The sequence below is a fragment of the Medicago sativa genome, chromosome 8 (genome assembly GCF_051527215.1).
Source record: "Medicago sativa cultivar Bolivia chromosome 8, Bolivia_mono, whole genome shotgun sequence".
NCBI lineage: Eukaryota > Viridiplantae > Streptophyta > Magnoliopsida > Fabales > Fabaceae > Medicago > Medicago sativa.
In genome coordinates, this window is record NC_140756.1 from 66,637,574 (window position 1) to 66,694,009 (window position 56,436).

The 56,436-nt window shown below is 33.4% G+C and overlaps 3 protein-coding genes, 1 long non-coding RNA gene and 1 pseudogene across 7 annotated transcripts; all 5 read right to left on the reverse strand.

The window, feature by feature from the left end:
- Window positions 1-2,568: 2,568 nt before the first annotated feature.
- LOC146900694 (shikimate O-hydroxycinnamoyltransferase-like) lies at window positions 2,569-14,356 on the reverse strand. 2 transcript variants are annotated; one of them, XM_085732952.1, is made up of 3 exons: window positions 14,272-14,356; window positions 11,773-12,200; window positions 2,569-3,929 (listed from the first exon to the last, which is right to left on the reverse strand). In XM_085732952.1, exons 2-3 carry the CDS (start codon window positions 12,178-12,180, stop codon window positions 3,048-3,050), a joined length of 1,290 nt encoding a protein of 429 aa, XP_085589078.1. In that variant the 5' UTR covers window positions 12,181-12,200; window positions 14,272-14,356; the 3' UTR covers window positions 2,569-3,047. The 2 variants fall into 2 exon arrangements, with proteins under 2 accessions (XP_085589078.1, XP_085589079.1); XM_085732953.1 differs by having other exon boundaries at window positions 11,773-12,205.
- Window positions 14,357-16,348: 1,992 nt separating this feature from the next.
- Window positions 16,349-17,432, reverse strand: LOC146900695 (shikimate O-hydroxycinnamoyltransferase pseudogene; annotated as a pseudogene). The gene has a single exon (XR_015021589.1). The product of XR_015021589.1 is annotated as a shikimate O-hydroxycinnamoyltransferase pseudogene (transcript).
- LOC146900696 (shikimate O-hydroxycinnamoyltransferase-like) lies at window positions 17,175-19,728 on the reverse strand. Its single transcript, XM_085736970.1, has 2 exons — window positions 19,345-19,728; window positions 17,175-17,438 (listed from the first exon to the last, which is right to left on the reverse strand). The coding sequence occupies exons 1-2, from the start codon at window positions 19,726-19,728 to the stop codon at window positions 17,175-17,177; spliced, it is 648 nt and encodes a 215-aa protein (XP_085593096.1).
- A 12,479-nt stretch (window positions 19,729-32,207) lies between these two features.
- Window positions 32,208-33,462, reverse strand: LOC146900697 (uncharacterized). Of its 2 annotated transcripts, XR_015023459.1 has the most exons (3): window positions 32,983-33,460; window positions 32,782-32,889; window positions 32,208-32,644 (listed from the first exon to the last, which is right to left on the reverse strand). It is a non-coding gene; the product is annotated as an uncharacterized LOC146900697 (long non-coding RNA). The 2 variants fall into 2 exon arrangements; XR_015023460.1 differs by lacking the exon at window positions 32,782-32,889 and having other exon boundaries at window positions 32,983-33,462.
- Window positions 33,463-45,477: 12,015 nt separating this feature from the next.
- ARO3 (armadillo repeat only 3) lies at window positions 45,478-48,140 on the reverse strand. Its single transcript, XM_085732241.1, has one exon. It carries the CDS (start codon window positions 47,728-47,730, stop codon window positions 45,700-45,702), a length of 2,031 nt encoding a protein of 676 aa, XP_085588367.1. The 5' UTR covers window positions 47,731-48,140; the 3' UTR covers window positions 45,478-45,699.
- Between the last annotated feature and the right edge of the window lie 8,296 nt (window positions 48,141-56,436).

Consider the following 56,436-nt stretch of genomic DNA (forward strand, 5'->3'; position numbering starts at 1 on the left):
TTTTTTATGGAAATTCATCTGCCATAATGCTGTGCGGTTTGTGGGTTGGTGCTTTGTGGTGTCTTGCTGAGTTGTATTGCTGTGTGTGACTGTCGGTAGGAGTTTAATGCAGTAGGGTTGTTTTCAGTCGGTGCTTTGGTGTCCTCCCTCGTGTCTTTAGGCAGTGGGGGCTGTGAGGCAAGGGTATGCATGAGTAGACGGTCTTGGTCCTGTTGGCCGTCTGCACTGGTGGAGTTAGAAAAAAAATGTTCGGGTGGGTCACTAAAATTAACCGTTGAAAAATTGTTTAAAGTCTCGTAAAATAGACCTATAGTTGAATTATTTAAATTTTTCGAGCGGGCCACTACACCACTTTGTGGGAATTTAGATCAGCCGAAACCTAAAACCGACACAAAATTGTGTAAAATCTCACAAAATAGACATATGGTCGTTAATTTTTTAATTTTTCCGGGTGGGCCGTGGCCCACCCTAGCCCATGAAGGGCTCCGCCACTGGCCGTCTGCATGTATAATTCGGTCTCATTACTTGCTTTGGAGCTATGAAGCCTCGATACGGATACGGGTACGATACGATACGGGTACGCGAATACGTCAAAAATTTCAAATTTAGGATACGATACGGCTTGGATACGTTTACAATTTTTTAATATATATATATATATTAGACATAAACGCACAAAAAATAAATAGCGTGAAATCTTAAAACTAATTACACCAAGTCAAAATACAATGGACCATTCACCAACTAAGATATCCTTTAAACCAAAACATACCATATAAACAACCTGCACTATGATGATACCAAGGTAGTATGAAGATAGTCGCCCTTTTCAAGTAATGGCCAATATAATGATCCCAATTTACAAAAATTAATGCTTGTGATCAAAATACAAATAAAAATTAAATTAAATCATTTGGATACTTTTGGGATACGTATCCGGGAGTATCCTTAACGTATCCTTAAGGTATCCAATATATTTTTAAATAAAAATTAAATTAAATCATTCGGATACTTCTGGGATACGTATCCGGGAGTATCCGCGGAGTATCGGTATCCGATACGTATCCGACACGGGTACGGCACCATTTTGGAGTATCCGGGCTTCATAGCTTTGGAGGTATTGTGGGTTGGTTTTGGGTGTTTGTTTTCTAGGTGTTCCATCTACATGTGGCGCCTATTTGTATTTTGTTTTTTTTTTTTTTCCGTTAATCCGTAAGTGGTTATGCATCTTGCATATACTCGACGAAATTAATATTTGTCATTTTAAAAAAAAAAAGATTAGCGTTGTGTTCTAAACGTGTGATAATATATGCGAAGCTAGTTGGAGGTTCCAATTGTATTTTTATAACTCTGATTTCAAAAGTAGCAAGCTCTCAACAACTTTTTTGATTTTTGGCTTATTTCTCTTGTTGGAGAAACCAAATCATTCCATAAAAAAATGTTAATGTGAACATGTTACTATATAATGTGTTACAACCTTGCCCATGGGGCTGAAAAGAACTTTATTTTTTATTACAAAAATGATTTCATTACGGGGACGGAGATGAGATAGGGATACCCAAACACGTCGAGGACGAGGATGAGATTCAACTTCTCATCCCCGCTGAATATGGGTAGGGTGACAGTAAGTATACGAGAGTCAGAGATTGGGACGAGAAAGCTAAAACTCATCCTCACCCCGCCACATTGTCATGCCTATATGTAATATGCACTTTTATAAAATGATGCTTGAATTTTTTCTATGAAGTCAAACTAGCATATCAAAATTGGTACAGTAGAGAATTACATGCTTGAATCTTCTTGATGCACAACCATAATTCAATTAATTGATTTGAATCAAATATTAATTATAGTTATTATAGTATGTTAAGAAAATTGTTGATAAACTTACCTAAGAAAGTAAATGAGACTTATAGATATCGTAGTCTATAAACATGTAGTGGAGGAAACTTCCAACTAGATGTTAGAATTTCTTCTAATATTTTGTGGGCTGCAATGCAATCAATTGTTGGTTTTAGTTTTAATAAAAACGGACTGACGTTGTGATCCATTTGATGATGCTTAGGCCCTAATAAAAGTGGTTTTTGGACACTTAATCTGATTTGTGTAGAAACATAGTGTATGCCCAAACACTAGGTTCATGATGGGTGGTGCCTATGGTTGCACGGTTATAAATAGAGAGGCTAGGTCCCCTTTGCCATCACTCTGACTATTCTGCTCATTAGCGGTTTGCCCCATCGAAAACCCTAAGTCCGGAGCATGTGAAAGGCAAAGGAAGACTCCAGTCTCAAAGCTCGGCGAATCCGGTAATCATGATTTACAAATAAGTGTGTTCTAATTTCATATAATAACTCGATCTTGATAATTAAATAGTTTACACTAGATACCTTTGAAGAACTATATTTATTACATACTGGAGGAAACTTCAAGTGACTTTTACGTACCTAGTGAAAACGTGATAGATCTAGAAGTGAACAAAATGTGTACGGAGATAGTGATTACCAAGAGGTTCTTAGTTCAATCACTTATGAAATGTAGGAGGATATATGTAAATTTCATCCACAAACATCATCAATAAGATCTTTTCAATTGATAATTAACAATACTCTTTAACAAGTTTCCAAATGTTTGAACTCTTGTGGTATCTGCAGTTACAGTATCAAATAAAATTGTTTACAAATTATAACCATAACCCCCTGAAACTTAGTTTATTGTGAGCTTAAATCCCATTAACTTTTTTTTTTAGTTCAGCCAAAAGTACGTAATGAAAATAAAAATAAAAACAAAATAAAAATGGAAAGAACGTGTTATTCCAAATGACAATAAACCGAGGTATTCTTTTATGGCCACAAAGTCCAAATTAATAGGGTTTGGACACACACACACATAAAAAGATTATCTTCAAATTATTCAATCATTTTTTTTTTATCAATTTCATCTTTTTTATTAAAAAAAATATTTCTTCATGTATGTGTGATCAAACAATTTTTATTTGGTCTTGTGACCATATTAACATTCCTCCAATAAACCTCAATAATTTTGTTTCTTCAAATATCATACACTAATTCCTTAAACACTTCCATGTGCTCATATCGTAGAGAAATTACCAGAGATAAACTCCCATCATTTGTTGAGCTTGGAATTATGAAAGACAGTCCATCACAATCAGCCCCAGGTCCCATGAAAATTGGCCTTCCCCAACCAAAATCAGCATCATAGATTGGAAACTTTGCCCAACTAGTGATCGCAAGATTTGGACACTTAACATTAGTGCTGCGGGAAATAGCTCTTATATCATGTTGTAACTCTAGATAATCAATAGCAGATTTCATGTATTCATCGTCTGTTCGCAACAATGCATTGTGAATTCTGCTTGCAGCATACCATGTTGGTTTTGACATGAGATCACTTGCTAGAGCTATAGGTGTGGTTGAAAATATCACATTGCCGAAGTAACCCAATGGAAGTGGAGGTTGCAACCTTGATCTTCCATCTGTTGGGATATACAATTTGGTTTCTTGATCATCGGGAAGTGATCTTGCTTTGCAGACACTTCTCCAAACATGACCAGCTAACATCTCATAAGTGGTGTAGTTGATTGTGTTGCCAACTTCTTTGTACTTATCTTTCAACTTATTGAGTTGTTCTCGAGACAATTTGTAAATCGATCTTGTTACATTCTCTGAGCCAGGGGGTTGTTGTGGAATCTTCATGGATGGTGAAGATTTGAATTCAGCGTGATCAAAAATGGGTCGTGGCGGATCGCGGGCACGGAGTAGTGTCCGATCAATAAATGGTGGGATGGAAGCATCTAGTCCACGAGTTACATCTGACCATGTATTGATGAAGTGAATACCAGAAGCTCCATCCGCTAGATAATGGTGCATCCCAACACCAAGTGAGACTCCTCCACATTTGAAGTATGTTACCTGCACAAATAGTTAAAGTTCACTAAATTGGTGTCTGTAATCTAGTATTATAAAAAGAAATGATAACTTGACATAAAAAATGTGACATGTAAATGACACCATATAAATATTCTACTGTTACCTAATACATCTGTTTTTTATTTTATATTTTATTTCTTTTACTTCTCTCTCCTGACTGTAACAACCATATCCTCCATCTACAAAATATTGCACGAACCTTTTTTTCCTGCTATTCATGCTTCAATTGTCTTCCTCCAAAGCTCCAACTGCAACATCATCACAACCGTCACCATCTGCCATAACTTAGGACGAGTCCAGTGGGGGGAGATGAAGAGAGATGGTGGCTCAATTGAGCTGTTCCGGCGAGGTATCTCGCAGCGGAGACAGGGCCGGCCCAAGGGCCAAGCAACCCAAGCAAGGGCTTTAGGCCTCAAAATTATGGGCGAGAAAAAAGGCCTCTAAAAAATTAATTTGGTTATAAGTATATTATATGATAGATAAATTACAGACATTTGTATAATGTTGGAACATGTGTGGAAATTGAGTAAAAAGACTATAAACACAAATTCCCATGTTGGGTAGAACTAGTGTTGTGTGAATTGAAAAAAAGTGGAAGTCCCACATCGGATGGAACACACACATTAGTAGTGTTTATATAGTGGGGGTGTATCTCTAATTAATGGGGGTACATAAGCACTAGAGAAAAAATATATATTGATATATATTTTATTATTTGGAAATGATAAATTAAATAATTAATTTAATCATTATTAGAAAGTGCTTTCTTAGTCCCCAAGTTTTACTAAAATATTTTGGTACATAATATAATATATTTTTGTACTAAATTTAATATATTTTAGTACTCAATTAAGATATTTTTGTACTAGATCTAATATGTGAATTACTTAATCACAAAGTAATATGTTACTTGTTCCCAAAGTTTCTCATATTACTTGTTCCCAAAGTTTCTCACTTATTAGTTGTGAGTTTTCCCTATAAATAGAGAACTCACATAGTGCATTCCACACACCGAAAAGAATTTCATTGAGTTGTCGGGAATTCTTTTCTTCTCTTCTCCCTCCGACTTGTGTTAACAAGTTTCTTCTGCTTCTACTCCTTTCTGTCTCTTTCGGTATCAAATAGAGCGGTTACGTACCGTATCGAGTGGCTTCGATCAATCGATTGAACCATATTTTTAAGAGTGTTCTTAAGACCATAGTCCCTTTTCGGTTTAATGTCCCTTCGGAATTAAGAGTGGTCTTAAGTTCATAGTCCCTTTCGATAATATATGTCCCTTCGGAATAAAGAGTACTATTAAGATCATAGTCCCTTTCGTAATAATAATGTCCCGTCGGAATTATGAATGATCTTAACAGTATATAAATTATTTAAATATTTTTCTATTTGAGGAGAAATGGTGGTATCACCATATTTGAGTGGTCGTAGTACCATATTGAAAGTTTGGAGAACTTAAGGGTTAGAATGGTGGAAACACCATATTTGAGTGGTCTTAGCACCATAATAGAATGGTAATAATACCATATTAAAGTGGTTTCAGTATTAAAGAGTGATCTTAGTACCATATTTGAAGGTGTAATTCTCAAACGGTTTTCTACAGTGCAGTAGTTAACCGCACAGTTGTAGCTGGGCTTGTTTTATCCTGGAGGCGGCGTGGTTGATAGTCTACCTTGCACAATTTTGGGTAGTGCCACGAAACGTCTTAAAGAGAGCGACCTGGTCGTGACTCAACCTAGTAACAACTTCGGTAGATAACAGAATTTGGAAATCCAAATTTAACAGTTTGGAAATCCAAAAACAACAATTTTAAGACGTTTCGATCTACTATGTTTACCGAAGAAGTTACTTATTAAGGTTAAGTTGTCTCTAAATAAATTAAGGATAAATCAAGCTATAGAAATACATTCGACTGAAACAACGAAGTGTTTGTTGTTTCAAACAACAACACTAAAATTCAACGAAGAGCAACGTTGATCCTTACTTGACATTAGAAGCCAGAACTTGCTTACCGTTGATATTAAGTAAGAATACGCTTTTAAAGAACTTTTATTCAATTACATAAAAGTATGAACCCTACACGTTGGATATGAATTCACTATTGTGTGCTATTGAAAAGTCAACGTTGGCAGCAAATCTTTTACTGGTTACTATTAAAGATATTGGTTGCTAATGTACTAATTGTCACTTGGGATGGACTCATTTGTTACTACTTATTGGTCTTGGAATAACCAGATTGGGAAATTGCCTTGGTTAATCGGTTAAAAGAACTAGCATGACTTTAGTTCGGTACGGAGTGCTAAAACTGAGAAGTTAGTTACTCTAAAAATTGGAAAGAATCTGAATTTCAGATTTCTATTGAATAAGACTGAGTTGACTCAGACTTAAAGAAAGACTTGTGTATCATGCATTCTTGTGGGAAAAGACTGCACCTTTGATGGTATGTTCAGAATTAAAATTCTCCTTCTATTTTATTAGTTGTGTGATTTTAATATTTGACATATGAACAAGCGTTTGATTTTAAACTTGAGTAACTTGGACTTAATTCCAAAGTTATATGATTAGACAATTTTATTTATTGCAGTCAAGATATATGAACCAAAAGTTCATATAAATCAGAATTTAGAGAATATGAATCTCTAAACATAATAAATTATGATATGTGTGAATTTGATGACACATAAATTAGAAATGATAAAATGATGTTTTTATCATATTTATTGATGACTGTGAATTTTGGAAAATAAAATTGACATGCTTGATAAGTTCAATTTTTATAACGAAAATTGAAATTTATAGAGTACCCAAGTCTAAGAACAAAAAATTCTAATTAAGAAATTTTTGAAGAAAAGACAATCCAACTTGTCTTATTTTTGAACTTGGGATTGTCCGGACTATATTTGGCTTCAGGACCCCAAGAGAGTTAAACTCACTAGTAGAGGCTATGAATGTGTATTCATTAGGTATGTTATAAATAACGAAGCATATAGGTTTTAGGACCTAAATGTTAAAGTGATCATAGAATTAAAAAGATGTTGATTTCTATGAAGTAAGTACCCCTGTAAATTAAAGAATAGTGGGGGCACTAGTGGGGGTAAACTAAATTCCCTTCTAAAAATTAAGAACTAGTGGGGGCACTATATCTAATCACATTCATGTAATTAGAAATAGTTATGAAAACATCATACGAGATGTTATAGAACCTCAAGGAGGTAAGAAAGCTAAAAATGCTAAAGAGTATGAACTTGGTTTATACATTGGAAGAAGATTCATTAAGCCTTAAATAAGTTATATCCTCATTGGATGCTGAATTATGGCAAAAAGCAATAAACGATGAAATGAATCTTCTAGAGTCTAACAAAACATGACACTTGGTTGACTTGTCTCATAGCTGCAAAATCAATCGGTTGTATTTGGATTTTGGAAAAAGGAACTAAAACCTGATGGTACGGTTGATGAATACAAGGCTCTCCTTGTAGTCAAAGGTTTTAGACAGAGAAAAATATAGACTTCTTCGACATTCATTCACCAGTCACGAAAATCATATCCATAAGAGTACTAGTCCCTTTAGCCGCCGTTCATAACTCGATAGTACTCCAAATGGATGTGAAAGTTGCCTCTTTTTATGGTGAACTAGAAGAAGAAATCTATATGAAACAACCTGAAAGTTTTGCGATTCATGGACAAGAAAACAAAGTCTGTAAGTTAGATAATTCTTCGTATGGTCTAAAATAAACTCTTAAGGAATGACATGAAAAATTTGACATTCTAATGCTATCGAATGAGTATAAAGTGAATGAAAGTGACAAATAATATTTGCACGATCATATGTCTCTATAAAGACGACTTGCTCATATTTGATTTAAAGATTCATGTTATGAATTATGTGAAATCATTGTTTATCAACAACATTGATAAGAAAGATCTAGACAAAGTTGAAGTAATTCTTGGTTTCAAGATTACTAGATCGAAAAAAAGAACCTTTTTGATAAATCTCACAAAGTTGAGAAGTTCTTAAGGAAATATTATTATTTCGCCGTAAACTTGCAATCATATATTATGATCCAAGTGTAAGAACACTTGAGATGGAGTTAGAAAAACAGAATATGCGAGCATCATTGGCTGTACTTAGGTATGCCACTGAATGTATTAGATCCGACATTGTCGATGTCGTGAAACTCTTGTGCAAGTTTACTAGTAGACGGATGAGAAGCAATGCCACTCTATAGAAAGAGTCATGAGGTGCCTTAAGAAGACTATGACTCGAGGATTACTTGACTAGGAGTAACCTATTGTACTTAAATGGTACAAGATACAAAATAGAACATCCTTCAGATGAGTCTTAAAGCGACTAGTGACTGCAAATTGAGCATCACTAGAGGAGTTATTTGTTGAAACAAATGATATTGACTCAGTCCACTATGGAATGAATCTGAGATGAGAACACTAGAGAAAACTAGTGAAGAAGCAAGTTGATAAGATACTTGCTAGTTGAGATCCCTTAGTGGATAAAACCGTTTCCAGAAGTGTTAATTCATTGTGATAGTCTGCAGCTATTACAAAAATTGAGAATCGTTAGAGACGATAATTAAGGCATGAACACATAAAGGATTAGAGAGCTAGCTACTCTCAAAAGGAACGGTTAAAGTAGATCGTGCACGTACTGATAAAGAATAGTCAATCCTTTGACAAAAGGAATTACTAAAAAGAAAGTCCTAAACACATCCAATAGGATGGGACTAATGCCCAAAGGTCACAAGTGATGGTAACCCGACCTACATGACTGGAGATCCCAAGAAATAGGTTCAATGGGTAATAACAAGTCACAAGTGATAGAACATGCTATGATAAAAGTAAGAAAGCATGATTCCTGCAGCGATAGAAGGATGAGATAATAGAAACTCTTAATGAGATCTATACTCTATTTGGAGTGGAGTACATAGCTACAGGAGTACTCTTGATAGACTCACCTATACGAATGTGGAACTAAGGGCCGGTTCCTATGGGATTCGGGGCAGAATACCTAGAGCGTTCGTTAAAACCGGGATACACGTGCAAGGCCATAAACGCACGGGCTTTTAGAATACACCTTATGAAAAGGTTTGTGTGTGGGTTCTATGTCTGAGATAGAGTTCAATGCTGTAAGCAACTCTTGTTAATCAGAATTTTACTCGCTATGCAAAGGTTCAAGTTGTAAGCGACACCTTTGTTTACTAGCAAATCTTATGGAGACGTTTTTGACGTTATTTATGAAACCATTTTTTAAATTCAAGTGGGGGATTGTTGGAACATGTGTGGAAATTGAGTAAAAAGACTATAAACACAAATTCCCATGTTGGGTAGAACTAGTGTTGTGTGAATTGAAAAAAAGTGGAAGTCCCACATCGGATGGAACACACACATTAGTAGTGTTTATATAGTGGGGGTGTATCTCTAATTAATGGGGGTACATAAGCACTAGAGAAAAAATATATATTGATATATATTTTATTATTTGGAAATGATAAATTAAATAATTAATTTAATCATTATTAGAAAGTGCTTTCTTAGTCCCCAAGTTTTACTAAAATATTTTGGTACATAATATAATATATTTTTGTACTAAATTTAATATATTTTAGTACTCAATTAAGATATTTTTGTACTAGATCTAATATGTGAATTACTTAATCACAAAGTAATATGTTACTTGTTCCCAAAGTTTCTCATATTACTTGTTCCCAAAGTTTCTCACTTATTAGTTGTGAGTTTTCCCTATAAATAGAGAACTCACATAGTGCATTCCACACACCGAAAAGAATTTCATTGAGTTGTCGGGAATTCTTTTCTTCTCTTCTCCCTCCGACTTGTGTTAACAAGTTTCTTCTGCTTCTACTCCTTTCTGTCTCTTTCGGTATCAAATAGAGCGGTTACGTACCGTATCGAGTGGCTTCGATCAATCGATTGAACCATATTTTTAAGAGTGTTCTTAAGACCATAGTCCCTTTTCGGTTTAATGTCCCTTCGGAATTAAGAGTGGTCTTAAGTTCATAGTCCCTTTCGATAATATATGTCCCTTCGGAATAAAGAGTACTATTAAGATCATAGTCCCTTTCGTAATAATAATGTCCCGTCGAAATTATGAATGATCTTAACAGTATATAAATTATTTAAATATTTTTCTATTTGAGGAGAAATGGTGGTATCACCATATTTGAGTGGTCGTAGTACCATATTGAAAGTTTGGAGAACTTAAGGGTTAGAATGGTGGAAACACCATATTTGAGTGGTCTTAGCACCATAATAGAATGGTAATAATACCATATTAAAGTGGTTTCAGTATTAAAGAGTGGTCTTAGTACCATATTTGAAGGTGTAATTCTCAAACGGTTTTCTACAGTGCAGTAGTTAACCGCACAGTTGTAGCTGGGCTTGTTTTATCCTGGAGGCGGCGTGGTTGATAGTCTACCTTGCACAATTTTGGGTAGTGCCACGAAACGTCTTAAAGAGAGCGACCTGGTCGTGACTCAACCTAGTAACAACTTCGGTAGATAACAGAATTTGGAAATCCAAATTTAACAGTTTGGAAATCCAAAAACAACATATAACATAATTGATTACTAAAAAGGCCTCAATTACTCTTGGTCATGAATTCAAATTTTGATCTCTACAAAATTGATTTTATACAAATATTCGGTTAGAAAAATATATTTTTAAAGGCCACATTAAATTTTTTGTTTTAGGCCTCTTAATCTCTAGGGCCGGCCCTGTGCGGAGATGAGGTCTCTCACTCCGATCGTCTCTTATTTTGATTAAAATTATATGTATAGATATTTTGCACTTTCATATTGTGACAAACTATATTTTTCTTTTTCAATGACATTAACAATATATAGCAAATATAATATAAATTCTTATATTTATAAATGACATTAACAATAATATAGCATTCTTATATGCAAATTTGTTTAAGGGTATAATTGGAAGTGAAAAAACCACTCAAAATCATCTTTTCTTTATAGTATATATATATATATATATATGGACAGGTCCACGCGAATCATCTTTAATACAACAACAACAACAACAACAACAACAACAACAAGAACAACCACCACCAAATCTTATCCCATTAAGTGGGGTCGACTACATGGATCAAATGACGTCATAGTGTTGTATCATAAACCATATTTGGATACACGAATCATCTTTAATAAATCAAATGAAATGCCCATTTTGGTCTCCACAATTATCTTGAGCCAAATTTAGTCATTGAGAAAAAAATAATGCATAAATTAGTCCTTGATATTTTTATATCGAGGAGAAACTAGTCTCTGACTCACTATAAGATATAGGCTAATATGTTCATAGTATGAAAATATCTAAAAATAATTTGATATTAATTTTTGTCAGGAACTAAATTGTGTTGCGAGAAAATTATGAGGGATCATATTGAGTCTTTAGTTAATAAATAATATCTAAACCATTTCCAATTAATGAGGTTTGCCCATGAATTCCTCTCGAAAATGAGAGATAATGATAGTTTATAGATTAATTTTATAAATTACAATAGCTTAGCAATATTAATTATATTTCTATAGTTTAAGTATACTCGCTCTGGTCTCGAATATAAGATTTTTTTTAAGGTTCATTCAATAAATAATGTATCTAGTCTATAAAATAAATCAGATACATCATTTATTCAATGAATCTGAAAAATGAATCTTTTCTTATATTAAAGACCGGAGAAATATAATAGAATTATATATCAAAATGTAATCAATTATTAAGAAACCAAATAAAGATTACAATATAACTACCAAGTAAATGAAGAAAAATTGGAACATACCTGCAACACTAGGAAGGGATACGTTCCGATTCCGCGTGAGTAATCAACAATAGGAATAAGCTGGCACAAGTGCAATGTGGGAGCAAAGTCACCAAAATCATCTATGAATGAGTCAGTGTCGGCTTCAACAAAGAGCACCCCTTGACCGTTGCAGTCAATCTCCACACGCTCGTCTTTGTCGTAACAAAAACGACCCGCCATTGGATAGAATGAGACAAGCACCTTGCTAAGAGCTTCCTTCATAATCTTGGCGTCGAAGAATTTGGAAGTGGTGTTGCTTCTATAGAAGTAAACGCTGGGCATGTGCACATTTGGCGTCTTCAAATCAATATTGGAGATCCACACCCTCCGTCGTGCAACCTCCTCTGATGGTTGCACCATCTTCGAATCTCTCACATTTATGATCATTGTAGTTTTTTGGTATGGTCCTACACTATAGTTAATTAATGAATCTTGCTAACAAATTGCTTAAAAACATTGCTTAAATTTTTTATATAAAGTAATTAATAATTGAAGTTGTTAGAATTTCTTTCCCAATGCTTCTTAGAAAAAATCTTTCTCAATGTATTAAATATGACAAATTCTTATTCACCCATCAAGAAAAGTGGATAAAGTAACTCATGAGTTGAGACCAATCAAAATTATTCATTTGTCTTCTACTATTTACATAAATAGTGTATATAAATATTCCCTCCGTTTCATAATACATGTCGTTTTTGAAGAATAATTTTGTTTCACTTTACTTGTCACTTTCAAGTTTCAATGCAACATTCTTTAAAAAAAAAGTTTCAATGCAACATTAATTATTGGTTTATCAACAATACTCTTACATATTTATTGTAGATAGAAATAATAGAATGAAATAACAAATGAGTAAGAGTATTATAGAAAAAACACAGAAAATACATGAAAAATAACAAAATTTATTTGATTTCTAATTATGTGTAATTTCCTCAAAAACGACAACTAGTGTGAAACGGAGGGAGTAAATGATTTAGATTGATGTGAACTTAACATAAATATTTATATCCACCTTTTGTTGACGGATATATAATTTAAATATATTGATAGATTTAGCATGTAATTTATATAATTTAAATGTAATGATGGTTTTAGCATATAATTTTAATTGGTTAAACTCAATAAATGACCATACGTTTGCTAAAACCAATTGAATTGGCACTATTTTAATTTTTGAATTAGATGGCGCCCTTTAACTCAAAACTGATGAGTCATGGACACCCCTGTTATGAAAGAATGGGTACTTCGAGTTTACAAAATTGTATTTAGAAAGAAAGAAAAGAAAACACTTATACTTTAATCGTTGGATTAAAAATAAGGGTCATGTTAACTTGTGCTCTAAGGCACATGTTAAGGAACCCAAAAAAGCCACCTTTAAATTGAAAAACATAGTATTTTAACTTTGGAAATGTTAACGAGTGCCTCCAGGACACTGTTTAAGCACCCAAAATGGTAAGATTTTATGGAAGTTTATGCATTTATTGTGTTGGAAATTGAAATTTTTACTTTTTTTAAAGAATTATTTCTTTATTAGGAATGCTTAAAGAGTGTCTCGGGAACACTCGTTAACAAGACCCTTTTAACTTTTAAGATGTTGACTGCACGACTTTTAATACGTATATTTCCATAATAAGTTCCTTAACATGTGCCCTTGAGGGCACAAGTTAACATTTGCCTAAAAATAAAATAAAAAAATTTAAGTTCACCAAAAAAAAAAAAAATTAATGACCGGAGTTGAAAAGTAAAGAGACAACAAATTATTCAAATTAAAAAAGACGTAGTTAATTTATTTTTGACATAATTGCATTTTTTTACTCAAGTTTTAATTCCGTAACACAATTAGTGAAAGAAATTCTACCTTCTTTTAAGTTTTTTCTCCTTCATTTATTGAGGAAGGGTGATTTTAGATTATTTTTTGACCTACAACTTAAATATGTGATTTCCACATATATCAAGTTTTTATTCTTGTATTTTTTCGTGATTTCGTTGTCTTATGCGGCGTTATGTTGTTCATCATCTTGTGCGACGTTGTTTGATTTCGAATCTTATTAGGGTGTTTGTTTGATTGATCGGTTTCAGTCAATTACAAATTTAATCAATAATTTGAACGTCAACGTTTAATTAATCTCTTACTTTTATAATCAAGTTATTTGGTTTTTCATTATTACATTTGTTACAATTATGGTTCAAACTAGATTTTAGTTCCAAAAGTGATGATTTTTAGCCTAAAATTTAATTTGGACAATTAATTACTATTTTAAGGCCAAAATTACATCAAATTTGATATTTGAGGACCAAAAGTTTTGATTTTAAAAAAGATAAAACTATTTTTGTAAGTGTGACCAAAACTACATTTTATTTATATATAAATATTGGAATGGAAAGTGAAATCAATGAGATGAGAGTTGAAAATAATATCAATGAGATGAGAGTTGAAAATAATAAAATGAAAATAATAAAGAAACATGATGTCGTTACCTTGAGGTTGAGACTTGAGAAGATGATTGATGGGGAGGAGCAGAGGAGAAAAGCTTAGAGATGATAAGTGTTGTGTTGTTGGCGTGGTTTGGGCAAATTTAAGCGAGTCCGGTGGTGTTGAACAACTCTCGTCAACTCAACCACTCTGTCTCACCATTTAATAAGCTAACATGACAGCTAATAAAAAGATTAGAAAATGATGGCAGCTAATAACGTGGTAGGGCTTTGTGGTGTGTAACTGTTGTCTGTTGGTAGGAGTTTAATGCAGTAGGGCAATGATTTTCAATGAAAGCTTATTTTTTTCTTTGGTATCTCAATCAGATATCTTGCACATGACATAACTCTCTCTCATAATTATCTCTCTGATATCTTATTTTATTTATTTTTTAAATTTTCCTCCCTTTTTTTTAATCTCTTTCTAATCTTTCCTTCTCCAAAGAAGAAGAATAATAAGCCTCTTTTATATAAAGAATTAGAAAACAAATTTGTTAGTCTACTACTTGATTCTAATTTTCTAACAAAAAATGCTACTCTTTACAAAATGAGATCACTCAATTAAAGGAAGAAAAAGAGAAATTTCAAACCTTGAATAATAATCAAAAGAAGATTATTCAAAGTTTGCAAGACTCATATTTTTAAGCAACTGAAAAAGGAAAAAAAAATTAGCAAAAGTAAATTTCCAAAAACCTCTAAGGTTAATGAAAATATTTTACTAAAAACTGAAGTCAAAGAACTTAGAAATGATCTTACTTGCTTTATAAAATCAACTGAAACATTTCAAAAAATTATGGACTCTCAATTAGGAATGTCCAACAAAACAGGTATACATTTTGATATTTCCAAAAACCAAAAAAATTATGAAATTTTCTTTATACTTGAAAAGGACAAAATGAAATGTTCATTTTGTAATAAAGACGAACATCTTGAATCCAACAAAAAAATCATATATTCCCTTTATATATTGTTATATATTTAGAAAATTGTAGATAAACTTACCTACGAAAATAGCATATAAACCAAAAGTTTTTTTTAAAGAAAATTAATTGACTGTTGTTACGATGTAATATGTAATTAGGCATGGCAACAAAATCCGTACCTCCGATTAGTCGTCCAAACTCACCTCGATTTGACGGGTTTTTCCCGCTTTGACTGAGTTTGGGTATGAGTTTGGGTTTTCCTCGATTTCAAAACACGGATACAAGATGGATAATAGGGACAAAGGTACCTCCCCGAACTCATACACAAACTCGACTCAAATGTAGAAAATTACTTTATTACCCATTGATATTTGTCATGTTATAAAAATTGTTGTTGATATTTAAAAGAGAAACGAAATCATTCGATCAAGAAAATGTTAATATGAACATATTATTATATAATGTGTTACAACATTTCCCACGGGGTTGAAAATGAACTTTATTTCTTATTACAAAAATGATTCACTACGGGGACGAGGATGTGATAGGATACCCGACTCCGTCGAGGATAAGGATGAGATTCAACTTCTCATTCCCGTTGAATATGAGTAGGGTGACGGTAAGTATACGAGAATCAGAGATTGGGACGAGAAAAGTAAAACTCATCATCACCCCGCTATATTGTCATGCTTATATGTAAATGTACTTTTCTAAATTGATGCATAATTTTTTTTTTTATGAAGTCAGAGTAGCACATCAAAATCGGTACAGGGGAGAATGAGACCTTACATGCTTGAATCTTCTTGATGCACGACCATGATTCAATTTATTTATTTATTTTTCCCTAAAAAAATTAATTTATTTGAATCAAATATTAATTATAGTTATTATATTATGTTAAGAAAATTGTTGATAAACTTGCCTAAGAAAGTAAATGAGGCTTATAGATATCGAAGTGTATAAACACGTAGTGGAGGAAACTTCCAATCTATATACCCCTTTGAAGAACTATAGTTATTACGTAGTGGAGGAAAATTCAAATGACTTCTACGTACCTAGTGAAAATATGATAAATCTAAAAGTGAATAAAATGTGTACGGAGATACATGGTGATTATCAAGAGGTTCTTAGTTCAATCACTTATCAAATGTAGGAGGATATATGTAGATATCATCTACAAACATCATCAATTAGATCTTTTCAATTGATAATTAACAATACTCTTTATCAAGTTTCCAAATGTTTGAACTCTTGTGGCATCTGCAGTTACAGTATCAAATAAAATTGTTTACAAAATTATAACGCTATAACCCTTGAAACTTAGTAATTTATTGTAAGCGTAAACCTCAATAATTTTGTTTCTTCAAATATCATACACCAATTCCTTAAACATTTTCATGTGCTCATGTTGAAGAGAAATTACCAGAGATAAACTCCCATCATTTGTTGAGCTTGGAATTATGAAAGACTGTCCATCACATCCACTCCCAGGTCCCATGAAAATTGGCCTTCCCCAACCAAAATCGGCATCATAGGTTGGAAGCTTAGCCCAACTAATGATCATAAGATTTGGACACTTGAAATTATCTCTACTGAAAATAGCATCTATATCATGTTGTAACTCGAGATAATCAAGAGCAGATTTCAAGTATTCATTGTCCATTCGCAACAAGGCATTGTGAATTCTGCTTGCAGCATACCATGTTGGTTTTGACATGAGATCACCTGCTATAGCCATAGGTGTGGTTGAAAATATCGCATTGCCGAAGTAACCCGATGGAAGTGGAGGTTGCAACCTTGATCTTCCGTCTGTTGGGATATACAATTTGGTCTCTTGATCATTAGGAAGTGATCTTGCTTTGCAGACACTTCTCCAAACATGACCAGCTAGCATCTCATAAGAGGTGTAGTTGATTGTGTTACCAGCTTCTTTGGATTTAGTTTTCAACGTGTTGAGTAGTTCGCGAGACAATTTGAAAATCGATACTACTGCATTCTCTGAGCCAGGTTTATAGGCTGTTGTGAAGTCTTCATGGATGGTGAAGATTTGAATTCAACGTGATCAAAAATGGGTCGTGGCTGATCGCGGGCACGGAGTAGTGTCCGATCAATAAATGGTGAGATGGAAGCATCTAGTCCACGAGTTACATCTGACCATGTATTGATAAAGTGAAGACCAGAAGCTCCATCTGCTACATAATGGTGCATCCCAACACCAAGTGAAACTCCTCCACATTTGAAGTATGTTACCTGCACAAATAATTAAAAGTCCACTGAGTTGGTGTACGTAGTCTAGTATTATAAATCACGTTATAGCAATGTTCATTTTACAACTGTAGCATATGAAATTTGAATTATATCCCTTCAAATTACCAACAAGGTAATAGATTCACGGTTAGTATTAACATAACATTTTTATTATTTTTCGTTAAGTAGCCATATGGCTAGATTAAGGCTCTGTTTGGTAAAAATAGCGGATAGCTGATAAGCTAGCTGATAGCTTTTAGCTGATAAGCTAGCTGATGACTGATGATTGATGACTGATAAGCTAGTTGAAGTGTTTGGTAAAATTAGCGGTTCAACTAGCTTATAAACGTAAAATGACATAAAAGGGTATTTTTAATGCATTATAAAATTTGTATCAATTGATATTTAAAATATTTAAAATTTCATCGTTTAAACATATTAATCTAATATATCTTTCATATGTTATTTTTAAATTCATAAATTGGCTAATGTTTTATTTAAAATTGATTTTATTTCAGTTTTTAGACTTTATAAAAAAAATTAAACAAAACCTTTAAAAAAAATAATTGTTACCCTCTAAAACAAAATTAATAGTATTGACCCAAAATCAAACAAAATTTTGTTTTTAGACTTAAAAACAAAATTAAACATAACGTAATATGGTTTATTTAGGTAAACGTAACATATATTTTTTTTAAGGAAAAATGTAGTTTTTATTTTTGTAAACATGAGCATATATTTTGTAAAAAATAATAAAAGCGTGAGCATATATATTTAGTTAAAGTGAAATCTGGGATTAAAAGTGTCATGTTTTTCTTCAACGTAGTTATTTATTACAAAGGGTAAATATGGATTTTGTTAAATTGATAAGGGTAAAAATGAGACAAAAAATGAGAAGCTATAAGCTATAAGCTCAAGCGCTACTTAGAATAGCTTCTGAAAAATAGCTTATAAGCTCGTGAAATAAGCTATAAGCTCATGGTCAAAAAGTGTTACCAAACAGAGCTTTTTTTGTCAAATGAGCTTATAAGCTATAAGCTAAGAGCTAAAAGCTCTTTTTTGTGGTTTACCAAACAGACTCTAAGTGGAAGTGGAGAATCGATATTCGGACCCTGACCCCTGCACATAATGTTTTTGGTAGTTACCAATTGAGCTATGTTTAGGGGACTTAATGTAACTTTTCTATTAAATAGTTTTTTTTATATGCAAAAATGTTAAATACTTGGAACACGTACGTTGTGGGTTTTATTAGCTTATATTTGCAAGTGCAAAATTTTATATACTAATATGTGAAAGTTAATTTGATAAAATTTTGAAAACTATTGACTATTTTTAAAATATCAATATTGATGTAGTGTTTCTATTAATTATTGTGTTATTTTATGTGCAAAACACTGCGTCCATTGCAAAATATCAATATTTTTTGTTAATTTGTTGGACATTAGCTTTAATATAATAGTAGTAGATTCAATTGTCACTCTGTTATATATGGTTCTTGAACCATAAAAATATAATAAATTAGAGTAAATATCCATTTTGATCTCTCATAATTATCTTGACGTTTTCATATAGGGGAGAAATTAGTCTTTGAAAATATTAGAAAATAAATTGGTATTATTTTTTGTGATGAACTAAATAGTGTTGCGAGAAAATTATAAATAGTCTTAGTCAATAATTAATCTCTAACTTATTATTTACGATTCATCGAGTTTGTCCATCAATTACTCTCGAAAATAGGAAAGAATGATAGTTCATAGACTAATTTTATAAATCAAAATAGTTTAATTAGCAATATTTATTATATTTCTATCAAATATAATAAATTGATATATCCAAATGTAATATTTAAGAAATCAAATTAAAGATTGCAATATAACTAATAACTAAATGAAGAAAAATTGAAACACACCTGCAACACTAGGAGGGGATACGTTTCGATTCCGCTCGAGTAATCAACAATGGGAATAAGCTGGCGCAAGTGCATTGTGGGAGCAAAGTCACCAAAATCATCTATGAATGAGTCAGTGTCGGCTTCAACAAAGAGTACCCCTTGACTGTCGCAATCAATCTCTACACGGTTGTCTTTGTCGCAAAACAAACGACCCGACATTGGATAGAACAAGACAAGCACCTTACTGAGAGCTTCCTTCATAATCTTGGCGTCGAAGAAATTGGAAGTGGTGTTGGTTTTATAGAAGTAAACGCTGAGTGTGTGAATACTTGGCGCCTTCAAATCAAGATTGGAGTTCCACACCCTTCGTCGTGCAACCTCCTGATCTAAAGGTTGCACCATTGTTGAATCTCTCACATTTATGATCATCTTTGTTTTTTGGTCTGGTTCCACACTATCAAGTATAACAAATAATTAATGAATCTTACTAATGAATGTCTATTATCAAAGATGTCTAACTCCATTTCAAAATATATGTCCAAGTCAACCACTTCACATATGCCAATGCACAATTTTGACCGTTAATATCTTTAATTATCTAAAGTAAAAAATTATAAGAATTTAATATTTTGAAAATATTTGCCGAGACAAATCAAATATCATCTTACATGCTAATATTTGTATTTATACATTATTAAAAAAGTATGGTCAACGTAAGTCAAGTGAATAGTGCACATTTCAAAAATTGGACATGTATTTTGAAATGGAGTATAATATCTCTCAATGCACCATAAAAAATATTCTTTCTCAAGGTATTAAATATGTCAAATTCTTATTTACCCAACTTTTTTTAGAGGATTTATCCACCTTTGATTGAAGGTAATGCAGTTATAACCATTAATAAATGATCATACGTTTGTAAAAACCGATTACATTTGTACTATTTTAATTTTTTTGATTAGATAACCCTTTACCTCAAAACTGACGAGTCATAGATGCCTCTAATAAAAGGGTGTTTAGATATAGGGACGGAGGGAGTACTTGATACTTTAGTCGTTAGATTAATTACAATCACCTAAGTTGTAAGTAAAGAGACAACAAATTATTCAAACTAAAAAAGATGAGGTTTATTAAATTTTGGCTTATTGCATTTTGATTTTAAATTTTTTTTTTGAAGGAATTTTGATTTTAAATTTTATCACGCTTACGAAATTACTCTCTTATTTTTATAATCAAACTTTTTGGTCCTCAACTATTACATTTGTAACAATTATGGTTCATACTAGATTTTATGCCCTAAAAATAATGATTTTTAGTTCTAAAAGTGATGATATTTAGCCTCAAAAGTGATATTTTCCATTCAAAATCAAAATTTGGACAATAATTGAGGCCAAAATTACATCAAATCAAATTTGATATTAAAAGAACAAAAGTTTTGATTTTAAAAAAGATAAAATTACGTTTTATATATTTTTTTTTTTTTTTTTTTTTTTTTTTGAAACGGCAAATATTATTACGCGTAGCTAGCACAAGATGCACTTAGCTCGCAAAAGGAGGAAAAAGAGTACGATAAGCAGCCAATAACAACAGCCCCTTTACAGCAAATAAACAATAACACTCAATAAAAAACCCCCTAAAAACTTCTATCCTCAACACAGCTGAATGAAGAGGCCAAAAACCAAATAAAATACATGCTAAAACCATAACAGAAGCCGAAAGTAGTAGCTACCCAACAACCAAACTGCTTCCACAAAGCTAAAACTTGGCCCTGTCATAACATAAAAACACAACAGCAGCGCATAATATACCAGAAGATACAAACTCAACTGCTGAACAGCAGCCTGCAATCTTAAAGAAAACCGCAGAAGAACACTCCAATGACAGCAAGTATCAAAATGTTATCTTATAAGGCACTCTCTTGGATTCCAACACCACTCGTAGTATAGACACGGTGGTAACTTTAACCGAATAAGACTCCACCGCCACGACAACACCTTTATCTCATCTACTAAATGCATCACCTCGCAAGCCTTATCATTAAAAATCTTATCATTTCTAGCTTTCCAAATCACCCATATTGCAGCATGCCAAATTAATCTAAAACCCCGCAACATCTTCTTATTGCCGGCTCCCTCATTCCAACACAACCAATGGATAAACAGATTCGGGGGCATAATGAAAGAGATACCAAGCCAAGTAAACAGTCCTAACCACACAGCTCTCACTAGAGGACAGTGAAGGAAAAGATGATTCGAGTTTTCCAAAGCCCCATCACACAAAGCGCACCTCACCGATACCTCTTGAGGAATAACTTGTCTTCTTCTAAGGTTACTCCTAGTTGGAATACGATCTAACAAAGTCTTCCAGGATAGAGCCACTGCCTTGGAAGGTGCAGCACTCTTCCATACTTGGTTAAACACCAACTTTTCTTCCTCACTCCAGATATTCTCCAAAATGAAAATTCCTTCCAATTTCTTATACATAGACTTCACCGAGAAACTCCCTTCTTCTTCTAACTTCCAAAACCAAGAATCCTCGAATTGAGACCAAGTGTGTCCGTCCAAATCCGCCAACAAGTCTTCCAAAAGTTGTTCTTCCCAAACAAAGAAATCACGCCTCCACACCAACCTCCACTCCCTCCCTAACTCGCCATTGACCCATACTTCCGCAACCGTAGATTCCTTTTGATTTGACATTGCAAATAGGCGAGGATATTTTACCTTAAAACAAACACCACCTCTCCAAGTATCATGCCAAAACTTTGTATTACCTCCATTACCCACCTTTTTAACAACCTCCTCATTAAACCAATTCAACCCTCCTTGCTTTTCAATACTAATGATATTCTTCCACCAAGCCGAATAACTCCTGTGCCGTGCAACCATTCCCCCTCCAACCCAATTAATCACATTCTCACCATATTTCTCTAGTAACACCTCTTTCCAAAGGACATTTTCCTCCAACAACAACCGCCACCTCCACTTAGCCAACAAACTTAAATTCACCACTCTAATATCTCTCACACCAAGCCCTCCCTTCCCCTTTGGTTGACACACCGACCTCCACTTGACCCAATTAATTTTACGACCCCCACCAACACCTCCCCAAAGAAATTCTCTTTGAATTCTAACCAATTTCCTCCACACCTTATCCGGCATTTTCAAGAAAGAGAGATAAAAAATTGGAATAGCATTGATAACCGCATTCAAGAGAACAATCCTTCCTCCAAAACTGATGAATCTATTCTCCCAAGAATTCAACCTCGCCGTAACATGTTCCAACAAAGGATCCCACGTCGAAAGAGAAGAGGAATTTGCTCCTACCGGAAGCCCCAAATACTTAAATGGAAGATTACTCTCCCTACAATTCAAAAAATTGCATGCCATATCCATGAATTCTCGGTCGACATTAATACCTATCAAGCAACTTTTTGAGAAATTTACCTTAAGCCCGGATGCCATCTCAAAGCCCCTCAAAAGCGCTTTCAACACCCACAAATTATCAACCGTCGCCTTACCCATACAAATCGTATCATCCGCGTATTGCAGATGAGATAACACTAAACCATCCTCCTTAAGTCGCAGGCCTTGAAACATGTTATTCCTTACCACATTCCTCATGAGTCCACTAAAGCCTTCGGCCACCAACAAGAATAAGAATGGAGCTAGCGGATCACCTTGTTTTAATCCTCTTTCAATATTAATTTCCACCGTAGGACTACCATTCACAAGTACCGACATAGTACCACCAAAAACACACCCTTTCATCCAAGCAATCCACTTCCGCCCTAAACCAACTCTCTCCATCATATATTCCAAAAAACTCCACTCCACCGAATCGTATGCCTTTTCAAAATCCACCTTCAAAATTAAAGCCTCTTGATTTGATTTTTTAGCCCAATCCACCACTTCGTTAATCACCAACACACCATCAACCAAATGTCGACCTTTAATAAAAGCTGACTGTGACGAAGAAATAATAGAGTCCATCACACCGGCTAATCTTTTGGCCAACACCTTAGATAAAAGCTTATAGAGACTACCTAGTAAAGATATAGGACGAAAATCCTTCATCATCATTGGGGAAGACACCTTTGGAATCAAAGCCACAAAGTAATTTAATAAACCCTTTGAAACCACCTCGTTCGCATGGAATTGATCAAACATTATCCTCACCTCATCCTTTAACAAGTACCAAAATTCTTTAAAAAACGCAAAATTGAAACCATCCGGGCCCGGACTTTTATTACCATCACTTTCCTTCACAACCCTTTCGATTTCATCTCCCGTAAATAAAGAAATTAACTTCTCATTCTCACCCGCGGACACTTGCTCAAACGGAACCCCATCTAACTTTGGCCTCTCCCACGATTCTTTCTTCACATAATTGGTAAAGTGATCTACCACGACCCTTCTCATCACACTTGGTGATTGGACCCAACCATCTTCCACTTTAAGAGCCACAATATGATTCCGGTTAACTCTGCCTTTAATACAATTGTGGAAGAACTTAGAGTTAGTGTCACCTTCCTTTAACCATCTCGATCTCGATCTTTGTACCAACAACGAATCTTTCGCCCTTAATAACCTCCAAAGCGTACCAAAGTTCGCTTTACGAAGACTAACCTCCGAATCACTCAACGCCCCATTCTCTCCCTTTGCATCCAACTCCGCAATCTCCTCCACCAACTTTAAAATTTTGACATCCATTTCCCCATACTCCTCCTTATTCCACACCTTCAACCGACCTTTAAGAATTTTTAACTTTTCTTTCAACACGAAACTCATCCAACCATTTAAATTTTGATCCCTCCACACCTCCTCCACCAACGGCTTGAACTTTCTATTTTCCAACCAAAAATTGTTGAAACGAAACGGTCTAGGCCCCCAATCCCAACCTCCAACCTTTAGAACCAAAGGACAATGATCCGAAACATCCCTAGGGAGCACCCACAACGCCGTATCCCCCCACCACCGATTCCACTCCTCCGATATCAAGACACGATCAATCCTACTCATCGCCACCCCATTTGCATGGTACCAGGTGAAACGTCTACCCAACACATTTTGATCTAACAAATCCACCTCCCTTTTAAAATCATTATACAAAGAAATTTCAAGATTACTGTAGGAAGAACCTTCCATATGAACTCCCTTTCTTTCGTTTCTATCACCCACCGCATTAAAGTCTCCCAGGATACACCAAGCTCCACTTCCCAAATTTCGACGTGCTAACACCAGTCTATCCCATAGTCGCCTCTTTGCCGCCAAATCACACTTAGAGTACACATTCACTATAATACATTTATGGTTATGAACTCCCCACTCCAAGCATACTCCAACAAAACCTTCCCCCGTGAAAGTATAAAAAAGATTAGAAAGGGACTTCTTCCACAACGAGAGAATTCCACCACTATTACCTTCCGAGGGGAGAAAAGCCCAATCAAAATCATCACCACCCCATAAATTTGCACAAAAAGAATTCGAAATATCTTCCATTTTCGTCTCTTATATCGCCAAAAAATCAATCTTATGATTCCGGATTAATTCTTTGATTTTATTCTTCTTCATACGACCCCCAAGACCACGAACGTTAAAAGTGGCTATGATCATTGATCACCACTTACTAACGCCTGTTTCATCTTATTCTTGTAGTCATTATCCTCAGACATAACCAGTCTTCTAGTCACACCATCTACAACTTTGAAATTAAAGCCTGCCTCTCCTTGAATAGCAAAAAGTTTGGAAGCTTCAAATTCTTTAATAGGATCCCTCTCAGCTGACATATGTTCCAACATATCCCTTTCCAGCCTCTGTTCCTCCATTATCTGTTTCAGACCAGAAAAAGCCACTTTCTTCTGCTGCACCGATGGTCCTGATGCATAAGTCTCCCCTCCCAATAAATTCTGCCGTGCCGAGTTTACCTCTGGTTGCTCCCACCCACATTCTTCTCTACCATCACCTTCGGATACCAAGAGTCTGGCCCCTTCTTTAATTCTTCTTTCTCTACTCCTAATAATTTTCACAGAACCATTCTTATTCACCCTCACTTCAGACCCCATCAACGCTGAGTCTGACTTCGTTTGTTTTTTTTTCGACCTCCGTTTTAAATTATGCCGCAAACTCCTTTCCAATATTTCTCCCTCCTCAGCCATCGAATCAATTCCATTGCACTCTGAGTCACCCGATTCATCATAAAAAAATCTGGTATGTTTGTTAACCCTGCCAATATTTAGAAATTGAGTCGCTTCCTGAGTTTCTGCCACATACGAGGGTGAATCTGTACTTTTGGAGCACCGGTCCTGGTTAGGAGCCTCCGACCCGGTTTGTTGGTTATTAATCGGATCCAAAAAACACAAAGGCCCAATTCCTGTAACATGGCCCTTGTCCACTTGTCCAAAATTCAAATCACTCCCATGGGTCCCACTTTCCAATTCCATTCCCTTGTCCACCGAAAGTTTCTCAAAAGGAGATTCCACTTCACACGCATGCTTTTTCCCCTTCCTTTCCACATGTGCACCATCTACTTGTGAATTTAAAATATTGGTCAACAAAATAGGCCCCACCTCATGCCCATTAGTGCCTACGTCATCTTCCTCTGTTGTCTCCCCCAAAACAGAACCGACCACCTCATGATCATCAACTCCGCCGGAGGACTCCACTTCCCACTCCCTACAACCTTCTATCCCTGATGCTGATAAAGTTTCTCTATCCTCCAATACCACTAATTCATACTCTGCTCCCATAACCTTAATCCAACATTTCTCTTGAATAAAACTCATCCTTTCTGTTGCTACCAATATCCTTGCTCTGTCAAACCTCCTTCTTCCAATTGTTTCTTCATCAAAATCAATGAAGTCACCAAAAATAGCACCTAACTTCTTGAACACCTCTTCCTCCCAAACATGTAACGGGAGGCCAATGAAACACAGCCAAACACTTCTGCTTTTAGTCACCAAGTTGGGTTTCCACAATTTCACTTCCTTAAAAATTGTCGACCACCATTGGAAGTGTTGTCTTCTTGCTCTGTCTATCTCACCCGGAACAACTGATTCCAATAGCACCGTTTTCCAACCCATCTGCATCACACTTATGCCTTCCATCCCTTCCATCCTCAAAAAATGTTGCAACGTCGAAGCTTCCCTATGGACCTTGAGAAAACCCACATGACAGTTTTCCAGGGCCTCAAGCATCTCCGAACTTGGTTCCACCACCATGGCTGGACCACGCTCCACTTTCCCTTGCCAATCCCCTTGCACCACATTCCTGAAGGAAACACCATTCACCACTTTCGCCGATGCTCCTCTCCCACTGTCTCCTCTATCGAACACCTCTTCCTTGCCCCTCCTCACTTGCAGTTTAACCTCTCTCCCAAACTTAGCTCTGTTCACCGTCAACTTACAATCCCCCCACCAAACTTCCTCCAAGCTCGCTTCCAGCAACTCCATATCACACACATCTTTGAACTTCACGAACCCAAAACGACGATCCCTTTTGTCTCGCTTCAAAGGCACATACACCTCCCCTATTCTACCATAAGTTCCAAAAAGAGTATGCATTTCAGAGACCAGCATCTTATCTGGAAAATCTGTAAAAAAGAAAGGGATAGATGTTGCATCCAGATGCTTCTGGTACCCACTCCTGTTAGAGTACGACGGCCCGCCGTTGGGCTTACCGTCCCCTCCCCTCGCTCGATATGTCTCCCTTGTTGCCCCCCATTTCCCATTTTTCCCCACACTCTCTCTCACTAGATTCTCTCTCATGATAAAAAAAGCTTTATGAAAGAACTTACGCAGATCGTGTTACTGCTGGCTCTATCTTTGAAGATATTGTGACGTTTTTTGAAGTAGCCATTGTTGCCCGCGAGACACCAAATTTGACTGTGCCTAGTATGTTCCAGACGAGATTCTCACACGTTTTATATATATATATATATATATATATATATATATATATATATACTGGAATGGAATGAAATCAATGAGATGAGAGTGGAAAGATGAAAATGCATAATATATATAAGGTCTGTAGTTCAAACCTCGGCCACCACAAAAAAAAAATGTGGCAAGATGAAAATGAAAATAATGAAGAAACGTTACCTTGAGAGGTTGAGAGGATGATGGGAGGAGCAGGATAAAAGCTTAGAGATGATAGATGTTGTGTTGGGAGGAAATAAAAAGAAAGAAAATAAAAAGATTAGAAAATGATAGCAATATATATCTTGCACTTGCACTTGCACTTGCACTTGCACATGAGGTACACTGAATCTAAGTTCTACAACTTTTCAAAAATATTTTTGCTCAAAGCTGGCATCAAATCAAAGTAAGATGTAAAAAGACCAAACTGCACATGAGGTACACTGAATTTAAGTTCTACAACTTTTAAAAAATATTTTTGCTCAAAGCTGGCATCAAATCAAAGTAAGATATAAAAAGACCAAACTAAATGATTATTTTACTTTGCACAAGTAAATTAATTAGGTTCTTTATGTATGGATGGATCTTATAATTGAATGCTAGATTGTATTCCACACAATGTTTTGACTTTGATACATTTTATCATACTTATATCTAATCTTTGTTAACATTGCTAATAACATTGCAAAACCCTAAACCTACCATTTTGGGCGCCAATCATGCTTAGCCGTTGGATCAAATCATCTCATCTCATCCTTTGATTTGATCAAACTTCAAATTTTCATTTTCCCATGCATGTTACGTTTCATGCTCTTGGTTACGTTGGATATAATTTTCATTGATTGCTTTTTAACTCTTGATTACACACATCAATGCTAGATGTTAATGTTGGGTTGATTGCATTTACTGTTATTTGACTTGCACGGTTCACCACATTCGTTTGAAATTCAAATTTCCTCTTCCATATTCCAATGGTGCATTAAATGTGTGTATCAAACCAATATGATATCTTGCTCCACATGATCATATCTTTCTCAAAACAAAACTTCTCCTTCTCTTTCTTTTCTCATAACCGAGTTTAGAGCAGCTGCCTCTCTCTCTCTCTCTCTCTCTCTCTCTCTCTCTCTCTCTCTCTCAAAACATAACTCCTTCATCCTCTTCTCAATCTCCAAACCCATTTTCATTTTGCTTCTACGATTGCATAGTTTGAAGCTTATAACGGAGAAATGTTTGCATAGTTTGAAGCCTAGAACAGAGAAAGCGGTGGTGTCACTGATTATGATACTTTGTAAATGGGAGTCTTTTTGATATTTTGTTTTCCTTCAGACCTGATGTGTTTTTTGTGAATTTGTATTGCTTTCTTGGAGCTTCTTATGCAATTCCCGTATGTCTTTCTTTCGGGATGCAGATTTGAGATCTCAATAGATTGAGCTTTTGTAATAACTTTAAGATGATGTGCAGAGTTGTCAATAATTAGATGTGTTTTGTTTTCTACGTATGCCTTGATTGTTTTTTATTTTATAGTTTTGTGGTTGTTGTTCATGCAACGTTTCTTTACCTTTATCTATGATATTTTATATAGTTGGTTTCTAATTTTCATGACATTCACAAGATCAAGTGAGCAAGTTCAAAAGCAAGTAGATTTTTCAATCAATGAGTTGGACTTTTCCATTAGAAGTTTGCTTCCAATATATGTGATGAAGTTATCGTCTTTTAGACTTTTTATACCGGTAAATAACATCATGACAACAATAATGTGCCTTTGATTTCAATGATAAATGAGGTTTGTAAAGTCTACTCCAAACTATGCATTCCCTATTTGACCATGATGAGAAAAATATTCTGCTACTTATATTCTATTTTCTGGCATAACTGGAACTTTGTTATAGAGCATTGAAGGGTTGCCTTTGATGTCCAGTGTTAAAGAGGACATATATATGGCATTTTATGAATGCTTTTTTTTTTTTTTTTTCCTTTTCAATGTGTTACTTACTTCTTCTGAGATATTTTGCTGGAGTTTATACAAGATTTAAACTTCAATAGATTTCTTTTAGGCTTTGCTGCATAAGGTTAAGCATATTCTTATTAATTTAGAATTCTTTGTATGTGTTTCTGTTATCCATTCATAGCTGCCACTATAACTAACACCAATGCTTACAATTTAATTGCAACAATTGTTCTCTCCACTAATGAATGCAATGATTACAACACTCAAAAGGAGTTACGGTTATTAATTGCAGGGTTCCCCATGAGTTGCATATGGTTGTTCAGAGTCAAACTAATTGCTAGGCGCCAAACTAGGATAACCGTTTGATCTTTAACTTTGTTTCGGCTTTAAAATAAAAATATTTTGGGTTAAAATAATCTACTAGGACAAACTTCTCTTTGCTTACTATCATAAAAATCATTTTTAGTTTGTTTTGAAACTCTTGCACTTGATTTCATTGCATTTTTAAAATAAATAGATTTAGAAAAAGCTATTTTAATTGGCTTTTCATTTTGTGGCTAAAATTGACTTTATTAGGATTTTTTAAAAATCAAGAATGATTTTTAAAAAATAAAAAAGTAATTTTTTAGTTAAAAAAATAGATTTTTTTAAAAAAATCCAAACAAACGGGCGTCATAAAATTACAACACATTAGCTTCTTCATTGTTTATGACCCGGGCGGTAGCACGGGTAAAAGTTCTAGTATGATGATATACTGGTGTAGGATCCCGCGCAAGTGGAGGGTTAGGTTAGTGTAGTGTTCTAAACGTTCAATAATACTAGATCGCCGACCCGTGCGCCGCACGGGTCTTATAGAGTTGAAGATGAAAATATTTTTTAACCATTGATATTTTATTTTTTATGATATCTAAATTATGTTTCCAATGAGATTGAGGTGTCTAACGAATTACTTATAGGAGCTATTTGGTCTTATAGAGTTGAAGATGAAAATGTTTTTTAACCATTGATATTTAATTTTTTATGATACGTAAATTATGTTTCCATGAGATTGAGGTGTCTAATGAATTACATATAGGAGCTATTTAAATATGATCACATAGGTTACGAAAAATAAATCATATATGGTATCATGTTTTGAAAAACCTACATAGAAATGGCACCAAAACTTTTGAACTTGGCATACTACATGTAAATTGTGTTCGCATTTAGATAAGCGAACAAATCTATCCGTGTAGAAATTCACATCTATGGAATAACTACTTACTACTCCCTATGATTTAGTGCATAATATGATATTGTGTACAAAAATTATGTGCCAAAAACCAAGCAATGCTGTTAGTTGCAGATATGATAATGAAAAATTGTTACAACCCTTGAAATTTCAATTGAACTTATAGCATATAGAAACACATATGCACCTAGATAATTGGATAAGAATTCTAATGCATTCAAGTTTTACTACTTTATGTTGTAACTGCCTTAGTGGCTTATATTCCCTTTTGTTACTTTCCTGAATGTACTGATTGTACTATAAGTATCCCATTTGGGAAAAGGAATGAATGAGCAATGAAAATTGAAGAAAGTATTTAGCTTAGTATAGAAGCTTTAATTTACAAACCTTATCACTCTTTGTCACTCTCACACTGATACACAATTCCTTTTCATTAAGCTACTATTAAGATCCTATCGTTTGCCTCACAGTTATTAAGATCCTATCGTTTGCCTCACAGTTAGTGTCACAATACATCTTTGGTGATTCCTCCTTTTACACTGGCCAAAAAGCATAAGGTCTGTTGGCTAAAGTCTTGCTAGCTTTTAACCAAGTCAATAAAGCATAAGGTCTGTTGGCTTTATAAAACATCCTACACACATAGCAAAATCTAAATAAGCCTCAATATAGAATATTCAAACATGAGTATAACATGATAACATAAGAGTCTATAATATTCATTTAATCATGTTATAATCAACCAAAAAATAATACTCATAATTATTTGTGGCTACTTCTCCATACATGCATCAAGTAGGTAAACAATTGCAGAGCTGCTCATCATCCTCCAACAATCATGAGTTTAGAGTTCATGTAACTTTCATCAACCTAGTGAAAATGAATAGCGAAGGAACAAATTCTCTTATCAATTGTGTATGAAGCACGGATACGGACACGGACACCGGACACGACACGGACACTGACACGCCAACACAGCTAATAATTTGAAAAAAATCACATAATTCAGTGTAATTACAAGTGTCGGTGTCGAGTCGGTGTCGGACACGACACGTGTCCGACACCGGGACACGCATAATCCGAGAAGTGTCCGTGCTTCATAACACAAAAACAGCATGACACATGCCATTTGAAAAAAACTATTATAGGAAATTGATTGCAAGATCACAGGTTACAATAATGGCCTTCAACATTCAGTCAATAATGATTGCTAGTTAATACATTACTTTTCAATGACATTGTAACATACAAAAAATAGTTGACTATAATAACTACACTACGGTAAATATGATTTGCGGCAATCATGACTGAATGAGAATGCCATAAACATAATATCATGTGTAACTTCCAAATTAATGTATGGGAAATTAATGGGAGATATTTCTTGGCAGCTGATAGGAGCGATTGAAGGTGGATTTGCTGTGCAATGCTTTACTGTCAAATATTCATTAGAAATAATAAAATATCTTTGCCATCTCAAATTGTTTTTTGACAAAGTTTTATTTATCTAACCAAATCTAATTTATGTACTATCATAATAGAGCGAGGAATTGTTAACCTGATACTTGACAAAATTTTATTCCCCTGATTTCATTACACAATTATAATTATATAATAGTCTAATTCTAGAGAGATGAATAGTTAAACTAACTGTAAATTATATAGCAATTCCTTCAAAACACTGAAAATTTCTTGTACATGTAATATAGAGTAATTAAGGCCGATGAAGATGTAAGTAATAGCAATGTCTAAAAATATATAGATGTAAGTAATTAAGCCAGAGTAGAGAATTTTACGAAAACATGTAAATGATAGAGTTCATTGCATGCATTTGCTCAAAAAAAAAAAAAGAGTTCATTGCATTCAGAATATTAAATAATAATAGCAATGTCTAAAAACAAAGACTTGTCCAATAACAAAATGCTTAAGAGATGAACAGAACAGAACAGAAACAGCCAAGGTAATTGTTCTCAAACACAAAATATCAAAACAGAAACAGAAAATAGATGCTCATCGTCAACAACAGCATGTTCAACTCTATTCCTTAGGTTCAATTTTGACGCGCACCATCTTTGAAGGTTGTGTAATAGATGCTTGTCCAATCTCGACGCTTCCATCTTTAACAAAACCTATCTCACCGGATGATCTTTTCAACGAAGACTTGCCAACATGAGTGTTTGTCAATTAAGACCAAAAAATCAGCGGGATATTCATCATCCTTGTTTTCCTTTATGAAAAGGAAAAAAACAAAAACACTAAGACACTACAGTAATAATAATTAGTAATTCAAGAAAAAAATGTTCAAAACATTGCTCTATCAAAATCCTTTTTAATTTACTTTTCACATTTCAATCATGTACTAACCTTTAAGGCAATCATACCTGGAAAAGGCATGGCAACGACAGAAAAATTACGGTAAAAGGCATGGCAACGACAAAACATCTCTTACGACAGAACAATTTATATAGATATCTGGAAAAGGCATGGAAACGGCAGAAAAATTACGGTAAAAGAAGAGATAGATACCAATAAGGAAATGTTAAGACAGTAATGCTTCACTATTACCTTAGAAGAATAGCATGCATTGAGAAGAACATACCGCCTAACGACCTTGGTTAGAATAGCATCGGCTACGGAAACGGCGTATGAAATTACTCAATGAGATAGGAAAAGGGTCGAGAGAAGCGACCATGTGAATGATTTCTCAGAGGCCAAAATATGCAATTTAAAGGACACCGTTGAGGCTTTGGGTTTGTTATGATGATTGATGCCGCAGACGGTGGCGGTAGAATCGACGACAACGAGGGTGGTGTCGGAACTGAGAGCATTGGTGAAAGGGAGTGATGAGAGGAGAAAGACGAAGTGAAAGAGTGAAATTTTCACTTTCACCTTCATTGGCAGAGAGAGCAGATAGAGAGTAGGTGTATTGGAATTGATCTAGGCAGAGATGAGAGTTTCAAAAAGGGGTGTCTTGGAAACCAAAAGCGTGTAGAGGAAGAGAAGAAACGTGGGTCCCTTCTAAAAATCAATTGACTGTATTGTTGCATTGGAAAAAAAAATATTTTATTGGAATAGATAGTGGAATACTGCTGATTCTTTGGAAAAAAAATTGAAATTCAAATTGTCAAAGACTTAGGAGGGAATTTTTTAGGGTTAACATTAACAGCAATTAATGCATTAGATTTAGAGCGAAATTTTTAGGGTTATCAATTGCTTAACGTAATAAGCTTTACAAGTAAGGGATGATTTTTAAAGTGGGAAGTTAGTTCGAGGTTCTAATTGTATTTTTATTGCTCTGATTTCAAAAGTGGCAAGCTCTCAACAACTTTTTGATTTTTTGACAAATTTCTTTTGTTGGATTTATGTACAAGGTTTTAGCGAAGATATCAGTTAATATTCTCATGTCAGCTATCGACAATGTTGTTTTTGAATCTCAATCAGCCTTTGTAGATGGGAGACAAATTCTTGATGGTATTGTTATGGGAAAATTACACTCACCTCCTTTGAGGTCTTCTTAAATAGCACTAACATCCCCTCTAATTTTGAACTAAACACTAGCCTCCCTTCTCATTTAACACTGTTAGCTTTCCGATGGATACATCACAAGAATTTTAGAGATTAGCTACCAATTTTGCTACCACTACCTAGGGTGGTTAACTCACTGCTAATTAAAACACTATAAGAATGTTAGAGATTAATAACGTTTCCCTCAATTGCTCACACTATGTTCATCAAACCTTACTACTTAATCTAATTTTTTTATGTTCTTAGTTAAACAATGTTCAAACGTTTCAATTGATTTTTGATTTCACACCTTCCTTTCAATTCACACCCTCTTCTTCTAAGATTTCCAATTAACAAATTTCTCTTGATTTTACATCTTGCAGCATTGATTTCAACAATAAGCAATATGCGGCTAATGAGTTCATATTTTCAATTAATTTGTTTCTATTTCTTTGATTTCTGCACTTAATTACTATTCTTCATCCTCTTGAATTTGGTTTATCTAGTTTTTCAACATAGAATTTCAATTTCTATCAACTCACTTCCTTCTCCAATTCTGCAAAAGCAACATTAAGCAATTGCAATTCATCCAACTTTATTATGTTGATGTGAATTAAAATCACTTCCTTCATCCAAAAATTGATATTTATTATGTTTAGACATCAAACTTCACGCCTCAAAAGCTAAGGTTTTATTTCAGGTCTTTCCATTAAGCCTTTTTTTTTTCACTAGATAGAAGATAGTCATTGTTATTGCTTTTCCGTATTTTTTTTTAATATTTCCTTTAATCCTTCCATTAATCTATTTTTCACTAAATAGTATGAAGCATGTGTGAGTACAAAGAAGTTCGTTGAACAACCTGTTGTGGCACTATGGCTATCATTGCTTGGCCGTTGTATAAAAAGCAAAGATGAATTGTAGGGGGAGTAGTTTTTTCAGAAGCTTAGTTAAAAGAGAACTAAGGGTGTTATATGATAGGGGAGGCGTTTGTAGATTTGAATAAACATTAAGGGAGGTAAGTGTTTAGTTAAAAACTAGAGGGGATGTTAGTGCTATTTAAGAAGACCTTAAAGGAGATGAGTGTAATTTGCCCTATTGTTATTGCTAATGAGTTAATTAGTTGAGGATGCAAAAAGATGTAAGAATGATATCATTCTCTTTAAAGTGGATTTTGAAAAGAGATATGTTATTTGAACAACTATTTGTGTGACAAATTTTAGGACAATCATAAATTTATAAAGAAAAATATATATTGACACGAAAACCAAATCAATAGAGAGAGAAAGTAAAAACATAATGTGAGTATGAGAGACAAAATTGTCACAAAATGGTTGTACGAATATCATTTCTTTTTTTGAAAAGGCCTACAATTTTGTGGAGTGGTATAATTTGAATTCAGTTATGTTAAAGATGGGTTTTTCGGATAAATGGTGTCATTGGATTATGAGTTGTCCGACGAATAAATGGTGTCATTGGGTCGGAAACGACACCAGTGTTGGATAATGGCAGTCTGACGGGTGAGTTTGCTATGGGTTGAGGGTTGTGTCAAGGGGGGCCTTTATCACCCTTTTTTTTTGTTTTTGTTAGTTGTCGAAGGTATCAAAGTGATGTTACAATCATATGCGAAAGCGGGGTTATACACTTTTTGTAGTGTTGGGTTGAACTTTGAGTTGTGTATTTCTCATCTGCAGTTTGTTGATGCCACATTGATTGTGTGGGAGAAGAGTCGACATAATGTAAGAGCTTTTAAAGCAAATTTGATTTTATTTGAACTCATTTGAGTATGCCTATTGGTGGAGGATTAGGGAATTTAATTTGGCATTGTTGGGTGAATGATACTGAAAGTTGTGCGTTGATCAGGATGGGTTGTGGTACAAGGTGTTGGCGTAGTAAGGCATCAGGCTGGTGGAAATATCTATGTGGCATTATAAATGGTGTTGGTCCAGGTGTGGGCGGTTGGTTTGCAGATGGTGTTATATGTCAGATTGGACATGGTGAAAATACGTCTTTCTCGAATGATCTTTGGTTAGAGGAAGTACCATTACTGGTTAGATTTAGGCGGTTGTTTGAGTTGGCAGTAGATGAGGATGTCACATAGTCGGTCTAGGGTGGATGTGGTGGAGGAGGTTATTTGCTTGGGATGAGGAGCAGGTGGGAAAGTGTATTTCTTTGCTAGATAACGTTGTTTTGCAGGAAATTGTGTCATACAAATGGGTTAAAAAGCATGATCCTGAGGATGGTTATTCAGTCAAAGGTGTGTATCACTTATTAACTCGGGTGGATCATCATAATCATGATCATGTCTCAAAAATTATTTGGAACAGAGTGGTGCCGTTGAAAGTGTCTTTATTTGCTTCAAGGCTTTTGAATAGGAGAATTTCTACCAAAGACAATTTGGTGTATTGCATCCCTAACAACTTGGATTCGTTACTATATTTAGGGGGCTCCAGAAATGAGGATACTATTATTCATTTATTTATGGATTATTTTTTCTTTCTTTCTTTCTTTTGAAACATTTGGATTGATGTTTTGCGTTATTTGGGAGTTTAAAGTGTCTTGCCTAATGATGTGGGGTTGCATGCGTTTCAATTTCCTGACTTATATGGCTCTGCTTCTGTTTGGCAAGACCAAGAAGTAAGCTTATAGCAGATAGTTTATAAGTCTGTCTGAAGAAGAAGAAAAAAAACTCATTTGGTAATGATCTTTTCACCACGAACTTATAGCATCTTTTACTAGCTTATAGCTTATTTTTCAGGCGCTATTTCAAGTAGTGTTTGAGCTTATAATTTTTTCTTCTAATTTTACACTTATTATTTTATCTAAAATACATATTTATCCTTTATAAATTAAATGCAAGGCATATGAAAGATCAAATTTATTTACATATGCAAAGCATACGAAAGATCAAATTTATTCACATTTTTTATTGAGCCATGTATATACACTCGAACAATTTAAATACACCCAACCATTTACATATTTAAAGTAGCAAATAAAATATAAATAATGTTATGAAGTATAAAGACATGAATGAAAATAAATAAATAAAAAAGACACGAGTGAAAGTTAATAAAAAACAAAATATTAGTGAATAAAACAATTGATATACTTAATATGGTTTAGGAGAAAAATCAGATCAAGTCCCATGAATTTGGTTTAGGAGAAAAAGCAGATTAGGGTTTTGTAAATAATTTATGAAGACTTGATATGATTTATAATAATATGTATTATCATATTCAATTTTATACCTTGGATTAAATTATAAAGTTATCTTCCGGTTGAACTTGAAGTGATTGAGTTCAATGGGTTAATGAGCTCCCTCTAGGACAAATCGTTTAGAAGAACCTGAGTTTGATTCCTTGTGGAAATAGTTCTTGGTCAGATTTTACTTACATACCGATCAAACTTCGGATTACTAGTGCCCTATTCCCCTAAAAATCAGAGGTTTAACACAAAAAATAATAATAAAGTTACTAACATTTTTGCAGTAATTTAAGTTTATTGACCTATATCAACTTTTCATATATTGAAACATATTATTATAAACTATAAATGAATAATACCAAAGAATTTATTTGCTCGGAAGAAGAAAAAAAATACCAAAGAAATTATCAAGTCACTAACATATTTTCAGTAATTTAAGTTATTAACCTATGTCAACTTTTCATATATTGAAACATATTATTATAAATTAGAAATGAAATATAATATTATATATGGTTAGATTCTCTAAAATGTCATGTTAAATATCAAACTGAAGGTTTAACGCTAAAAAAAATAAAATATATAAAGTCACTAACAATTTTTCAGTAATTTAAGTTTATTAACCTATGTCAACTTTTCATATATTAATTGTAACATATTATTATAAACTAGAAATGAAATATAATATTATGAGTAGTGATAGCAACACTCTATTTTCAATATTCTCTCAAACACTCATTTCCTCCTTGGTTTAAATTAAGGTGAGTCTCACACTTTGGAAATAGGTTTCACTTAGGGTGTGTTTGGTTGTGAAGAGAAATTGTGAAGAGAGAAATAAGTGAGAGAGAGTATGAAAAGAGAGAAATATGTGAGAAATAGAGTAGATTTGATAGATTGTTTGGAATAAGAGAAAGATAAGAGAAATAGAGAAGAAAGATTTACAATGATTTAACAAATTGACAAAAAAGCCCTTACCTTATAAAGTCATCTTTATAAAAAAATTGTCAAAGTGTTAATTAATTTCATTTTCCTGGTGTTGCTATTATCAAATTAATTGACTAAATAGGATAAAAAAAAGAACATCTCTTGACCAAAAAAATAAAAAAAATAACATCCTTAAAAAAAAAAATTAACAAAATAGGGGAGTTTTTTTTTTTTCTTTCGGAAAAGCAAATGTAAAGAAAAAGTTAAAAAATAATGAAAATTAATTATAGAAAAAGAGAAACTTGCGACTTGAGAGTAGTACCAAGCCTTAGTTGTTTTCCATTTAAGCCAAAATACACAAGATCTTAATTGGGGTGGTTGCTGCAAATCCATTTGAAACAGAAAAAAAAATTAAAGCTTTGTACACGGTGAGATGGTGGAACGCATCTAAGAGACAGCATATAACCATGGCAGTAATGAAGATATGAAGAAACAATAGTGAATTATGATAATAATTAATTAATAATAGTAAGGGTAGAACAGGAAACAAAAAAATGAAGCTGGTTTCTCCCCACTTTCTTCGCATGTTAGCGCAGAAACAAAAAGGTGGTGGGCCCCATATTAAAGCAGTCTCTCTCCCCAACTTCTTTCCAAACGAAACAGAAGAAGTTTGACATCTCTCTCCAACTTCTTTCTCTCCAAATTCTCTCTCCCCTATTTCACCTCAAACAAACACAGTGTTAAAACGGTGAGGCATACATTAATTTCATTCAATAAGAGTGTGAATGTTAGAGACAATATTTAAAAAAGAATGTCCTTAGCATTCCTCTAATATTATATACAATTAGATTCTCTAAAATGTCATGTTAAATATCAAAATAGAGTTTAATGTCATTTATCTATTAGTTTGCTATTCTATATTATATATTTATATATATATATATATATATATATATATATATATATATATATATATATATTAGATAACTTACTTAAATAGATCCAAATGAAATAGACTTTAAAGTAAACCAATATGCCATACCAGACTATCAACAAAGCAAGGTTTATGCTTGAAAATAAGTACACGATAGACTACAGACCAGACCCATTCCTTAAAAAAATTATCAGATCAAACTTAGATATTACAAAGTCTAACTGAACTCGACATATTCTTACCCCTACTTCAAAACAAGCTATACAATTTGAAACAATATATGGAGAATGTTAGGCCTATAATTGGGTGTTAGGCGTCCCAACACAACACATTGTATTGGACCTGTGTCTTTTATCATATTTGAGTAATCTTTTAATCATATTATTGTTTAGAAACTCGTGACTTTAGCAGAGAAACACAAAGGAGGTTGTAATTCTTCTTTAATCTCTACTTTTTGTTTATTTATCATGAGTACCTAAAGCCCTCGTTGTTGGGAATGATTAGAACTAGATGAGAACCTTTATTATGTGATTTGATCTTTGATTATTAAATAAGTTTATCGAATTATTTTTGTTATCTATGTGTTTAATGATTTTATCTCTTGGTCGCATTTAAACTGATTTACGGTTAATATTGTGAAACAAGATTTGAATTATGAATACTTTGACATAAGAAAGTTTTTCCTATGTAGTCTAGGAATATATGCAAACTTTTAAAACCAATTGAAAATTCTTGTTCTTTCATGTTTAATTTAGATCTTAATTTCACTTAGGATTAGGTGTTATTTTAGAACTAACGACCCTGTCACTAATTTCATTTGGGATGGTCTAGTGGAGTTGGCTTTGAATCTTGAAGAGGGATCTTCTTACGGTCTCAGGTTCGATTCTCCCTAGTGTCAATTTTTGTGGGCTGGTTCGTCTTTTAAAAAAACGACTTTGTCGCTAAGGAATTAAGGCAAGAGTATTTTAGAGAAGTCGGTAGTAATTCGATAAAGAAGTTAAATAATCACAGTCAAATTATCAATTCAAGGTTGAAACCTGGTGAAACTCATCCATGAAATATTCTTTATTATTCTTTTAAACCATTTAAATTGTTCAATTGTATAGTTTGACAATCAATTCCAGGTGAAAACTTGGTGAAACTCATCCATGACATATTCTTTATTATTCATTTAAACCATTTAAATTGTTCAATTGTATAGTTTGACAATAAAAGAAATCCTTGAGTTCAACACTTGGTTTATCGTTTTAAATATTACTTTCGATGATTTTGTACACTTGTGAAAATCTCAATTAACAGACCATGGTCATATCTAAAATTTACAAGATAAGGAGACGTTATAAATTGAACTCTCTGCTACCTTGATTCATTTCATGGTCATCATCTTAGAGTACAAAATTATAAGTCCAAAGTACATCAAATTAGAGGAAAAAAGAAGATAAAAAAAATACAATTATTTAGTACATGCACAAAAACTAAATGACATCTCATGAATATTTTAGCATAAGATATATTGTATAACTTACACATTCATCTCATACACGGATCCTTACACATTGGCCTTTACGACACCTTATATTATATTGTGAAACTTTTGGACAATCTTTATCTGTCACACAAGGACCAGAATTAACGTAAGGAATAGAATCATAGACACTTACAACAAGAAATATGGAAATAAATATAATTAGAACATAAAGAAACTTCATAGTTTTAGTCATATTTTCCTCTCTCTGCATCTAAAAAATAGGATATAATTTGATCTCTTTATAGTGTATAAAGTTCACGCTCTCATAAAATTAATTAAATAATTTAAGCATTTATGATATTTTAAAAATCCATCATAACATTAGAATCATTAGTAAATGCCTCTTGGGTATATTAATATGTTGTGTTTGTTCCTTTCGCATACTTAGAAAGAAGATCATACAATAAACTTGATAATAATACAAGTTGAATATTATTTAACTAAATTTTCATTGCTTTTTCCTTCAAGGAAAATTTTATTACTTTTTTACTCCCTCCGATCATATTTATGAGAAACATAAGTGTCAAATTTTTTGGTCTTTTTTATAAGAAACGTTAACCAATTTTTAAATGTATTGGATGTTAATTTTCTTTTATGCCCTGATTTATTGTGAGAGAATATTAAAAGTATGTAAGTTGGTGTAATCTAGAGTAATTTTTGGAGGAGATAATCATAGGAAGAAAAAAAATTAAATTTATAAGAGTATTAAATGAAAATGACTATTTTCAAGGTGTTTCCTTGGTCTCAATATTTTACGTGTTTTGTTTCTTATAAAAATAATCGAAGGAGTAACCTTTTGTGATAGTAAAGGGGAAAATGGTTTTTTTAAACCATGGTAATTTATCTAGAAATATAATGCACCATTTGGGTGATAACATATTTAACATTTATGTTAAGATCCTTAAAAAGAAACATATTTATGTTACGTTGAACATATTGTGGGATCAATATATATTTTGATTAAATAATTTTTTTTAACAAGCAAAAATGGTATATAATAACAGTGATAAGCAATCTCTTCAGCACAAGGTGTACCAAAGAGACCACAAAGAATTTACGAAATCAGCACCTGAATACAGATACAAATCAACTGATGCACAAACAAACAAAGGGGCTCCATAAAGAATAAGACTTAACCTTTTCTAATAACTGAAGCATAGTATTTTCTTTCTGCTTAAATAACCTGTGTTGTTACGCTCATTCCACACAATTCAAGCACACAATAACCAAATCAACTGAAGAAAAGACCGCCGCAATTTCAGACCACCTGTGTAATAAATAAACTGCTGAAAATGATCTGTAATCACATGAGAATCCGCAACATCAAAACCAATCCACGACCGCACTAGTTGCCACAAAGTACCAAATGTGCTACACGAAAGTAACAAATGTTGAACGTCCTCCTCGTGACCGCACCCAGCCACACAAAATCGATCTGTTGTAGTAATGATATCGCGCTTCGCCAAAGTCGCCTTAGTTGGCAATAGATCACGAAACACCGCCATGCAAAAAATGGAGACATTCAACGGAACCTGTTTGTGCCAAATAAAATCTGAGACTGAACACACAGGCAGGTGCTCCTAAGTAGTGAGCATATCATAGACACCACGAACTGAGTACCCCCCCTGAAGGATCCGGGAGCCACTGCCAACCATCTGGGAAGGTAGACTACAAAGAAATCCTGAAATTGGAACCCAAGATCTCAAAATGTATAGGTTGTTTCTTTTTCCATCCTCTAACCTTCTCGCACACCCTACTTAGATTATAAAATCCGAAAAATTGAAAGTTTTTGAGGGTTTTTTAACGTGATTTTGAGGGCTATTTAACGTGTTTTACACCTTTTAGATTATAAAACTTGAAATTCATAGGACGCGTGAAAAATGACTAATGTAAAAAAATACTTAGTCAACTGCATAGGGAAAAGGGAAAATACACCATCACAATTCAACTACACCAAAAATTATAAAGTACTCCCTCTGTCCCATATTAGATGACCTAGTTGACTCCGACACATGTACCATGAATATGTTTTATCTTTGATATCTTCAATTCTCTACTAAAAAAAATTATGAAAATTTAATATTTTAAAAATATTCATCGAGACGAATCCAACAACATCTTACATGATATTGTTTATGTTTGTGAATTAGTAGAAAAATATGATCAAAGTATGCTAAGTCAATAGTGTATATTGTCAAACAGGTCATCTATTGAGGAACAGAGGGAGTAGTTAAAAATAGGGGACCTTTGTAGCAAATTGCGCTGAAGCTTGAATGTTTGAAGTTGAACCAATGGTTGCCTACCTGTCTTTCTATTCTTCGAGAATAAATTCATCCTTGCAAATATAGTCAGTTTTGATTTTGGTCCTTGTAAAAAAAAAAATTTAAAGCACACTTCCAAAATATTTTGTCTTCTAAAAAATTCCATGGGCCCACTTTTTCGTTGAGTTGACATGTTTCAGCCCACGTGGCAGTTGCTGACCATGCAACTTTTGTCACGTCGCGTTGATGTGGCAATCCACGTATTAAATAATAAAAAATATGAAAATTATTTTTTAAAATTTAAAAAATCTTTAAGAAAAATCATAAAACAAAAATTCCAAAAAAGAAATTTTTTCAATTTGAAAATTATATATTAATTTTTTTTCCGAAAATAGTGACAATTATAGTTTCAGATTATATAATTTTAATTTTCAAACATTTATATCCAGATTTTTTAAATCTAATTTTTTTTCATATTACAAAAAAATATTTAAAAATCATACAATAAAAAAAATTGATTTTTTTTTTATGATTTATTTTAAATTTTTTTAATTTTTTAATTATGTGCCATGCGACGTGGCCAAAGTCCCACCAAATCAGCCGAAAATTGGAGTCAGAGACTTTCTTAAAAGACAGAATATTTGCAAGGGTGTTTTTAATTTTTTTTTTTTTTACAAAGACCAAAATCAAAACTGGTTATATTTGCAAAGACCAAAAACATATAAAAGTCTAAGTTTAATTGTGTAGCTAATTACAACAAGTTTAGGAGATACCTTGTCAAAAAAAAAAAAAAAGTTTAGGAGATACCCTTGATTAAATGCTTGGTGTTGCTTACTGTGTACGAATATTGTGAATATTGTAAACGTTGGGATCTGCGTTCAATTTCTACTCATCAACAAAATCATGCATCTAATTACATTCCATAGAGATATTTCATGAACTAATTTAACAAAATAATCTATGTGATTGCATGCATGCGTAAATATTTTTTTATTTATGTGCATAAGGAAAATGCTAATGAGTCACTTTAGGATATTGTTTAAGCATTCAAAAATAGTAGTAATTTTTACATTGAAAATTGTATAATTATGATTTTTATATGTATTTGACTTGTATTTTCAATATAATTTTTTTTATCCGACCTTCTCTTCTTTGATTTTCCCAAATCAGAAATTGTCCACATAATCCTTTACATTTAGTCGTTTGCAAAAATTAAAACAGTACTTACATAATTCAACTTTGTTTCTTATAAACTTTATGATGCAATTTTGTTGGATGATATTCACTTATTATTGTCCTTATTATTTTCAACAAAAATCGAATCCAATGTTGTTTCTGTCCACGTTGGACTCAGATTCCAGTTTCGTGAAACATTTCTAGATTTAGAATACGATATTGGTGTCTGATTGTCTCACTAGTTTTTTTGTTGTTGGTGGGGGACTTGCTCTCATGTTTTGTGATCATGCTTCCAATCAACATGATGTGAGAATGCACGGAAATGAAAGCGATACATGTGACATGTGAAGAATCAATTAGGTTGTGAAACTTTAACTTTTATGATATGAGCTACGTGTGAAATTTGAATCATGAATGTCTGAGTGAGTGCTAGGTTGGAAATAAGAGGAGTGAAAGTGGGGATAGCATATCAGAAATGTAGTTGTATTAGGTCATTGTTGAATGATAGAGCGTGTGGAAAATTACATCCATCTTCGAGTTTTAGTAATCTGGAGTTCGTGACCGGTGATCAATTATTGTTTAAGTTTGTATTCAAGTCTGATTTTCCCAAACTACCTGAACTTAATTAAAGTCCGTTAACCACTTGATTCGTTGCACCAAAACTTTTATCATTGGTCACTACTATTTTTTATGGTTTATTATAAAGTTTGTTGTTGTGTTGTTGTAGGGAAATTAGCATGGGTTAGTCCTGGACAAGAGAAAAGAAATGCACTTAACTTTTTAACTTCTCAATTAATTCTATCATTTTTAGAATTCCATTTTAATGCTTAATCATTGATTTCCCTTTATGTAACGAGACTGGGGTACTTCAATTGTCTGGTAGAATTGTTTCCGTTTGGAATCCTGACGGTTTTTTCTTGCCCTTAAAAATACTCAAGTCACTTTCATAGCCTTGGTCCTATATCTCTTGGTGGAGAGATTCCTAAAATTGATTGTAACATCTATGGTGTACAGCTCTTGGTTCCTTTTCTATTTAGTGAGTGAGTCTTTTCAAACGCTTTACAGGCTTATGGCCATTCCATATGTTATATCATACTCCTAATCATTTTTTGTATATTACAGCAAAGTTCCTAACTATAAAACAAATAATGCAACTTTGGTGTGCTATAAGTCAAGTATACCAACCAATTTCTTCATTGTGAAAATCTAATCTAACAAACATCTTATGCAATAATATTTTACAAGTTGTAGAAAATAAACAAATGTTGATATAGTTTACATTGAAACCATTGTGACAGATGACTAACGTATAGACTCTATAGAGTAATCAAGCAGTCTTTGACCCTGATTGACTCATACCATTTTCCAACTGTTTCAACTGCATTTTTTGATCTAGCATATTTTGTTGAAATCTTGCATCTGATTCGGAGCATGGCTTCTTTATCAGTTCCTGCAACATTCTTGGTTTGCTATATTAATTGAAGAATTGTAAGCATAGAGCAACTGGGAGCTTGTTTACAAAGACACAGTAACAAAATATTTATTGTTTGACATTGGAATATGGGGTTAGGTACATTCAGCCAAAGGGCCAAAGCTTGAACAAATTATCTTCCTCATAGTTGAAAATAAACCTGAACAATTGAAGAAGGCAATGGATTGTATATACACTCTTTTCGAGAACAATATACCAGATACAAATCATTCAAAATCCTCACACAATCAACAACAATAACAACAACTAATTACTCTTCCTATTGATGTAATTTTTGGAATCCTCGTGAACCTCTAGACTGGTAAAGCTCCAGCCTACTCTTGGATTCTTGCAACAATGCCTCAATAGCTTCATCATGAGCCATGTTAGGTTGCTTAGATGCCCATTCAAGAACTCCCAGAATCTCAGCTTTTGCTAGTTCTTCACTGTCTGGCACGTGCAACGCAATATAGGATAGCAGAACCAAGGCTGAATATTGAACTGGCGGCTCCCCGAGATACACAAGCTGAACCAAGGGTTTTACACCACCAAAGCTTATAATTGCCTTACAGTGATCAAGGTGAAGGTAGTTATCATTGGAAGCGAATTTCGCGAGTGAGTCTGCAGCCTCTTTTGATACTTCAGCCTCTCTTTCATCAAGAAGTCGAACCAACGGACCAATTATCCTTGTTTCAGTTGCCCTGAATGTCCTGGCCAAACTCCCAATAACCTTGATACAAGGAATCAAAAGTCTCTCATCTTCTTTGTCAATAATATCAATCACTTGATCAACAACCGCTTTACAAGCAGGAGTGTTTGGCTTAAACGCCGATCTTCTCAATTCAGGATCTTTCTCAGCCACTGCAGTAATCTCTTTCAATGCCAAAGCAGAATTATACTTCACTTCTTCAGGCCCTTTTTCAAGTAAAATAGCAAAACACAACAAAGCCCTTGATTCAGTTATGCTACGACAAATCGACGAGTTACCCTTAGCTAAATACCTAAGAGCTTTCGCAGCCATTGCTTTCATGTCAGCCTTACTCTCAGCATCCTCAAGCTCCCTTCCCTTCATGTTAATTCCAGAATACGAATAGCCTTGCTTCGTGTTACCATTACCATTACCATTCCCATTCCCATTTGGAATACTAGCCACCTGAACCGGAGGTTGAGAGTTTAAACTCAATTTACTCCCTTCATTGGTTTGTTGCTTGTTATTATTCGCAGCATGCATTGCCATAGTACTTGCCACCACTTTATGCATCTGATTTGCAGACTTATCACCTAGAGGATGCTGCATCTTAATTTTCACCTCATCTTCATTCTCTTTTTTCACATCATTTGAATCAGAATTATTATTATTATTATTATTATTATTATTACCACTAGCCAACACAACAGCATGAATTGAAGAAATAGCCTTGTTACTAACAATTGCATATTTACTATGTTCCTGAACAGTTTCAAAAGCAATATGACTAACAAGCAACCTAACAATATTATGCTGAGCAAAAACATCTTGACATTTAGGATACTTAGAAACAAGTTCAGAAACAGCCCAAGCTACAACAGCTTGAACTTTCATAGGACCTTCTTTAAGAATCTTCGCGAAAACAGAACAAACACCAGCATGAATCATAACCTCAACACTCTCCGGATCACGACCCAATAACCCAATTGCTTTTGCAGCATTCTCTTGCCCTTCTTTCTTACCTTCTTTCAAAAGTTTCAGCAAAGGTCCAACACCACCCTCTTCAATAATCAATTTCCCATTCCGATCATTATCACGAACAAGAGAAACCAAAGAAGCAGCAGCATCAGATCGATCATCAAACGACCCATTATGCAAAATCGCAATCTGCTCCCAAATTAAACCCAAAATCGGTTCATTTGAAGCAATTGGTGGCAGCCCAAGACATTCATAGCTACCTTCTTCAGCCGGAGCAGAAACTCGAAGAAGCCATGAAACATCCCCAATTGAATTCTCAAGATGAGAAGACATTTTACGAAAAGCTGCAGCAGGAACTATGCTGAAGACACGTTTCATGAGACCGTTGACTTTGCATTTAAGGACTAAAGTGAGTGCTTTTTCAAGAACCTGTTCGGTGTCTCCGATGATACGACGTGTTGGTCGTTCGTATAAATCGGAGCTTGATCTTGCGGCTTGTCGGAGAAGAGAAGCGAGTTTTTCGGTTTTGGATTTAAGGTCAAGACATTCTTGTTTGAAAGATGAGCTTCCTTCTTCTGCTGCTTTGCTTACTTGGTCAGCTAGTTGGATCGGTTTTGCTAACAATTGTTTCACTATGTCTGCCATTTGATGATGTTGTGTTTTGGATCTGAGATATGGTACTATGAAGTTGTTGGAATTGTTGTTGTGTTGTGTTTTTTGGGTTTAGATAGAAAAATTGTGAATGAGGTGGTTATATTATAAGATGACAGGGAAATTGGTTGTGTTGTGAAGAGGTGGCAATTTTGTTGTACTATGTGAATTATTGAATGAATTGGTGTATTGTGGTTTTAGGTTTTGATGATGATGATGGAGTTTTGTGAGATTGTGTTGTTGTTGTGGGTGTGAGTGATTGGTAAGAATGATATGTGGAAATTTTCAAGAGGAAAAGGTGTTAAGAGTTGAGTCTGTCTCATGGTGGACTTGACGGGATTTGCAAAGACCAAAATGCGGGTTTAATTTTTAATTAATTAAATAATTAATCGGCAGGGAAAAGAAGCGATGGGATTAGTGTTTTTTTGTTAACATAATTTTCTCATATAAATGGGTTCTATTAATGAAAAATAAATAAAGTTTGATCAAAAATTCTATCTGTTCTCATATAAACGATGGGCTAACATTTGGTTCTCGTATAAATATATCTACTCTATTTATTTATAATTTGGACATTAAAGATAACTAAAGTTTGATAAAAAATCACACTAAGGTTCCTTTTGCAATTTATCTTTTAAGGAAGCTTATTAACAACTTGACAAATTGCTTGGGATGGATTATTGTTGCATTAAATAAAGCAAGCATCGAAATGAAAAATACCATAACCATCTCCTTTCACTTCCTTTTTACGTTTTGGTAAAAATTAAAAACATAAGATTTTAATTTTGATTTGAATTAAATCTTGATAATGTTTTTAATTTTTACCAACTCATGTAAGGTTTTTCATTTATTTTTTGAAAAAGTGAAAAAAGCAACAATATGCTAACAAACTAAAACAGACCACTTCTACATAAGATCATAATTATTGTTTAAGTGTAATTAAATCTAGGGTTAAATATGTTTTTGGTCCCTATAAATATACCAACTTTTCGTTTTAGTCCCTCAAAAATTTTCCTTCAACTTTTAGTCCCTATAAAATTTTCAATCACTACTTTTGGTCCCTATTTTTAAGTTAATTTTTGTATTTTTTAATGAAATTGTGCAAAAATGTGTAGAATATTGTAAAAAAAATTCCCAAAAAAAATTAGAATTTTTTAACAAAGCATAAATTAAATATGAATTTTTAACCTTCAAAAATATAAAAATTCATATTAAATTCATGTTTTGTTAAAAAATTCTAATTTTTTTTTTGAGAGATTCTTATAATATTATGAATTTTTCAGCAAAATTTTATTCAAAAATATGAATTTTAAATATGAGTTTACTTTAAAAGAGGGACCAAAAGTGAAGATGGAAAATTTTATAGGGACTAAAAGTTGAAGGAAAATTTTAGAGGGACTAAAACGAAAAGTTAGTATATTTATGGGGACCAAAAACATATTTAACCCTTAAATCTATAGGTATTTCTGCCATATAAGCACAGTTATAATACTCACCTTTCTCATAAGTGTCGACATTTTTACAAAAAATAAAATTAAACAAATTCGTTAATAGTCAAATTAAACAGAATAATCAAATATTTCTTTTTTTTTCTACTGACTCTTGAGATTTTTTTTAAATCTTTAATGTATATTTAATTAAATTAAGTGAGATGCTTACTTTAATCTTCAATGAGATCAAGTGTATGATTTATGCGGTAACAATAATTAATTTTGAATTAATTGATTCTGTAAAATTCATTATGACTAAAGTAAGTTGAAAATAAAATGATTTGTGTTTGAATATATTTAAGTGAAAATGAGTTGAACAACTCCCTTCGAAATGAAATATAACTGAATGAATAGTTGAAAAGTTGATGTATGTTTGAACTAGATGTACTACCTGCGGCCTAGGGTTGAGAATAGGTCAGGTCAGGTCAGACTTTGATAGGCCTGAGCCTGGCCTACGAAAAAATTTGCAAGCCTGAGTCTGGCCTATGGCCTTTCATAGGCCTATTTTTTTGGTCTAGTCTGGCCTATTTAAAAGTCTGACCTAGCCTGAAAGCCTTTTTACAGGCCTACTTATTATTAAAGTCATTAAAGATTCCATTTTATCTACTTCTAAATAGGCTTAATAGACCTTAAAGCCTATTTCAGTGTAAGGCTTGTCTATCATTAAATTTTAATAACATGCATAAACAGGTCGGCCTATTAGGTTTCATAGGCTTTTTTGATAGCCTAAGCCTCACCTATTTACTTAAATAGGCTTTTTAAAAAGCCTAAGCCAAGCCTTTTTAATAAACAGGCCAGGCCAGGTCAGGCTTAAACAGGCCAGGTCATAGGCCTCTATAGGCCGACCTGCAGCCCTTAATAATTTTTTTTGAATATTTAAAAAAAAAAAACCCTCATAAATGAGGGATAGAAAAATCTTTTAAGCAATAACTACATCTTAAAAGAAAGTTGTGACATTTTCTTATAAATAGGACCAAACTATTTTTTTTTTTAAATTTCTTATAATAAGGACGGAAGAGAGTATTTACTTGCACATGCATACAAACTAATCAGGTTAACTAGTGCATTCGGACACTAGTCAATGAAACAAAAAAAAATATCATTGAAAACAACATTTTATACACATTGAAAAAAATATCATTGCTAAACAATGCCCTTAGGGCATTGGATAAAAGAACAAAAATAGAAATTTTGTGTTGAAAAGTGATAAAAAGTGGTCAAGCTAACTTGTAAAAAGTTTACAAATTGTTGTTTTCAATATAAAACTACTAATTTTGGTTACCTTAATCATTGCCCTGAGGGCATTGGTTAGCAAGACCCTTTAAGTATTTGATAAAATTTGTTAAAAAAAAACATAATCATATATATTTTTATCATTTTATTCTCATGAATCAATAAATATAACTTGAAACAACCACACACATATTAGTAATGATCAGTGAAAATATTTGATTACACAAGTTTCAAGAATTTTTCTTTAAAAAAAAAGGTTCAAGAATTTTATTCCTTTTTTGTTTCTTTAACCAACGTCCTGGTTAACATTTTCCTATACAAAATTTTGCTGCATTTTTTAAATAAAATAAATAAAAAGAACAAAAAAAAAACAACTTTCATTATAAAAAAAGGTACAAGATTCTTTTTCTGGAGGGTATAAAAGGTACAAGATGTACCAGCGTAACTACAACAATAATTTTGTCAGTATAAAACTAAATTCCAGCAAAAACCAAAAACAACACAGCAACGAAACGATGCAAAATTTGGCAATGTTCTGAAAAAAACAAAATAAACGATGTGAAATTTGCGAAGCTTACTTGTTCTTCTGATTTCTTGACAGCAATCATTACGGTATTTTCATTTTCACGAATCGTATATTCTGTCTTTGGCATTTGGAATTGGGAAAGCGTATTAAATATTGATACCCATTATATCGTGCAACCACACAACTCTCACCCCATCACAACAACTAATCTCTCAAGCAAATTTTTGGGAAAATTTAACAATATTCTTTTCTTTTTTTTGACGGAACAATATTCTTTTCAGGTATAACATATACACTATGAAACTTTTATTTGAACAGATATACACTCTATAAAGCTTGTAAAAAAAATATTATTTTTTTAAGAAACTAAAATGAAATATATTAACAATAACGGAGACGCCTCTTAAACATAAGGTGAACTAAAGAGAACGCTCAAAGAACAAGATGTCTGTCAAAAAATTACAAAAACGAGTATCAGCCGATACCCAAACAAAACAATAGTTTAGTTTACTTAAAAAATATATATATATATTTGAGTCTTTCCGGTGTCAATTTTAAAATTATAATATACTTTTTTAAAAAAAAATATATTATTATTATTTGAGTCTTTCCGATGTCAATTTGAATGAAATAGTTTAGTTTCTTATAAAAAAAAGTATTTTTTTGCTTCGTAAAACTCAACTAAAAATTTGATAAAATAAGTGTATCTTTTATAAAAACTAAAAAATACTCAGAGTTTTACAAATATAGATGTTAATAATTTATCCTTTTCTCTATCTTAAAAAAAAAAAAGTTTTATTTTTCTTGTACTTTGAGTGAAGTCAATTTTAATACATATTGATCACCTAAATCAAAAGCATCTATACATGAAGGTTTTGCGGTTAATATTTAAAATTGCCTTGTTGATCTTTCTACCTTTATTCGAGTCGATGTTATGGGGAAGGTGTCTTTGAGAGGGTAGTTTTTCCTTTGCTTTGTTTTTTCTTTGATAAAAAAAAATATAGTTAGAGAAAATATTTTTTTTAAAAGTGAATATCATTATGATGTAGAGAAGACAATTAGGGAAGATGAATTTCATAAGATAATTGTTTTTAAGATTTAAGAAATTAAACTAATCCATTGAAATTGAGACCGAGGAGAACCGAACATGAGATCTTGATAGAAGCAAACTTCAAGGTCTCAAATCAATACCATCAGACCAATCTAAATAGATTGATTTCAAAAGATAATTAAAATAGTAATTTTGATATTTTCTTTATTTTTGGAAAAGTAAAACAATTGTTCACTCATTTAACTTTCGCCAACAAATAAAGTTAGCACAAATTTTATGCGATATAAAAATTTTACTAAGCAAATGAGACCTAGTATTTTGAGGTTTTATAAAATGTGGAGCATGTTAATAAAGAAAATAAAAGTGAAAATTTTAAAGATATTATATATTTGTATTTTTTAAGGGTTATTTACAGGCGGTGAAGGGTATAAAAATACCTATTTACAATTAATCGTGATTTGTTAAAAGAAAAAAAAAACTTGTAGAACATTTTGTTTTATATGGGCCTAATCAAAGTAGTCCAAAATATTATAAGAGGAAGGTTACTTTTCCCACGTTTGAAATTGCTAAAAAACATACCCAATTATAGTTAAATACAATTTTTCTTTTCCAGCGATAGTTAACTATCGTTGGACGCTTTTTTAACCGACTTAAAAAGTGATTGAACCAGCAAACTGTAGTTAACTACAATTGGGTACGTTTTTTTTTAGTAATTTCAAATGTGGGAAGAGTAACTCTCTTATAAGACTTGTCCTTTGAAGAAAGCCCAGGTTGTTTTCTAACAACAAAAAAACTCAAGTTGTTTGTATATTTCTTTTTGGTATCCAAGTTATTTGTATTTAAAACATAAGAATGAGTAATCAAGTGATTAATATTATGTGGTTATTAAGCTCTAATAAAAAACAAATTGTTTGAGAGAATTCGAGGTCAATTTTAGGATAGAACAACGGTTGGTCAAACTATAATTACCTCACGATAACTCAGATTATCAAGGTCGTCTTTCCCTACAAAACGGAGGATTAACACACACACATAAAACCATAACAATGAGCGATATTGGAGCTTCTTTCGCCACCTCTTTTTTTTTTAATAGAAAACATTAGCCATATTCAAAAGTATTCTTCTAATTAAATATGTCTAAAAATATACTTTTGAAAGTATATTTTCGGAAGTCTCTGGCAGTATAGTCGCAAACACAACATATGTAATATCCAAAACTCCAATTTAAATTACTTAGTAAAATAAACAAATTTTGAGAGAGATGTACGATGAATTGAATTGAGTATTACAAATTTTCTTTGAATAAAAGGCTAAGGATGCTCCATATACATTTTCATAAAATACTTATAATAGAAGTCCTAAACTAATTTTGGAATCAAATACTTTACATGCAGACCTTTGGAAACTTCCACTCACTCGATATCATCTAAGCAGAGCTTTGGATCACCGACTGATAACCTGCAACAACTGCAATTTCACAAACGCGCACACACAAACAACGAACGGGTGCACATTCAAAATTACTGAAGATAATAATACAAAAGTACTAGAACATCATATATGCACACAGATTATGGATGAATATGGTAAGATGCACGAACACATAATTGGCATTTAGAAAATTAGCATGGAAATGTATAATGTCGTTACAGGTATAATCCTATGATGGCTGATACATATGCATAGACATAGATTACACATTTGAACAGTTAGCTTATTAGGCAACCAGAGGCATATAGACATCTAGGCATTCATCATGCCATGAGAGCTTCACTCAATCAGGTTCATAGACATATGCAGATCACAAACACTTAGCATAAGGATGCATAGTTAATGTATGAGTATAATATCAACAATACAATGCAATATTGCCTTAGAGGAGTAAGGAACAGTTCACATAGTTAAATATGTACATACACTCGCACACAACACGTGTTCTGGCGAGTTTATCAAGAATACTCATGTAGTTGCATACTCCATTTTGTACAGAGTATAGAACTCATTAAGAAGTTAATTCAACCTTTCCTCGCACTACATACTATCATGCTCCCAAAAAATATGATCGAGACTTAAAAATTTCATAGCATCATCCACATCTCTATATAAGTTGTTATTTACCTTCTGAACCAATTTCTTGGGATCTCTAGTCCATAGGTTGGGTTACCCTCATATGAGATAAATATTACTGCATTAGTCGCCGTTAAAAGTGACTTAAAATTGATGTTTGCTGGAAGACCAAAATCGGTGCCCGATTTGTTCCATTTTTTTAAGGATGCTTTCACTATAAATATAGACCTTGTATCAGATGTAAACAAGAAGTAATGAGCCAGAAAATAAGGGTTTAGAAGCCAATACTAAAACTAGGGTTTGTAGAGTTTGCTCTTGGCAACAAACACTAGGGTTGGGATTGATTCACCTTGGAGAAACACTATTAGGATTGAGTCTCTTGGTCACGTGAAGAGATTGAGACTTTGGGTAGAATTAGGTTTGAAGACTAATTCTTGTAACCTTATTTTGATATCTCTTGTAAAGTTACTCATCATTATAGTGGAACGGAGGGTTGCTCTCTCCCCCAGACTAGGTCAGTTTTAGACCGAACTGGGTAAACAAATTTTCATGTGTTCTCTCTTTCTTTCTCTCGCAGTTTTATACTTTTGCTTGTGTTTATAACTGTCACCCACGTTCTTTTAGTTGCTTGATCAATTTGATCCACACATCAAGTATTTTATTGGTGTGATTTTTAAACGAATTCACAATAATTGGCGCCCACCGTGGGGCAAGGATCAAATCGATAATCATGTACCAGGGGTTCAAAGTGGGATATTAAGAAGTTTACTGGAGATAATGATTTTGGGTTATGGAAGGTAAAGATGGAAGCGGTGTTAATACAACAAAAGTGTGAGAAAGCTTTGATAGGTGAAGGTGCGTTACCGGTCACCATGTCACAAGCGGAGAAGACTGAGATGGTGGATAAGGCGAGGAGTGTCATTGTCTTGTGCCTCGGGAATAAAGTTCTGAGAGATGTAGCGAAGGAACCAACCGCGACATCGATGTGGTCAAAGTTGAAGTCTTTGTATATGACAAAGTCTTTGGCTCATCGGCTCTTTGGCTCGATGTGGTAACATGATTTGAGGCAGGTCCAGAAGGAGGTGAAGCTGAGGAAAGTAAATTTGCTTGTTGCAACAAAGACACAAGATGATCATACTTCTCTTGAGTTAAACTGAAACTGGAACCTGTTGATACCACATCAGAAGAATGTGTAGGCTTGCTTGCATCAGAAGTTTCAGCATTGGCAACTTGTGAAGAGGAACCACCCTTGTTGAAATTAGGGTGACCATGCTTTTGGTAACAAAATTCTATGGTGTGATTGTAACGGTTACAAAAGGTACAAAACCTACTATTGCCTTTGTTACCACCATTACCAGTCTTGCCCTTATTACTGATAGGCGTTTGGCAAGTGCACCAAATACTATCGAAGTAGTAAAAATATCGATCCCACGAGGACTGTTTTTAACTTCAACAATTCAATTTTGTTATATAATTAGGATGTATAAAATTTATTTTGTTTTGCCACTAGGCAGTAGATTTGGTTTGATTTTAATTAAATCAAGAAACAGAAATAAAGTTGATTAAGAAAATATGGAGAGAGAGATGAGATCAGGTCTGTCGAATCCTCTATGTTTCCCCTAATTGGTTACTGCACCTATTATTACTAATGATTCTCTAGTTTCACGATAGTTAACAAATTAGCCCTAATCAATCCCTTGAGTTAGGACCCTCTTTTTAAACTACAGCCCCTAATTCCTTAGGTGGTCTAATAATCATCAAAGGTTTAAGCACGTTAACCTAATATCACTAACAAACGATTATCCATTCCTAGACTAACCATGTTTATTAGAACAATTCAATTAGGTCTAAGTCGAAAGCTATGGTCAGTAGTCATTCGTTCTCACAAAATCATGTTTATATTTGATCAGGATATAAAAAGCATTAAGAACAATTGAATTGAATGAAAACTAGAATATCATTAATAAGTAATAGAGTTTCACAGCAACATGTATCAATTAGGGTTACATAGATTCATCTCTGACCTAATCTCTGAGAGATTTAGCTACTCATAATCGAGTTTACAAATAGCATAATCAATGAAATAATTAAAACATACATGAATTGGTAAAAGGATGAAGAAATCGCCCTTCTAGCCGTCTCTGATGTCTCAAAATCGCACTTTGCTCTCCAAAATCGTAACCCTTGTTCTTCAGATTGAGTGCAGTATTTATAGAAGTCATGGGCCTGACCCATCAAAATCGCGCCGCGCCATGTATATAGGCGTGCCGCGATTTCCTCTTTACAGGAAGTGTGTAATTTTGCTTCAAAAATCGCAGCACGGCTTGAAATTG

What these genes read in the sequence shown, in the direction of transcription:
- LOC146900694 (XM_085732952.1), bottom strand. Translation starts at nt 12,180, where the DNA reads ATGATCATAAATGTGAGAGATTCGAAGATGGTGCAACCATCAGAGGAG. An exon ending in ATCCCTTCCTAGTGTTGCAG is followed by an intron (nt 3,930 to 11,772) that starts GTATGTTCCAAT and finishes CTATTTGTGCAG; the next exon opens with GTAACATACTTCAAATGTGG.
- LOC146900696 (XM_085736970.1), bottom strand. Translation starts at nt 19,728, where the DNA reads ATGGTGCAACCTTTAGATCAGGAGGTTGCACGACGAAGGGTGTGGAAC. An exon ending in ATCCCCTCCTAGTGTTGCAG is followed by an intron (nt 17,439 to 19,344) that starts GTGTGTTTCAAT and finishes TTATTTGTGCAG; the next exon opens with GTAACATACTTCAAATGTGG.
- ARO3 (XM_085732241.1), bottom strand. Translation starts at nt 47,730, where the DNA reads ATGGCAGACATAGTGAAACAATTGTTAGCAAAACCGATCCAACTAGCT.